Below are 72089 nucleotides of genomic sequence, written 5' to 3'. Positions count from 1 at the left end.
CTTTGTCTAGATCAGGAGTTTTTAAGTTGGGTCCAAGGACACCCAAGGTTTATATAAATTAATAGTTTCAGGAGCTCTGAACTTGAATGGGAAAAAAATATTTACATCTTCAGTTTTGCTGACCTCTCACTGAAATTTAGCATTTCCTTCAATTATGATAGCAAACGTTATTCTGAAAAAGTCCATATTAACCAGACCACCCAAAGCGTCTATGACATAAAAAGGATAAGGAATCAGTGATCTATACAGAAATGCTTCCAGAGATCTAAAAGTGGTCTGGGTCAGGTTGTGAGAAATCAGAATGAAATCAATAACATGATTTTCCTCTTGGTCATGTTTCTCATTTGTGCCTCTCTATTGAACTTTCCACATTTTCTTCCTTTTCTCCATAACTATTTCTTTTTCAATCCCCCAGTTTCTCTTCCTGCTAACCTCACCCTTGGTTGGTCACCTCTTTTCCCTGTGCCTCTACCTTCACCCTTTCCCCCATGTGAATTTCGCTACTCTATTCTTTTCTTCTGAGACCCTTGGTGATTGGATGGGAAAGGGAAGGAAAGGATACTGGAAGCCACCATTACAGGACAATCATCCAACTCCAAATCCCTCCTTTCAATTCCTTCACCAGGTGTTAAGTGCCCAGACCTTCAGGCCCTTGTGGGTGAATAGATTCATTTAAACAGGTTTCCTTGACCTGTGTTTCTTTGAAAAGGCGTATCAGAAGCCCCCAGAGAACATGATTCTTTTCTCAGATATTTACCCCCATTGGGATTCCAAAGCAAGACCTCACTGGAGCCCATCTTTTCATCCCTCCCCAGAAAGAACCCAATCTGAGGGGCCCTGCCCGCCCCAGAAGACTTAGTCAGTTCTACCAACCCTTTTCTTATAGGCCTTTTCCTTAAGTGCACAGAGGCAGACCCAGAGAGGAGTAAAAGTAAGTAGGAGGGAGCATTCTTAAGTTACCAACATTCTTTCTTTAGTGCACTCAGGTCCTGAGCTCCCTAATTAGCTGAGTTTCCCCTGCTCTCCTTTGTGAGTGATTTCTATTGCCCATTAGCAGGGCAGCCTGGGATTTCTGCTGCTTCTCCCGCAGCCCTCATTTTCTTCTGGAATTTCTCCTCTTTCCCTCCTCTTGGGCTATAGCCTGGGGAAGGCATTACATTAGTATTAGCACCAAGCACCCATATTGTTCACAGACCCAGCTGCATACTTTTACACACGGCCCTGCGGAGCCTCTGCTATTCATCTTGTTTAGTGCTTGGCTTGGCTGCAGATGCTGTAAATATGGTAATTTTAGACTCCCCCATTGGAAAGGCTTGCAGGGCGGATCCAGGGGGAAGAGAGCAGATTGATTTAAGCTAGTTGGAACTAGTTTCCGAGTTTGGCTTAAGGAGCTTTTCTTTCCCTCTTCTCTTTCTCTCCCTCCCCCAAATCCCCCCCCTCCCCGCTCCAGTATGAGGGATTCTGGTCTCTTTGTTTTCCATCCTGACTTCTTTGTGAACTGGGGAGAGGCTGGAGGAATGAGCTTTTCCTCCCAGAGTGCTCCGATCTGGGCCCTTGTGCCCTGTTCTGAATGCGTGCTGTCTACCACAGAAGAGCTAAACGAAAGGGGGAAAAATAAAGTTGAACTGACTAGGAGATCCCAGGAGGAAGCACATTTTCGGGTGGAATACATGATGACCCCAGGGCACTGTGAGAGGGAGAAAAGGAATCAGAGCAGCCCAGGATTGCTCCCTCACTGCAAAGAACCTGGGCAGCATTTAGGGGAGGCGAAATTGAGAGTAGATGAAGCTGATATTTGCCTCTCCAGCCCATCCCCTTCCTAGCTTGTTAGAACTCTTTGAGGTATCTATTCTGCAACCCCTTTCCCTTGGGCCTTGCTCCCAGCTACTTTTCAATGACTCCCCCTCCCCTTCCTCTTCACCCTCCCAAGATATTCTCTAATGAGGCTTAGAATATGACCCCCTCCTGGAGGTATTTGCATTTTAATAGGAGACCTCTAAAGGCTGAAAAACCTTCAAGATCCAAAGGAATGATTGTCTAGTTGTAGTTTCTTAATTATCCTCTAAAGTTTCTGGGCTCAGCCAAGAATAAAAATATCCCAAGGTGGGATAGAGCCAGTGCTCAGTATCAGAAACATCCAGAGATTAAATCTTAAGATCTCTGGACTAAAACTTGATTACTTAACTGGGGTTCATATTTTCAGGTACTCTGGAAAGGAGAGGAATCTGATATACATATCTATATGTACTTATATGTACATAAGTATATTCAATTGAACAAATATTTTTGTTGTTCAGTCTTTTCAGTTGCGTCTGATTCTTTGTGACCCCATTTGGCATTTTCTTGGCAAAGATTCTGGAGTAATTTGCCATTTCCTTTTCTAGCTCATTTTACAGATGAGGAAACTAAGGCAAACAGGACTAAGCAACATGCCCAGGGTCACACAACTAGCGAGTGTCTGAGGTAGGATCTGAACTCAAGTCTTCCCGATTTTAGGCCTGGTGCTCTATCCTCTGTGCCCCCTAAATGCCCACATATTAATTACCTATCATCAATAAGGCATTGTGATAAGCCCATAGGGACAAATTCAGCATAGTCCTTATCCTAAAGGAATATACAGGTTAGTAGGAGGCTTATGAGAGGTACACAGGTAAGTATGCAATACAATAGAAAATTACAAGGAAATGTAAGAGATTCAGATATAACATTCCCTCTGGGCTACCTCTGCAGAGGATTGCTACTACCTCTAACACCAGTGTTGTCAGAACCAAATAGAAAAAAGCCACTAAACTATATATAAGGATATCTGCCCTACACATTGACTTAAAAAATTTATTTTGTTATTTCCCAATTACATTTTAATCTGGTTCAGGCCAAAGGGTTGCTCCTACAAGGGCCCCATATTTGACATCTCTCCTCTACTCACAGGCCCTCACCAGTGTGTTTCCCATTAACAGTCAGTCAGTAGATACAATTAGCTCTTAGGAAAGGCATATTAAGATAACTTGTGAACAGCAATAACTACAAAACATCCTCCAATAATGCAGGGCTAAGTGCTTTATCTCATCATGAAGTCCCCACTAATGCTCTTCTCATCTTCTAATGACTGCCTCTCTCTGTGTCTGCCTAGAGAGGGTCTTCCTCACATGTGTCTCAAACTCCTTCAAATTCACTCTCCCAGCTGTTGTAAAGAAAATTAACACTTAACTTGGAGGTCTCAGGTAGAGCCATAAGTAGCAATTTTGGTTCCCGGGACAAGCTTTGCAAAGTATAGCCTCAATTCAACTGTGTAATTTGTGACATGAAAATAATACAAGAACTAATTAAGACAAATTCAATTTTGGGGGGTGAGAATTGGTTATCATTGTGGTTCAAAGACTGGGTGATATAAACATCGAAAGTTATTGAGATAGCTTCATACTTTAACTAATTATTCTTTCTACCAGAGGCTAAGCTCAGTCATTTCTACCAACTGCAACATGTAGGCCTTTAGATTTTATTTTGTTAATGAGACCCTTCAGTTGCTCCACCCTAATGTAACACTTTATGGAGGAGGTGGCACCTAAGCTAGACCATGACGAAAGACCAAAGTTTCAATAGGTGAAGGTGAGAAGAGAAAACATACCAGGCATATGGGTCAATATGTATTAGAGCATACAGTGAGAGGAGGATGGAAGAGGGCAGGATGAGATCAGGAAAAAGCTAGGAGTTCTGTTTCTCTTGTGCAACGGGAGTGAAATAACGCCATAAAGGTAAGTCGGAACTAGACCTCAAGTCTTGGGGACTGGGGATCTCAAGTCCCAAGCACTAATAAAATGCACTGACAGTTTTTTTAGTAGGGGAGTGACATGGTCAGACTTATAATATTACTTTGGCAGCTGTGTTAAAGCTCCAGCTGATTAAAGAGGAAAGAAACCAGAGGTAGGGTAGCCCCATCCAAGAGGTGATAAGTGCAGGAACTAGGGTAGTGGCAATGTGAGGAGACAGGAGGAGACAGAGGTGAAGGATATTACAAAGATACAATTGTCAAGATTTGGCAGTTGATTGGATAGCCAAGAGTCAAAGATGATTCTAAAGTTTCATATGTGCGAGATTGATAGAAGTTTTCCACACGAATAGGAAAGTTAGGAGAAAGAAATTTTAGGAGGAATGTAAAGAATTCAGATTTCTGTTTGAGTGTTAGTGGAATAAGTTATAGTGACCATAGACCTAGATTAAATGTAAAATCCTCTGTTTCACTTTTAAAGACCTCTATAATCTGGCCCCTCTTACCTCAACAGTCTTTTCACATCTTACATGTCCAAATGCATTCTCTGTGACCCAATCACACTGGTCTCCTTGCTGTTCCTTGAAATAGACCTTCTATATCCCAACTCTGGGAATTTTCACTGGCTGTTCCCCTATGCCTGGAGCTCCCTTGCCTCCCCTATAAGATTGTGAGCTCCTTGAGAGCAGATCTGTCTTTTCTTTTCTTTGTATCCCCAGCACCACATAGTAAATACTTAATAAATGCTTGTTGACAACTTAAATTATGGCTCTAGCTGGAAGAGACTTCAGAGACTATCTAGTTTAACCCCTTCATTTTACAGATGAGGAAACTGAGGTTTCAGGAAACTTGCCCAAAGTCATGTAAGTAGTAAGCTTTGAAGGTAGGATTTGAACTTAGATCCTCTGTAGATCTAGGAAATCTAGCAGGAAATTATTTTAGTCTCAGGGGACCCTTAAAGGGTTGATGCCACATCTCCTGGCCTGGGGGTAGGTGGAATGATTTCTAGAGGGCTCCTGTCCCTGTTCACAAACTCCAGCTGAAGATTTGACTTCTGGATTGTCTGAGTTTGTTTGTCTGTTTTCCTTTCTTCTTTAAGCAATTTTATTTAGTATCTTTGAAGCCATGCTAAGTACTCTTTCACTCAAAAAAAATTTTTTTCTCTTAATTTGAAAAGAATTTTAGCCTAGCTTTTCTTGATGCCTTTTTGGAAGAATTGTTCTTATATTTATATTTTATTTTTCAGATATTTATTTTTCAATATAAATTCATGTTTATTCACTGAGTTTTTTCCACACTTGTTTTAATCCTGAATTTTTTCCCCTTTTTAACAATTCTGTCCTATTTTATATTTTCTTGTCTGTGTCTGACATTTTCCACTCTCATGATCAATCTGCTGTCTACATAGAATGATGATTAGTGTAATGGGCTTGTTTCAGTGCTGCTCATTATTGCTTCAAGTGTATGTTTTTTGTGAGAGTATGTTTATGCACAAAAGATATCAATTTATTTATTTACTGTCTGCTCACTGCATACTTATTGTTGGTATAAGGGCACAGTTATTGCAACTGTTTTGTTGCCACTAATATGCATGGATGCCTTATTTTTATATACTATGGATTTATTTCATGACATTGCTTCACTGCATTAGCACTATGTATTGCTACGTGTTTAATGTCTAAATTAACATTGTTGGTTTGTTGAATGCTACACTCATGGAACAATTTCTTGAGAAAATGGAGGCTTACATAGTAGAAGTATGTTAGCATGGTGTGGGTGTAGAGACACATAGAGGTCTCCTATATTCATAAAGCTCAGAGAGTAGTAATAAGGACATTGTAAGAAGATTGAAAATTATTGTAAAAGATTTGGGAGACTGCAAGGTAATTCATAACATATTTGGCTAGGAGAGACTAGTGAGGAATTACCAGACCCATTTGATTGTTCAGAAATTCCTGATACACTAACAACAGAAGATGGTACTTGGAACTAATCTCCAGGCCACCATCCTTAAGTCCCCAAGACAAAGAATTTTTGTAGGAAAGTAGAAACCTTAATGAACAAGAGGAATTTGCCAACAATGAAAGACAGGCATACTTATCCTAGAAAAAGAAGCCTGGCAGTGACTAAGATAGGCTAGATCCCCTCCAGAGGAAAAAAGAAATCTCACCTATGACTAAGGTTGAAACTAGATCTCTGATTGTAGAGGTATCTCACAAGCCTAATTTCAGAAACTTCTCTGGAAAGGAAGCAGATCCCTTTGGGGAACAATGAAGAGATGCTCAGATCAACCATATAACAGAATCACTACAGATTGACATATCTATCGAAAGTAGAAGAGTTGATTAGTAGGAAGGATCAATTTTTGGACTTGTATAAAGCCTGAAGACTGCTCAGTCTGGAATCACATGGTAAGCGTGTTTGCAAAGAGTCTTTCTGTGATTATGGGACACCATCGCAAGCACATACTATCCAGTCTATCATTCTGTACAAAGGGGAAAAGCCCTCTGATTTCATAATTTCGCAAATGCTTGACTACAGAGACTAAAAGAAATAGAAAGAATAAAGCCTTAGAAAGCAGAAGTGGATGAGGTTGGAACAGAGTAAGTACATAGGGGGATGACCACAACCAAGAGATAAAACATTGAAGTTACCCTGAGCTTTGACATACTTTGCTGGATTTTGATTAGTTCCTGGTACATGATAGGTACATGATCATGTATCTGGTACACAATTGGTATTAAATAAATGTTAGCTATTATTATTACTGGAAACAATGTATAGGATGGAGGATGACTGAAGAACTGGTAAGAGAGTCTCCCCTCAGGAAGGCTTAACCTCAGTTAAATCAATTAGCCAATGAAAGCAAAGCAAGGGAATCACAATGCAGCTGCATTGTAAGGCAGGGGCCAACAAAAAACCTATTGAGAGATGGAATTGTGGACAAAACTGTTCTATAATCCATAATTATAACTTTGAATGGTGTGACTGCATGCAGTCACTTATAGGGATTCAGTATCTACACTAATAGGGACCTGGCTATACTTGGAAAGAAAAATGATTGCCAGGCATGGTGGTAAACCTCTGTGATCCTAGCTATCAGGAAGGCTCTTGAGCATGGACGTTCTGAGTTGTAATTGAATAAGTCAATTGGGTATCTGCACTAAGTTTGGTACTAATGTTCTGAGTCCCCAGGATCCAGGGGCCACTCAATCACTTAAGGAGGAGAAAACTAGCTCAGGTTGTAAATGGAAGCTCATCACAGCTCCATAGTCAATCAGTAGTGAGACTGGAACATGAGTAGCCCCTTTACTTCTAGCCTGTGTAAGATAGACTGTCTTTTTTTTTTTTTTTTATAAATTTTCCAAAAAAACCATAAAGGACCAAAGGAATATAGGCCATCGTAACGATACAATAACTAAACCCATAGGATACAGTCAGAAAAGCAGAATTATTTTTTTGTTCCTATTGTGACTTGGGTAAACACGTGAGTAATGCCTATGTCTGAGAGAGAAATGAAAACTTGGTGTGTGAAAAACTGAATTTTTAGAACTGAGCATCAGGAAATGGAAAGAAAGACCAGGGAAAGAGGTCATCTTGGATCTCCAAAACAGTAAGAACAACTTTATCATCTGTTTCTTATGGGTTCATTCCATCTAAACTCATATGGCTCTGCACAAAGGTGATAGTGAAGACTGAGAATCTGGTAAATGCTGCCATTCTGGACAAGAAACCCTGAAGTGACTATCATATTCTAATCATTCTTTGAAAGACATTTGAGGAAAATGCTTGAACAACCTATAAAAGGTCTAGAACTGACTGGTCCAAAGATTATTCACATTTGGGATATCCCACAGTAAGATTGAAGTTTCCCAAGGATAAGTTGCTGATGTCAAAAGGGAGATAGACATGGTACCTCTGGTATGACCAGATCCACCAACTATCCCTGAAGGGTAATTTCAAATCTGCTCAGAATACTAGTAGGATGCTGCAAGCAATAAGCTGGGACCCATTACCTGCACATTCTGACTAGCCTATAGGAGGTAGTAGCAAGTAATGATAGTGAACATTATGGGAACACTAGCTCTTCAAACTCAGAAGTGAATTCTGAGAAATGTGGCTTTGGTGTCTCTCTAGTATTGGAAGACTGGAAGGATTACTTGAAGCAAAATTTTAGCAAGATGACGGATTTGTTCTCACTGCATGTTTGGAATGTGGGGTATACCTAAGGAGCTACTCATAAAATGAACCTTACTGACTCCCCACTGTTCAAAGAATTATGTCAGAAGATTCATTTTATCTGTGAAGGAGGCTCATAGAAGCCATTTTAAGGAAATATTCAATAATATCATCACAGAGTTCAGGAGCCAATTGTGTTTGTCCTTCACTGCCAAAGAAGACCATGCCATCAGAGAAATGATGACATGACTTGCACTTGACTTTGTGTTGAGTGAGGGAGGGCTGTGAGATCACCAGCATCACAGCTCCTCCAGAGTCATCTGAATATAGTGATCTCATATTCATCAGGATGACTGCAGATGACCCAGGATGCACTGGGAGACTGTGGGCCCTTTAGGAACCGATAGGCATTATCTATAATGGTGCTACAGAAGAAGAATGGGAAGATATGGATGTGGGAAGACTATCGGACTTTGAACAAGAGAACTAAGGTAGGAACTGTTGTTGTTCAGTCATTTTTCAGTTGGGTCTGACTCTTCATGACCCCATTTGGGGTTTTCTTGGCAAAGATACTAGAGTGGTTTGTTGTATCCTCCTCTGGCTCATTTTACAGATGAGGAACTGAGACAAATAGAGTTAAGTGACTTGTCCAGGGTCACACAGCTAGTACGCATCTGAGGCCATATTTGAACTCAGGAAGATGAGTCTTCCTGACTCCAGGCCTGGCCTTCTATCTACTGTGTCAACTACCTGCCCAAAGTAGGAGTAGATAAGTGCTAAAGTTTTTTGAATGTCCTGAATTGTCTGTTAGGCAGTCAGTGGTTCTCAGAGTGGAATTTATGCAGATTCCTAGGACTAAAGAAACTTAAGAAAAAGTCATCTTTTATCTGTCAAGCTGGATTTTACTAGTTTGAACATATGTTCCCAAGACATCTCAAGAGCAGCTACTATGTTCCAACAACTGATGGAGAAAGTAGTTGTGAAGACACGAGCTGCTTGGAAGTACTGGTGTTACCTTGACAACTTCATTGACTTTGGAACAACAATAACATGAGGAAAGATTGATAAAAGTGTTGAATTGGCTAGAGGAATCTGGTTTGAGGCTGTCAGTGACAAGCACCAATTTTGTGCAACCTCTGTCAAATATGTCAGCCACATAGTGTTTCAACAAGGTGTGAGTACTGACCCAGAGAAGAAAGAAACATTCCTGAATTGTCCATATCTACAAAACCTTCTAGATCTAAAGACTTTTCTAGGCTTAAGCAGTTATCTCCCCTTTGTTAAGAACTATGGTGCCAACGCTAAACCACTGAGCGATCTCACTTGTGGTTTATGTGATCAGAGAGAATCAGAAGCAGAGGTCAAGAAAGGCCAAATTGCTCTGAAATTTACAAAGCCACTTGGAGATCAACGGACAGACAAATTTGAACATGCTTTAGGCATCTGTCTTACACATGCACCAATGTTTGCTTTTGAAGATCCAAGCGAGCTATCCTATACTAAGAGGTCATGTAAGAAACTGGTTTAATTTGCCAAGATATGAGCTACTGGAAAAAAAAAAAAAGATTTGCTCTCCCATTTTCAAACTGGAGCTCCTTTCAATTGGATTATTACCAAAAAATTCAGAGACTGTCTGTTTGAAGCAAAATTCCTACTGATAACAACACACTGACATATATTTTGACCAATGCTAAGTATGATTCTGCTTCCCAGAGATGAGTAGCAGCACTAACTAACCAGCTCTGAATTCAGCATATACTTCTTGCCTGGGAAGACTGAAATGGATGCAGATTTCCTGTTCTGAGGACCACGTGGCAACAAACATGTTCAAATAAATTGAATAGATGCACCCCATAAATTTATTGAATGTCAGCATTGGAAGGTATGTGAAAAGAGAGAGCAGAACCAGGTTAGAAGTTATAAAGAAGCAAATTGAGACTTGATATCATGAAAAACTTTCTAATAATTAGAGCTGTGCAATGGCCTCCCTCAAGAAGCAATGATTTCTCCCATAATGGAGGTTTTCAAACAGGGACCAAATTATTGCTATTTATCTAACTTATCTAATATCGTATAGTATGAGTTTGGAGTATGACTTGAACCTCTGCAGAGGTTCTTTGATTCAAGTTCTTTGATTCTTTGAGAGATTGAGAGGTTACTTCTCTGATTCTCTGTGATTCTTTGATTCTCCTTCATGGAAAGGCCAGATGGAAAGAATGTTGGATTTCTCATCAGGAAGACCTGAGTTTGATTCTATCTCTGACACTTTATAATAGTCACTTCATCTATTTGATCCTCAGTTTACTCATCTGCCTAAAGAGAATAAAGTGCCTATAGTATTTACTTCACAGTATGAGATAAATTCTATGAGGCTCAAAAGAGACAATATATGTAAAGGACATTACTTTGTCAACCTCAAAGAACTCCTTAAATATCAGTTACTAGTAATCTTACCCATCATTCACAATTAGATTATAAACTTTAAGGGAAGATCTATGAAGTATACAATTTTGTATTCTTCACAGCCCCCCAAAAATTTTTCAAGAAACACTGACTGTCCCAAAGCCCTCCAAATACTTAAAAAAATGACTCTAAACAAATTCTAGAACTACAGAACTCACAAAATGACAGAGTGAAACAAATCTCCATCCCAAGACAACCTGGAAAGTCAACAGGAATGGTCTTTCACACAAGGCAGGGAGTTGAGTACAGTTTGGTATGGGGGGACCGAATCATTGACAGCTGTGGCAGTTTCTAAAATTCTCAACCCACAAACACCAAAAAGGTCAATGGGAAAACTCTGTGGAATCCGAGTGAAAGAGGAGCAAGTGGTCTGGATGGGTCCAGACCTAGCCCCAGGACAGTGTGGGTAGTAGCTGGTGGTGGTGGCAGCAGCAGTGGCAGAGGATGCTACTGGTGCTCTGGCCCACAAACAGCAGGGGATTGAGAGACTGATACAAAATCCCTGAAGCCTGGGAGAGTGTACCCACCCCTACCCCCAAACCCACTGGAAGCAGAGTCCTACCTTGACAAAGAGTCAGAAAGTCAAGTGTTTGGCTAGGAAGATGAGTAAACATTGGAAAAGAGCTCAGATTATAGAATCTTACTTTGATGACAAGGAAGATCAGGGCATACAACTACATAGCAGAGTCAAAGCTCCTACATCAAAAGCCTCCAAGAGGAATATTAATTGGTCATAGTTCATGGAGGAACTGAAAAAGGATTTTGAAAATCAAGTAAGAGAAATAGAGGAAAAATTGTAAAGAGAAATGAGAGTGATGCAAGAAAATCATGAAAATCAAGTCAACAGCGTGCTAAAGAGACCAAAAAATACTGAAGAAAAAGCACCTAAAAAACAGACTAACCTAAATGGTAAAAGAAGCCCAAAAAGTCAATGAGGAGAAAAATTCCTTAAAAAGAAGAACTGGCCAAATGGAAAAGGAGGTTCAAAAGCTCACTGAAGAAAATAATTCCTCAAAATTAGAATGAAGCAAATGGAAGCTAATGACTTTATGAGAAATAAAGAAATTATAAAACAAAACCAAAAGAATGAAAAAATAGAAGACAATGTGAAATATCTCACTGGAAAAACAACTGACCTGGAAAATAGATCCAAGAGAGATAATTTAAAAATTATTGGACCACCTGGAAGCCATGATAAAAAAAAAAAAAGAACTGAGACATCATCTTTCAAGAAATTATCAAGGAAAACTGCCCTGATATTCTAGAACCAGAGAGTAAAATAGAAATGGAAAGAATCCACTGATCACCTGCTGAAAGAGATCCCAAAAGGAAAACTCCTAGGAATATTGTAGCCAGATTCCAGAGTTTCCAGGTCAAGGAGAAAATATTACAAGCTGCCAGAAAGAAAAAATTTGAGGATTGTGGAAATACAATTAGAATAACACAAAATTTAGCAGCTTCTAAATTAAGGGATCAAAGGGCTTGGAATATGATATTCAGGAGGTCAGAGGAGCTGGGATTAAAACCAAGAATCACCTGCCCAGCAAAACTGAGTATAATATTTCAGGGAGAAAAATGGGCATTCATTGAAATAGTAGACTTTTAAGCATTCTTGTTGAAAAGACCAGAGCTGAATAGAAAATTTGACTTTCAAATACAAGAACCAAGTGAACCATGAAAAGGTAAACAGGAAATAGAAGTCATAAGAGACTTTTTAAAGTTGAACTGTTTACATTCCAACATGGAAAAGATATTTGTAACTTATGAGACCTTTCCTAGTATTAGGGTAGTTGGAGGAAATAGATAGATAGATAGGTGGATAGATAGATAGATAGATAGATAGATAGATAGATAGATAGATAGATAGATAGATAGATAGATAGATAGATAGATGGCACTAGGTGAGGTAAATATGAAGGGATGATATCTAAAAAATAAAATTAAAGGGTGAAAGAGGAATATGTGGGGAGAAGGAGAAAGGGAGAGATAGAATGGGGTAAATTATCTCACATAAAAGAGGCAAGAAAAGGTTTTATGATAGAAGGGAAGAAGAGGGAGGTGAAAAGGAACGAGTGAACCATACTCTCATCAGATATGACTTAAGGAGGGAATAATATACACACTTATTTGGGTATCTTACCCTACAGGAAAATAGAGGGGAACATTTGGGGGGAATGATAGAAGGGAGAGAAGATTGGGGGAGGGGTAGTCAGAATGCATGCCATCTTAGGGTAGGGGTTAGGGGAAGGATGGGGAGAAAATTTGGAACTCACAATATTGTGGAAATGAATGTTGCAAACTAAAAATAAATAAATTTAAATCTAAAAAAATAAAAAAGAGATACTGTCTGATTAAAAATAAAGGAACACACTCCAACACCTGCCCCAAAACAATCTTGCCTATGCCCAGTCAGGTCTGGCACCTATTTCACTTTAAGCTGTTGAGGCAACAGGACTTGGAGAAGAGACTGACTTTAACTCCCAGTATTGCCCTGCTCTCTTCCTTTTAAAAACACAGGGTGATGTGAAGAGAAGACTCAAGTGCCACCCCTGCCCACCCTCACCCCCCACAAAAAAAAAGCAAGAAGAAGAAACTAAGCATCGAATTAGGCAGCATGCTGAGAAATGAACCATGATAGCACATCAGAAGATCAGGACATCCTATGTTGCAACACAGTGGGAAGACCTATTAAGTATCCTTAGCTCTAGTTTGGTGGGGACCAGCCAAAGGGATAGATATAGGGACATCTTCTACCTCCACCTCCCCACCAAAATCTTGTTTACTCTTTTGTTCCTGTGTATTTGTTTAGAGTCCTCCACAGGCCAAACGTGTATAATCTCATGGGGTTTTTGTTGTTGCTGTTTGTTTCGTTTGGGTTTTTTTGGGGGGGGGGAGGGTTGGTGTGCAAGCTCATTGCCTCTTTATCTCTTCTAGTTCAGATCTCACTTGCTTAGTATAAAACCCTGTTGGTCAGCAGAAATGCTAAGCTGTTTGTGTATGCTATTTAAGGCTTATAAATGGAGAGAGGATAAGGGGGAAAGTAGTATTTATGCAGGGGAGATGAGAGGTTTGATAAGTAAGGGCTGATCTGGAGGCTGCAGCTATAAGAGCAAAAAGGGAGAGTGGTACTAAACTCTAAGAGCTTGGCATATATATTTATTCATGATTCAGATTCTTTTAGAAATAAATGACAATCCAGTGTGGGCAGGTTCCAAGAATTAAACTATAGGTAGGCATACTTTCATTTTTTTCCAGTTACTATAACTATTCTTAATGGACTGATTTTGAAAGAAGGTTGCCTGTTAATTGGAAAACGGCTGATTGTATCTAAAGGTAGTCAATTCTAGGATTTGGGGGTGGGGAGGGTGGGGTGAAGGAAAGGGAAAAAAGGGGAAAAATTTCTATGAAAACTTTATCATATATTTAAAAGGAATAGCAAGTAGTACATAATAGATTTGAAGTTTCATGTGCAATCATCTTTTTAAAAATTATATTGTTATGGAAATGCTTGTTTTATCCCATAAATTAAAAATAAAATAAACTTTAAAAAAGAAAAGAAAGTCCCTCCCCTGAGAAAAGAGAGAGTAGAAAGTCTTGAACTATTCCCTACTCTCAACCCCCAAGCACAGACAGCTCTTGCTGCCCTCAGTAGCACTACCTGTTGTTTACTGATTGATCAATACTATATCTAAAGGGAGGCCTTTTTGATCTTGCTGTATGTGAAGTGGAAAAGGTAGTAGTACTAGAGTTTGTATTTCTTGCCTTTTTACTGAGAAAGGACAAAGAGATGATTTCTTGGGCCTTTCTTCCCTGTCTGCCACAAAAGGTACAATTTTTTTAAAATGTGTGGCCTTTTCCGAAATGGGAGAAATTACTATATATTATTTTATTAAAAAGGCAAACTAAGAGATTATAACAGCAGGATCTATGGTATAGATACAAATTTACCAAACTTATGACGTATAAAGCAGTTTGAACTAATGTAGCAAAGGATATTGGCTCAATGTGGAAGTCTGTGAAGTTCTTCTAGCTCTTCTCTGTTCTTGGCTTGATGGTTAGCAGGACTATGCCAAGGGTGAGACTACCATCTTTGGTGGGGGTGGAGAGGGAAGAGTTGGATTCTTTCAAAATTTATATAAAAATTTGTTTCAATTAGAAACAGGTTTTTTTCTCCAATTTTAAAATATTTTTATTCAAAGTTTACAGGTTATGCATGTGTGATTATGTAAAACATTTCAATATTAGTCATGTTGTACAAGGAGACCTGAATAAAAGAAAAAACAAAATAAAGTGAAAAAAAGCATGCTTCAGTCTACATTCAATCAATATTAGATCTTTCTCTGGAGGTGGATAGTATGCTTCATCATTAGTCGTTTGGGTTTGTCTTGGAACATTGCATTTCTGAGAATAGCTAAGTCATTCACAGTTCTTCATCGAACAATGGCTGTACAGTGTTCTCCTGGTTCTGTTCACTTCACTATGGATCAGTTCATGTAAGTCTTTCCAGGTTTTTCTGAAACCATCCTGTTTCTCATTTCTTATAACACAATAACTTTGTTTAGTCATCTCCCAGTTGATGGGCATCCCTTTGATTTCTAATTCTTAGCCACCACAAAAAGAACTGATATAAATATTTTTGTACAAATAGGTCCTCTCCCCTTTTTTTTATTGGGTCAAAGGGTATGCATTTTCGTACCCATTGGGCCTAATTCCAAACTGCTCTCCAAAATGTTTGAATCAGTACACAGTTCCACCAACATTCATTAGTGTCCCAGTTTTACCACATCCCTCCAACATCCAACATTTTCCTTTTGTACCACTTTAGCCACTCTGATAAGTGTAAGGTGGGTATCTCAGAGTTGTTTTAATTTACATTTCTCTGATCAATAGTGATTTAGAGCACTTTTTCATATGATTATATTTAGCTTTGGTTGCTCTGTCTCAAAACTCTTTGTTCATATCTTTTGACCATTTATCAATTGGGGGAATGACTTGTATTTTTATAAATTTGATTCACTTCTCTATATATTTCAGAAATGAGGTCTTTATCAGAGATATTTGCAGGAAACATTTTTGTCAATTTTCTGCTTTCCTTATAATTTTGATTGCATTGGTTTTGTTTATGCAAAAACGTTTTAATTTCATATAATGAAAATTATCTATTTTATATTTTGTAATGCTATCTATATCTTCTTTGGTCCTAAATTCTTCCCTTATCCAAAAAGCTGACAGATAACCTATTCCATGCTCTCTTAATTTGCTTATGGCATCACCTTTTATGTGTACCCATTTTGACCTCATGTTGGTATATGGTCTGAGATATTGGTCTATACCTAGTTTTTGTTGTAGTGTTTTCCAGTTTTCCCAGTAATTTTTGTCAAGTAATGATTTTTTTGTTCCAAAAGCTTGGATCTTTGGGTGTATCATATACTAGAGTAGTATGGTCATTTGCTGTAATGTAATCTGTGCCTAATCTGTTCCAGGGATCTGCCACTCTATTTCTTAGTCAGTATCAGATTTGGGGAATAATTACTGCTTTATAATGCAGTTTGAGATCTGGCACAGCTAGACCACCTTCTTTCACATTTTTTTCATTGATTCCCTTGATATCCTTGAGCTTTTGCTCTTTCAGATGAATTTTGTTATTGTTTTCTAGCTCTATAATTTTTGATAGTTTGATTAATATTGCACCGAATAAATAGATTAATTTAAGTAGACTTGTAATTTTTATTATATTGTCTTAACCTACCAATGAGCAATTAATATCTTTCCAATTGTTTAACTCTTTGTGTGAAGATATTTTGTAATTGTGTTCATATACTTTCCTGGGTTTGTCTTAGCAGGTAGACTCCCAAGTATTTCATATTGTCCACTGTTATTTTAAATGGAATTTCTCTATCTCTTGCTGATGGACTTTCTTGGTAATATATAGAAATGCTGGTGATTTATATGGGTTTATTTTGTATCCTGTAACTTTGCTAAAGTTTTAGTTGATTCTCTAGGATTTTCGAAGTATAACATCATATTATCTACAAAGAGTGATAGCTCTGTTTCCTCATTGCCTATTCTAATTCCTTTTTTCTTCTCTTATTGCTATAGCGAATATTTCCAATACAGCATTAAATAATAGAGGTGATAATAGCCATCTTTGCTTTGCCCCTGACTGTATTCTACTCTAACTTATTGCCATTGCAGATAATTCCTTCCGATGAATATTACTCATCATTTTAAGGCAAACTCCATTTAATCTTATGTTCTCTAGTGTTTTTAATAGGAATGGGTACTACATCACACCAGTTAGATTGGCAAACATGACAGAACAGGAAAATGATAAATGTTGATCAGGATGTAGGCGAGTTGAAACACTAATTCATTGTTGGTGGAGCTGTGAGCTCATCCAACCATTCTGGAGAGCAATTTGGAACTATGCCCAAAGGGCGACAAAAATGTACATACCCTTTGACCCAGCAATATCGTTTCTAAGACTGTATCCCCAAGAGATCATAAAAATGGGAAAGTGTCCCACATGTACAAAAATATTTATAGCAGCACTCTTTGTAGTGGCCAAAAACTGGAAATCAAGGGGATGCCCATCAATTGAGGAATGGCTAAATAAATTATGGTATATGAATGTAATGGAATAGTATTGTACTACAAGAAATGATGAACAAGAAGACTTCAGAGAGGCCTGGAAAGACTTATATGATCTGATACTGAGCGAAAGGAACAGAACCAGGAGAACTTTGTGCACAGCAACGACCAAAGTGTGCGAGAGTTTTTTCTGGTAGACTTGGATCTTCATAGCAATACAAGGACATTAAAAAAAAAAAATTCCCAATGGTCTTCTAAGGCAAAGTGCCTTCCACATTCAGAGAAAGAACTATGGAATTCAATCGCAGAATGTAGTAGATCATCTTTGTGTGTGTGTGTGTGTGTGTGTGTGTGTGTGTGTGTATGTATTATGTTTTGGTTTCTTATATGATTTCTCCCTTTTGTTTTAGTTCTTCTACACAGCATGACTATAATTAAAATGTATTCAATAGGAACATATGTGTAGATCCTATATAGAATTGTATGCTTTATTGGGGAGGGAAGGGGATGGTGGGGCATAAATAGGTAGGGAGGAAAAATCTAAGTTTTATGACGGTGATTGTAGAGCATTAAAAAAAATAAAATTAAAATAAATAAATAAATAGGAATGGGTGCTATACTTTGTCAAAGACTTTTTCTGCATCTGTTGAGATAATCATATGATTTGTTGGTCTTGTTATTGATATGGTCAATTACGCTGACAGTTTTCCTAAAACTGAACCAGCCCTGAATCCCTGGTATAAATCTCACCTGGTCATAATCTATGATGCTTGTGATATACTGCTGTAATCTCTTTGCTTGTATTTCATTACAGTTTTTGCCTCAATATTCACTAGGGAAATTGGACTTTAATTTTCTTTCTCTGTTTCAGGTATCAGCACCATATTCTTGTTGTAAAAGGAATTTGGTAGGACTCTTGTGTATTTTTCCAAATAGTTTATATAGGATTTGGATTAATTATTCTTTAAATGTTTGGTAAAATTCACTTGTGAATCCTTCTGATTCTGGGGATTTTTTTTTAGGAAGTTCATTGTTGGCTTGTTCAATTTCTTCTTCTAAGATTGGGTTATTTAAGTATTTTATTTCTTCTTCTGTTAATCTAGTTCATTTATATTTTTGTAGATATTCATCCATTTCATTTAGATTGTCAAATTTATTGGTATATATCTGGGCAAAGGAGTTCCTAACAATTGTCTTAATTTCCTCTTCATAGATAATGAATGTTACTCCTTTCACTTTTGATGCTAGTAATTTGGTTTTCTTCTTTCCTTTTTTAAATCAAATTAACCAATGCTTTACCTATTTTATTGTTTTTTTCATCAAACTACCTTCTAGTTTTATTAATTCAATGATTTTCTTTCAATTTTATTAATCTCTCCTTTGATTTTCAGGATTTCCAATTTAGTGTTTAATTGGGGACTTATAATTTATTCTTTTTCTAGTATTTTAATTGCATGTCCAATTCTTTGATTTGCTTTTTCTATTTTATTAATGTCAACATAAAATTTCCCCTAAGTCCTGCATTGACTGCATCCCATAAATTTTGGTATGTTGTCTTATTATTGACATTTTGTTAAATGAAATTATTGATTGCTTCTATGATTTGTTCTTTAACCTGCTTGTTGTTTTAGGATTAGATTTATTTAATTTCCAATTAATTTTAATCTATCTTTCCATTGTCCATTACTGAATGTAATTTTTATTGCATTGTGATTTGGAAAGGATGCATTTACTATTTCTGCTTTCTACATTTGGTTTGGGGTTTTAATGTCCTAATACATTGTCAATTTTTGTGTAGTGCCATACAGTGCTGAGAAAAAGGTATATTCTTTTCTATTCTCATTCAGTTTTCTCCAGAGATCTGTCATATCACACTTTTCTAGAATTTTATTCACATATTTAACTTCTTTCTTGTTTATTTTTTTGGTTAGAATTATCCAGTTCTGAGAGGAGACAATTGAAGTCCCCCTACTAGTATAGTTTCATTGTCTATTTCCTCCTATAACTCTTTCAACTGCTTCAAAAATTTAGATATGCCATTTGGTGCATATATGTTTAGAATTGTTATGTCCTCATTGTCTATGGTACCTTTCAGCAAGATATACCTTCCTTCTTTATCTCTTTAATTAGATCTATTTTTGTTTTTATTTCATCTGAGATCATGATTGTTACCCCTGCTTTCTTTGTTTCAGCTGAAGAATAGTAGATTCTGCTCTAGCCCCTTACCTTTACCCTGTGCATCTCTCTGATTCAAATGGGTTTTTGTTTTTTAATCCATTCTGCTATCTGCTTCCATTTTATGTGAGTTTATCCCATTCACACTTAGAGTTATGACAACTAACTGTGTATTTCTTCCATGCTATTTTCACTTGTTTATCCCCCTTCTCTCTTACTCCTCCCTTTCCTTCCTCACAAGTGTTACACTTCTGATCACCACCTTCCCCAAGATACCCTCCCTTTTATCAGTATCCCCTCCATCTTCTATTATTTACATCCCTCTTCACTTCCATATAGAGTAAGATAGATTTCTGTATTCAACTAATTGTGTATATTATTACCTCTTTGAGCCAATTTTGATGAAAGTAAGGATTAAGCTTTGCCCACCACCCCCTCCCATCTTTCCCTCCATTATAATAGCTCTTTCATATAGGATAATTCACTCCATTCAATTTGCCCCTCTCTTTCTTTTTCCAGGACAGTTTTCTTTCTCATCCCTTTATTTTGTTTTTTGGAATATCATCACATCAAAATCACCTTATATTCATACCCTCTGTCTGCATATATTCCTTCTAATTGCTCTTACACTAATAAAGTTGTTAAGAGTTACAAATAGCATCTTGCTACGTAGAAATATAAACAATTTAACCTTATTGAATTTATGTTTTCTCTTTCTTGTTTCTTTTTTACCTTTTTATGTTTCCCTTGAGTCTTGTATTTTGAGGTCAAATATTTTTTATTCTGCTCTGGTCTTTTAATTAGAAATGCTCAAAAGTCCCCTATTTTGCTAAATATTCAATTTTCTCCATGAAAGATTATATTCAGTTTTGCTGGGCAAGTTATTCTTGGTTGTAATCTTAACTCCTTTTCCCTTCAATATATCATATTGCAAGCCCTCCAGTTGTTTCATGTAGAAGCTGACAAATCCTGTATAATCCTGACTATAATTCCACAATATTTGAATTGTTTCTTTTTGACTGCTTTGCAATACTTTCTCCTTGATCTGTGAGCTCTGGAATTTTGCTTTGGGATTTCTTTCAGGCAGTGATTGGTGAATTCTTTCAATTTTTATTTTCCCCTCTCATTGTAATATATCAGGGCAGTTTTCTTTGATAATTTCTTGAAAGCTGCTGTCTAGGACGTTTTTTAAAAAAAAAAAAAAATTAAGGCTTTCAAGTAGTCCAATAATTCATTTAATCTTTCCTGGATCTATTTTCTAGCTGAGTTGTTTTTCCAATGAGAAATTTCACATTTTCTTCTTTTTTTTTTTGCTTTTTAAATTTTGTTTTATTGTTCTTTGATGTCTCATAGAGTCATTAGTTTCCATTTGTTTAATTCTAGTTTCTAAGGAATTATTTTCTTCAGGCAGCTTTTGTTCTTCCTTTTTCCTTTTGGCCAATTCTTTTTTTTTAGGAAATTATTTTTTTCAGTAAATTTTTGTATGTCTTTTCCCATGTCTCTTTTTTTCATGATTTTTTTTGCATTAATCCCATTTTTTCCCCCAATTTTTCTTCTACTTCTCAAATTCGTTTTGTAAACTCTTTCATTGGGGTCTGAAACCAAATTACATTTTTTCTTTGAGGCTTCACATGTAGTCATTTTGACACTATGATTCTCTTCTAAGTTTATGCCTTGATCCTCCTTATCACCTATTATCACCTCCCTATTACCATAGCAACTTGCTATACTCAAGCTCTTTTTTTTTTTTCTGCCTTTTTTCTTGACTTGGTGTTTTTCATATGAGAGTTGGGTTCTAGCCTGCACTGTCCCAAGCTTTTTGTGCTGGGGCTCTGGGTCTGCCTGCTGACTTTCACTGGGCTTCAGAGCTTAGGTGCTTATTTCCTCTGAAGGTTAGGCTTCCCTCTGGCTTATACTGGAAAATAGGATCTCCCCATTGGCCTCCTTGCTATGAGATTTATCTGCCAGCCTATGGGGTGGGATGGGGCCTTGCTGCTGGTCTGCTATGGTAACAGAGTCTTTCTGATAGCTGGCCCTGGAGGAGGGATCTTGCTGCTTTGGTCCCAGGGGTGGGACCCTGTTGCTGGGTTGCTGTGGAAATAGAACCTCTCTGCTAACAGGCCCTGAAGGACTAATTTTGTTACTGATTTGTCCAAGATGTGGGACACTGATGCTGGATTCTATGGAAACGGGGTCTCTCTGTTGGCCAGCCCCAGGGCGACCAAGCCACCAGTGATCAGTAATGGGGTCTAGTCCTCACTGGTGGCTTGAGCTGGGGGTGGGGTTGCTGGGGTCTTGATAGGTTGTACAGACTGTTCACTTGTCTAGAGGGCAGAGCCTCTGCTGGTGGATTGCCCCAGGCTAGGAGCTCTGCTTCAGTCCCCCTGCTGTGAGGTTGGCTACTGCTGCTGCCGCCCTTGGACCTCACTCCCCTCCCACACAAGTAAAAACAGACTTTTTCTGCTGGGCTGGTAAGCTGCATCCCTGCTCCTAGATCACTTCCAAGCTGGTTTTCTAGTTGTTTGGAGGGGAATTTAGGAGAGTTTCAAAGGGTTGCTTCTTCATACTGCCATCTTAGTATCAGAAGTCCTAGAAACAGTTTAAAAATGCTCCCCCTTCCATAAATGTGTAAAGGTGGGGCTAGATGGAGTAAATTAATAATATCACCGTACCCTTAAGGTAAATGACATCATAATGATGTGAGAACTTCTATCAACCAATCAAAGCTTTAAAATTAAGTATAAAAAATCTTAGATTGACTATAGTGACATTGCATAGTAATGAAGTTTAGATTGGCTGAGAAATTTGGTCATACCTAGGGATCATCTATAAAAATATTAAGCCTGTTCAGGATCAAGAGACTGGGAACATAAGCTAGGAAGAAAGCATTCTAGCAAAACCCTTGAAGAATCATTTGGGTGTGGGGGATGAGAAAGAACCTCAGTTTTGACTTCCACCTGAATCTCTTTTTCCTCTTTCTCCTTTGGCTGGAGGATAATCTTGTGAACTTTGACAGGACTAGAGGATTTTGCACTTTTTATCTTCCAGTTATCATCCTAAAATTGCCCCCTGCAACAGCTGCAGCTATTGGCAGTATCTGCATGGGAAACCAAAAGCATCCTAGAAGATGAATTCATGGCTCCACAAAGAGCTTAGAGGAAAATCAACATCACATCTAAGAGGAATTTCATAAGTATTAAACAAAGTGTAGAAAGGAGCTCCCTTTTGCCATATGATGTGCTCTCCACTTAAACTTACTTTCTCTTGGACTCAGGAGCAAGAGAGACATCCCAGAGGGAAGATGTCATAGACTGTGACAAGGGAGAGGGTGTCACAGATTTTGGCAGGGAGGTTATGTTGTACCAACTGTTCTTACTATATTCACTTAACAAATACTCATTTCTAAAAGCTAGTTAAGTCTGGCTGACTAATTGGTATCAACTAATAATCATGGAAGGAATATACTGATGGAGGCTTTTGAGCCATAATAAAATCTTCAACCCCTGGAACTTTAAGGGGAGACATAGTAGTTACCCTCTTTGGATGCAGTCTACCATGGCAAATGGGGATTGAGAGAGTAGCCCCAGAACATGTTCTACATGTATACTCACACATGTATAATCTCTTATGAGGTGGGGGAGTTTGAATTAGGAATGGAGGGAGTGGTTGGCTAAATGCCTAAAGATAAAATTCTGCCACAAGTTTAGAAAAACCGTAGATACATAGTCTTTGGGACTAATATTCCTCTCCTCGACCCCCCCCCCCACAACTATCCAAACTTTCCCCCCATTTTTAGATGAGGAAACTGAGGCTCAAGAGAAATTAGATAACTTTCCCAAAGTCTCCAAAGTCAATGATCTTTCCAGTGTACTATGCTGCCCCTACTGAGATTACAATGCTTATTCTAAGCACAGGGGAAGGAAAATCTCTTCTTCCTGTTATTGGTTGTTCTGAATGCTAGCTATCTATCTGCTGTAAGATGAACTGCAACTGTGTAAATAGAAATCACTGCAGCCATCCTGAATGATGCAGTAAGCTCCTTAAGCTTATAAACAAAGCACCCTCTTTTGTGTGGATTTCTTACCAAGGACATGTCACTAACCAGGGACTCCTTTATTATTTTTGAATGGGGAAACTGAGCCTCAGAGATAGTGAAACTTAACCAAAGACATATGTTGTAAGTCAGGTCTGCCGCTTCCCAGACTCTCTGTGTTTGAATCTATCCTGTTCACCATCTCCACCCCACTCCCTCAAATTCTCCGACCACCTTTTCCTTAATAATCATCAGATCATAAACTTAAGCCAGTTCCACTAAGCATGCCCAGAAATTATAAGTGGTCATGAAAATAGCATTCTTTTCCCTTCAAATTGAGCTGAGAAATTAGTTTTCACAGAAGTCTTGCTACATGCCAAGTCTGAAAAATTTCATGTTCAGCTGCTTTGGAGTGTTTGGTAAGGAAAAAAGAAATCTTTATTTTTTAATTTTAGAAAGAGTGTTTTTTCCCCTACTTTCCAGAATGCTAAGGACCAAATATATTGCTTCACTTTCTGGACACACCTTGGACTAAAACTGGACTTACTAAAACTCACTAAGGTAAGGGATCCAAGGGTATTTTGGTGGCTTCTAGATCCCTAGACCCTTCACATGTGATGTTAGGGTCTCATAATCAGCACTGTCCTTTTCCTTCTTTTTCTTCCCCTAGGATACCTGATAACTCTACTTTGTCCACTTTTATGTCTAAAAGAGGTAGATTTTATGCCAGGGGACAAAGCATTCTCACTACCCTTTTATATCTTATCCTGAACTAGGTAGTGATTTTAGAGTCATCTAATGGGGGACTAGGGAGGATCTAGTTCTCAGATGGAAATGTGTCCAAATCAAGAACTTTTTTGAGAAATGGAGCTCTGATATATTCTACTGAAATACAAGGTAAAGAATTCTTACCAGTATTCTAATCCATTATTGGGAAAGACTTCAAAGTGGGCTAACAAAAATTATCCTTCAGTCTCACACAGCATCTCTCTGCCTATTCTCAAAAACACATTCTCTTTCCACAACCACTGCTTCCCTCTCAAGTCTCTGCCCAAATATGCTTAAAGTTGGCCCACCAATATATATTTCCACAATCTTCTAACCAAAGTTAGTTAGTTACACAAGAGAGGCAGAATTCAATATGAGGCTTCCTATGTGGTTTCTCTTTGACCTAGTCTAATTTCTTTTAGGTACAGTCTAATTTGCATTATAGCCATGCAGTAGAAAGAACATTGGATTTAGAGAGAGAAAACCTGATAGCCCAGCTCTTTAATTACTGCTTGTATGATATTGGTCAAGTTCCCTCACTTGTAAAATTAGGAGTTTGTGGATGGTCCCTTAAAGTTCTAAACTGATAATCCTAAAGTACTTTATCTTTTAGGTAAATTTTCAGGGAATAATAATAGTCAATATTTATATGCCATTTACATGTGCCAGGCACTTTACAGTTATTATCTCATTTGATTCCCACAGGTATCATCCCCATTTTATAGTCAAGGAAACTTGAGGCAAATAAAAGTTAAATCACTTGCCCAGGGTCACACAAGCCAACAAATATCTGAGACTAGATTTGAACTCAGCTCTTTTCCAACCCTAGCCCTGGTGCTTTATCCACTGCACCACCTAGAGGCCCAAGAAAGACTGGGTCCTTGAAAGATATTCCTTGATTTTTCTCATAGCCACACCCCCATCTGTCATCCCATATGCTTTCACAGAACTAGGCTACATGAATCATTTAACTAGGCATGAATGCCAAAGTCTATACTCAGGACATTTTGAGATATTCTTCTGCTCCCAGAACACTTTGGAAATCTGGCGAGTGGAAGTTCAAAGTGTGTTTCCTAAATGGTGTAGCCCACTTGTCTTGAGATGTATTCCATTCCAAAGAAACCTAGGAGAAGTAAAACCAAGAGTGCTGCTCAACAGATGGAAGCCAGACCTTTGCAACTGCAACCACAAGTTTGGAATTCTTGGTTTCTGCTCAATGAGTGGTGTGTGATATACAAATTGAGAGAGAGAATTTGAGTTTGAAACCAAAGGGTTTCAAGCAGATGGACTGAAGGATCATACTCTCTCCAAAGATCAGTTTATTCTATCTTTCCTCTCATTTGACTTGATGGCTCTCGGAGCAGACATGTAAGCATGCTCAGACTCAGTTTCCCCTATTCTAGGTAGGAAGAACAAACACAGGAATGTTGTGGAACATGATTAACTCTCATTTATGTTTCTATTTGGACAAGAGGCTCCATGGAAGGGAATGTTTGTTTTCTGATGGTTAATTCTATTCCAAACATTAGCGGTGAGGAATCTGAGGGATTGTTTGGCTTCATCTTCATAAATAAATTCCAAAATGTATCAACAGAATCACAAGTTGCCCCATAGAGGAAGGTAAGGTGGTACAATAGGTAGAGTGCTGGGCCTGGAGTCAGGAGAACCCAAGTTCAAATCCAGCCTCCCAGCTACTTGCTAGCTATGTGAGCTTGGGCAAGTCACTTAACCTCTGTCTGTTGAATAGTAGGCTCTTCATAATAATAAATAATAAAGCAATAAATGCTTATTCCTTTCTCTTCTCCCCTCTTTCCCATATTCCAGTCCTTCTACCCACCACCAAAGTCACACTGGCACTAAGATCAATTAAATCACCATTATTTTCTACTTGGGGAGATTTCAAGTTGGACTAATAGTTCTGCTTATCTCATCACTAAGTATTATTGATAATAGGACAAAGGAACAGTGACTTGGAAACCTTGAGATACTTTTTTACCAAGGACTCAAACCAACAAACCTAAAATTAAAACCATGTATTTTCAAACATAGTTTCAATTGGGGTTCCAGAAAAGGGATCCTGATAATTCTTCATACAACATGGAAGAAACATTGAACCAGACACCTGAGGGACATTCAAAGATAAACAGGAGTATAATTATAATGACCAAGCTTGGCCATAGAGAAAAGCTTAGAAAATGCACATCCTTCCCCTCATTGCAGAGGTGGGGGGACAAGGGCTATGAAATTTTGCATATATTATCAGTCACAGTTATATAAATTGGTTTTACTGAATCTTTTTTCTTTCTTTTTTAATATTTATATAAATGATAGTTTGCTGGAGGGAGGGAATTAGTCAGAAATAAAGAACTCAAAGAAGTCAATAAAACAAGTGGTTTGGTTTTTTTTAAAGTAAATAAATAGATAGTTATGACTCAGCTGACAATCTAGTGGGGAGATAAGATTTGTAAACAGATAAATAGAACACGTTAGAATGAAATGGGGAAGAAGAGGAGAAGACAAGATCAGTCTAAGCTGTAGAGTGGGGGTGGGACAGAGAAGAAGAAGGAAGAAGGTGGAAAGTAAATAAATAGGCAGAGAAATCTGGCTTTGCCATGTCATGCACGCCTGGATGCTGTATGAAATAACCCAGGCCCAGCCAGGCAAGATGACTGGGGGCCCTGTTGCCAGGGCCTCTCTCCCTAGCTGCCCAGTCGGACCAGCTGGTGGGCCTGATATTAGCGGGGAAGGGCAGCCGCAATGCCCTGTTGACACGGTCTCAGGTTCAGAGAGGGGTTCGTATTTGACTTGGCAAACATCTTCAAGTCCTTGCCAATCCCAAACCAAGGCTTGAGCTGAACAGTAACTCCCCCCCCTCATTCTCTGACTCCCACACCCTATTACCTGGAGAACTTCAATTAAAAGCCACATCCAGAACTAGCCAAGCTCAATTGGAAACAAGTCCATTTTCTCTCCTCCACCCCACCCCCCACCCCCCAATCCGAGAGGTCCCTGTTTCTCAGGCAGTGGAGAGCTAAGCAAGAAACTCCTAGGCTTCTTTTTTTTTTTTTTTTTTTTTTTTCTGTTTCCAGAGCTCAGTTATTTACCCAAGGAAAACAGGGAAGTGACCGGGTAACAGAGTACACATGTTATGAAAATATGCAGGCCGGGACTGAAGCAAAGAAAACATTCTTCCATAAGTAGCTGCCTTGTTAATTCATTTTTTTCTTGAGATTAGAACCAGCTATTCCTTGTGTTTCTTCAAGCACCTTCTGTGGTTTCCTGACAGCTGGCTGCAAGAAGTGAGATTTGGCCTGAAAAATGGGCCATCAGTCATGCTTTCTCGGGGGAAGAGAGAAACTGAAATTCCCAGGTTGCTCAAATTCGCCATTCCCTTTAAAGTAAAAAAAAAAAAAAAAGGAAAAAAGAAGGGGAAAAAAAAGTTGAGGTGGTGGGGAGAGGATTGTATACATTCTGAGGCTTAACCTGATTTTCCATAAGAAATAACAGCTGCTTAATGACAGGTTGCAGAAGTTTTCTACCCCTCCCCACCTCTCCTCCCCAAGTCCATTCGAATCCTTGGCAAGGGAGAGTTGGGTAGCCTTGAGCAACACTGCACAGACTTACTCTCAGGAGTCAGACACACACATTGGCAATTAGAGTTAATATTGGCCCGGATAGGGAACTGTTGTTTTCCTTTCTTTTTTTCTCCCACCTATCCCCCTCCTTTTTTCATTATAAGCCAAAGATTGCTTTCTTAAACCTTTCCAGAACAGCTGGCTAGATCCAAGGAACAGTCTCCATCCCCAGGCACTGTGCAGAGAATAGGTACTATTAACAGTACTATACCCAGTCTAGTGTTTGAACAAATCCCTTACATCATTGGTAGGAAAGGGGGTGAGGGAAGATGTGATGGGAAATCTGGCGTCTTCTGAGGATGCTAGATCAGGTTCACTTTAAGGGTGGGGTATTCTTTCAGTGGGTAAGTAGAAGAGTAAGTTGAATCTTCCTAATCTCATGAACTACTGAAGGAGGTTAATATTCCTCTGTTTAAAAGTCTATCTTCTTCATTTATTCCCCTCATTAATGTCCTTTGTCTCCTGTCATTGATATGGAACAGTTGAGTATGCTAGGTGGTATGATGGATAAAGCTTTGATCTTGGAGTCAGGACAGAGCTGAGTTCATATCCTGCCTCAGTGACTTGCTTGCGATGTGACTCAAATCTCTTACCTTCTCTCACCCTCAGTTTGATCATCTGTAAAATAGGGATGATAATAATGACTACTTTATAGAGTTATGGTAAGGATCAAGTGAGATCATATTTGTAAAGTACTGTACATACACGTTATTTATATTTTGCTGCCTCTGAAAGATGTCACATTGTGGGCAGCCTGGGTCCCATTTACTTAGCATTGCTCTTGTCCTTCATTTTGTTAATATGTATGTATCTAAAACCTAGTTATCAGTCTGGCCAGATGACAGCCCCAGGAGGAGAGGCAGACCCAGTGTCTGCTTATTTGAGAGGGTATTTAGGAGCACTTTGGTCCAGGCCATTCAGCAAATGAACTTTCAACTCAGAGGTTAGAATATTCTGCAAAGGAATTTTCTTAGAAGGTAGTTCCAGCTAGCATCTCTTGACCTGCACCCAAAGAGCCCTTCACCTGAGAATACAAGGCAGTGTTAGTGTCTTCCCACAATGCTCACCACCACCACAATTCTGCCCTTCCCTAGGATCCCAGGAGAGAGCTAGATTTCAGGCCTGGAATGAATTTAATTGCTGAGTTGGGTTTTAACTGAATCTGAGAAGTTGGAGTTTGAGAATGAGGCAGATTGTGGGGACCAGAATGATGCTTTTGGCACTGAAATGAATTTATCCTCTTGGGCTGGGGGAGAGAAGGAAGGCAAGACCCGTAAGGAACAATCTCAATCTATTCCCTTGGCTCACTGTGCAAAAAAAGAAGTCATATCCAGTATTATCCTAAAGCAAATAAATCATACCATTGTAGATTCAGAGCCCTCCATTTGCAAATGAAGAAAAAAACCACTCAGAGTTTAAGTGATTTGACCAAAGATACACAGGTAGTAAGTGCCAAAGTCAGGATTCAATTTCAAATCTTGGGATTCCAAGTTCAACACTATCTATTATACCACCCTGCCTCCCCAAGGACACACATTATTATGCTACAGTGAGAAGAGAGTCTGATTTGGAGCTAAAGAACCTGGATTTGAGCCCTGGTTCTGGTACTAACCGCGTGATCATAGGCAACAAATCAACTAACTTCTCTGGTCCTCTGTTTCTCATCTGCGGACAGGCGAAGATGGAGTAGATGACCTCTAAAGGTCCTTCTAGCTCTAAACCAATAATTCTGTGATTCCACAACTCTATGATCAACCCCCTTTGGGGTTGGTGAAACGCAATTACCCACTGAAATGAGTTTCCTTGGACCACCAAATAACCACTCATTGAAATGAACTCCTTGGACCACCAAATAACCACCAGGTGGATGGAACTTTCAGCTCTCACCAAACTGGGCTGAATTCCAATCTGTGTCCTTGAGGTGAAAGACTCCATTTCCGATGATTGTTTCAGACATTTCGCATCCAATCCTTTACTATACAATAGCGACAGTAAAAATCCTTCCCCTGGACTGCTCCACCCACACCCACCCTCCCAAAGGTGGCCTCATTCTACAATAAAAAAGGTCAGTAGACCCTTTTCTTATCCTATTCCTTGAAGTTGATCCAAGCACAGCATTCCCTTTGAAGTCAATCGGTATTTTACACTAGGCACAGCTGCACAAGGTTCTGTGGAAAACAGGACAGGATGCTCAGTTCTTATCCAGATCTAGCCTTGTTGGGAAAATGTTATCTATGGCATAAAGAGAGCTCTGTTTGTTCAGTTATTCAGAGAGACCTCACTGGAGCTCCCAGGGGTACATATGATCAGACTATAGATAGCAAAACTGAACTGCTGAAGAAGAACAATAAAAATATGAGTTTGGTGTCTGAATCATAATTACTGTGTGCTCTAGAGGAAAACACTTTATCTCCTCTGATCCTGCTTCTCATTTTATAGGTGGGAAATTGACGCTAACACTACTCACAGTATCTACCTATGAGGAAAGTGGCTTGAAAAGTCTTACCCATTTCATAAAAATGTGAATTGTCACTATCATCTCACATCTCAGTTTCCCTCCTCTTTAAAATGATGAGGTAAGAACATTTCATTTACAAAACTGTTGAGAAGAAAGATGCCACAAGATGAGGGAGATATGGATAGAGAGCAGAGAAACGGGTTTCAGTGGACTACAAGCTCAATGTGAGGCAGCCATGTGATATGACAGCCAAAAAAGCTAATGAAATATTAGGGATAGAAACTGGATTTTTCCCCCACTGTTTTAGAGAATTCCTGGATGAGGACACCCTTCCCTACCAATGTAGGTCAGCATTTTATCTGAAATTTGCCTACAGTCTAAGCAATCAGTGTATGTCAAAGTGAAACTCAAACCTAGGCCTTCCTGGTTCTGAGGCCACCTCTTTATCATTCTGCTTCTCTGAGAAATTAGGAAACATTCAAGTTAAAAAACATTTTCAAGTGTCTACCCAGGCCCTGGGTTAAGCACTAGGGAGACAAAGCAAGGCAAAAGACAGTTCCTGTCCTCAAGGAGTCCGATGGTGGAGACAACATGTAAACAGCTAGACACAGGATAACCTGGAGACAATCAACAGAGGGAAGGCATCAGTCTGGCTGTATATACTCTGCCCTGGTTGGAACACATCTGTAGTATTATTTCCAGTTTGGGGTGCCATAAGACATAATCCAGCTGGAGCTTGTCTAAAGGACAAGTATGATGAGGGGACTTGAAGTCATGCTAATGACTGGTTGAAGAAACTGGAAATATTTAGCTTGGGGTAAAGAAGATTTAGGGCAAGGGGTTACATTCAAATATGTGAGGAATTAGGCTTAATATATTTGCTTCTAGAAGTCAGAAGAACTACCATCAATGGACGCGAGCTATGCAATAGTTTAATATTGATTGAACACATGAAGAAACATAATCACGTACAACTGTCCTTAGCACAGTACCTGGAACATAGTAGTCACTTTATAAATACTTGTTGACTAACTGACTCTTCAAAATTTTTTTTGAGTTGTTTTTCAGTTGTATCCAACACTTTGTGATGCCATTTGGGGTTTTCTTGGCAAAGATACTAGAGAGGTTTGTCATTTCTTTCTCCAAGTCATTTTACAGATGAAGAAACTAAGGCAAACAGGGTTATGTGACTTGCCCAGGGTCACACACAGTAACTGTCTGAGGTCAGATTTGAACTCTGGAAGATGAGTCTTCCTGACTCCAGGCCTGGTACTCTATCCACTGAGCCACCTATCTCCAAAACTAGAATGGTCTGTTTTAGGTGATAATGAATTCCCTATCCCTGTAAGCAGAGTATATAGGGATTTCACAGATAAGATTTATGATTTGAGTAGGGGTTGGATTAGATAACTTTGGGGGCCATTCCAAGACTGAAACTCTATGACTAAGGATGAGACCAGAAAAGGATCATAGTCTTATAGATCTGAAGAAACCATCTAGTCCAACCCATTCCTTTTACAGAGGAGAAAATTAACATCTAATGAGGTTAAGTGACTTTCAGTATGTCATTAAGTGACAGTATGGGATTAGAGGTGGAATTTGAACCCAGGACCTCTGACTCCAGAATCTATGTTTTCTACTCTACAAAGACTGCCCCTAGGGGCACAGGCAAAACCTGATGGGGTAGTTTCATCATGTAAATCAACCTGTAGTCCTCTGACTAGACTGGAGTCTGTCTGTCTGTCTGTCTCTTTCTCTCTCTTTATCTGCCCCTCTACACACACACACACACACACACACACACATACAATCTCGGGACAAAAGAAGTCAGGGTAATAGATGATATAATTCTAATGGAAATAAGCTCGGAGACATAGTTTTAGAGCTGGAAGTGACTTTAGGTCATCTAGTCTAACTCTCTCATTTAAACAGATAATAAACTGAGGTATCAAGAGGTAATGCCTTCCATTTATCATTATTTCACTTTGCTGAAGTACACAGATCCTTCATATTTATCTCTTTGGGTCCTTATACCACAAACCCAGCAAGGGCCTATGTTATCAAATGTGAAGAAACTGAGGCTAGAAGTTATAGAAGTAGCATAGAGCATTAGAGAACCAAGAAGGGATCTTGGTGACCATCCAGCTAGTTTAACTCCCTCATTTTTACAGAGGGATTCACAGAAATAAGTCATAGGACTTAAAATCAGATTCCTCAGATCATCGTATCACTGACTATGGATGGGATCTTGGTGATCATCTAGGTGAATTCCCTCAGTTTTACAGATGAGGATACAAAGGTCCCTCAAAGACTTGCCCAAATTCAAACAGGTGATAAATATTGCTCTGACATGAGATCAGATTCTCTAACTTCAAATTCATGTGCCTTTATACTATGTCTTCTTGCCAAGCTGGTATGGACTGGAATGTCACTGTTAGACAAGCTATCCTTTGGACAACTACTTAAAAAAACAACAACCAAAACCAAAAAAATCTCAACACTTTTGGTTAAGTAGAGTCTGAATGATTGGCTGGCCAGTGGAGACCATGGGCATGTCAACAGTGATGTAGAAGAGCTACTTCCAAAACCTTTATTTCCTGGCCTGGTGTAGCATGGCTATTTATAGTTGTCATGTTCTATCTTGGATGTGGGGACATCTCACTGGCAAATAGACAAACTCTCTGGTTTACAATCCCTTAGGATCTTGCTAGATAAAAGAACAAGCTTCTCCTGATTTTGTGCTTCTAGACAAGGCTTTGTTTTCCCTTTCTCTGTCAATTTACCCTCACTCCACAGTTACTAGAAGGACTTTATTTATATTAGGGCTTCTCCACCTTTTGTTGTCATGCTCTCCTTGGGCAATCTGGTGAAATCCATGGAGCCATTCTAAGAATCATGTCATTAAATGAATAAAATAAAATACATAGAATTACAAAGGAAACCAATTGTACTGAAATAGTTGTAGCTTATAATATATGACAGCTAAGTATATTTATAGTTATATATTAGTTATAATATGTAATTATTTTGTGTGTGTTTTTTTAAATGAGAGTTTTTAAATGGAGAGTTTGCCCGTCCCTTTCGTTTATCTAGGAAAGTCCTTCAAGAGGTAAAGTTAGGATCTTTTCTCTTTATATATGTCCCCAGAGACTGACACATACTAAGTGTTTGTTGAATTGAATTGAACAGAATTTCTTGAGCACAGCACATCCTCTTCAGATCTCTGTCATCTGAATTATTTAGGGGAAGGATGCAAAGGGTTTATGGGGGTAATCCGTTGGCAATTTCTGGAGTAGAAATCTTTTTCTCTCACTCCACCACCTCATAGCTTCTCTCTTCCCACCCAAGCCCCCCCTTATTGTAGCATGAAGGGCACAGGGGTCAGCAGCAGCCAACTACAGAGCGAAAGGACCATGGAAAGCGGCAAGGCTTGTGTTTCAGTAATGAGGACTCTCTTTCTCCCCTTGTATGCACTCAGATTTCATGAGTTAAGGGAACTGTCAACTGCTGTTTTCATTGTATGGAGTTCACAGGGAAGCTGGATATAGGGGAAAGCTTTTTTTTTCAAAGGCAGCAGAATAGAAGTCCTGACTGGCCCCAGTGGAGGTCCCCTATCCCAGTTGCTATAGGGACACTTCTGCCGTGCAGAGAAGGGAAAATGCAAAGAGGCCAACTCAGTGGGTGTTTCTGTGACTGCCTCCTTGGGAGGGGGGATGAGCTGCAGATGAAAAAAACACTGCCATTAATAAACTCCCTGTCGTTGGCTCTTGGACTGACCAACAGCTGTGCCAGGCTAAGACCTCCATCTCTACTAACCTATCCCCACCCCTTACCAGAGGTGGGCCACATGGAGTCAGGCACACTCAGCCAGAAAGTAAGCATTGGCAGCTTTAAAAAGAATCCCCTGCAAGGAGTACCAAGCCTTCCATTGTTTCAGTCCAGAGGAGCAGCAGGTGGGAACCATGACCTGATTTTAAAGAGAGATCTTTGCCTTCATTGTTTGTCTTGCCCTCTGAGAACACTTGGCAATAACATTCCTTTCCTGGCTGGTTCTTTTTGCAGACGACAAACATTGTTTTCTTTCCCCTGTTTACCTAAAAAGGCTTCAAGAAGCAAGAGACAACGTGCCAAGACTTTCTTACTGGCTGTATTCTGGATCCTAAGCATTGCTTACTCTGTACCTCCTCCCCCACCCTAAATCACCCATAACTTCTACTCTGCCCACCTGTGGGAGGGGCCCCCACTAGCGTTTGAACAATGGTAAGCAGGCTTGCTTCACTGGAGCAGAGAGCTTGACCTGAGAGGTAGGAGAAGAGGTTAGGTGTGGACAAATTGGACTCTCTTCCAATAGTGATGCCTTGTAGATTTCTGAGATGGGGGAAAAGCGATGACCAAAATACACTCAAGGAAGACTTTGTTCTATATAAAATGAAGGGAAAAGAACTCTGCTAAGGAGCTTTTATAGTCATAAAGGCACATGATGGTTAAGATTTAGAGGCGAATAATAACTATAAAAAGGAAGCAAATGGGGTAGATATTAAAAATATTCCTGCAACAATCATTAAGCATTAGCCATGTGCTGGGTACTATAGCAGTTAAGGTTGAGAACCTTGGGATTAACTGTCCATCAAGATAACTTGCTGCCCCAGGCTATAAAAAAGGAGTCAAAAGGGTTCTCATGTTACTAGAGATCGTTGTTCACTTGTTCATTTATTGAGCATTTAGTAAGCACTAATTACGTGCTAAAATGGAAAACGGTCCCTGACCACAAAGCTTATACTCTACCGGTGGTCAGTGAGTGTACCAGATTTTTACAGATAAATATAAAAGTTATTTCAGGAGGGCTAGAGCAGTAATTATGGGCATCAAAGTTCTCCCTAGGAGGTGGTACTTGAGTTGAGCCTTGATGGAAACCAAAAATTCTAACAGGACAAGGTGAGGGGACAGCACATTCTAGTAATAGGTTCCTTACATAAGGGACAGACTGCAAATGTACAGAGGCAGAAAAGGAACAATTTGACTAAAATTTAGATTACGTATCATGGAGTAGAATAAAAAATAAGATTAATGGGAGCCTCCAGGCTGCAGAGTGCCTTAAATGTCAGGGGGAAAAAAGTTTGTATTTGATCCCAGGGAGCTATTGAAGATTTTGAGTATAAGAGTGATAGATTCAGATTTGTCACAGGAGAGAGAGTCAAAAGAAACGGAATTGGGGGTTGATTACCTAATTAAGAGGTGGCAAGGGACTATATTAGAGTAATGACAGTGAGAGAGGAGGATGCAGAGGAGAGACATTGCCTTTTACAATCTAATAGGCAAGATGTGATACATATACAGATGTTAAAATATTAATATATACATGCTAAAATGTAAGATGCCATAAGACAGGTATAAGAAAAGCTCTGGGGAAGTTCTTTAATGGGAGAAATCACTCATAGACAAATAGGCAAAAATTTCTTTTTTCTTTTTTTTAAAGTATCATTTTATTTAGTATTTTGTTTTTTCCCATTTACATGTAAAGAAAATTTTTAACATTTGTTTTTAAAACTCTGAGTTCCAAATTCTCTCCTTTCCTCCCTCCCCACTCCCCCGATTAAGAAGATAAGAAATTTGATATAGATTATACATGCGTAATCATGTAAAACATTTTCATATTAGTCATGTTGTGAAAGAAAATATAGACAAAAAAGAAACCTCAAGAAAAATGAAGTAAAAAAGTATGCTTCAATCTGCATTCATGTATCGTCAGTTCTTTCTCTGGGGATGGATAGCATTTTTCATCATAAGTCCTTTAGAGTTACTTTGGATTACTGTTATTGCTGAAAGTAGCAAAGTCATTCATAGCTGATCATCTTACAATATTGCTGTTACTTTGTACATAGTACATTTCACTTTGCATCAGTTCATGTAAATATTTTCAGGTTTTTCTGAGAGCATCCTACTCATCATTTTTCATAGCACAATAGTATTTCATCACATTTATATGCTACAACTTGTTCAGTCATTCCCCAATTGATGGGCATCCCCTCAGTTTCTAATTCTTTGCCACCACAAAAAGAAGTGCTATAAACGTTTTTGTACATATAGACCTTTTTCCTTTTTCTTTGATCTCTTTGGGATACAGACCACTTAGTAGTGGTATTGCTGGGTCAAAGAGTATGCACAGCTTTATAACCCTTTGGACATAATTCCAAATTGCTCTCCAGAATGTTTGGATCAGTTTACAACTCCACCAACAGCGCAGTTATGTCTCAATTTTTCCACATCCCCTCCAGCATTTGTCTAAATGATCCAATCTGGCTAGAGTATAGTTTGCCTGTAGGGAAATGGCATCAAGAGGAGCAATTCTACTCCCCACCTTCAAATCACCCATACTCTCCACTTTGCCCACTTTGTGGGAGAAGGCCATTAGGTGAGAAGGCACAGAATATGTAACATTCTAACAGGAACATGGCATATGAGTATGTATAGGGTAAGTAGTAAATGAGACTGGAAAGGTAAATAAAAGTCTAATTCATGCAGGATCTTGAAGATCAATCTAAGGAGTTTAGGCTGTCTTCAGTAGATAGGAATTATCAAAAGGTTTTTTAGCAGAGGACTAACATGCTAGAAGTTGTGCTTTAGAATGATTAATTTGGCAGTGGTACATAGGAAGGATTGAAATTAGTGTGGTAAATGGTTAGGAAACTATTACAGTTGTCCAGGAAAAAAAATGAGGGCCTGAACTAAAATAGAATTTCTAGGAAGGTTTGGATAGATGTGAGAAACATTGTGGAGTTAAAATTGACAGATTTTAGTGACCAATTGGTTGTGGAGGATAAGTGAAATAATAAAAGCTAGAATGTATGTAGTGCTTTAAGGGTTTTGCAAATTGATTTAGTTCTTAAGAGCTATAATTACCCCAACATACAGGTAAGGAAACTGAGGATGAGAGAGATCCAGTACCTGCCCAGGGTCATACAACTTATGTCTTTGTTCAAATTCAGATCTTCCTGACTTCAAGTCCAGCATTTTATTCATTTTGCCACTTAGGATCTTTTAATAATAGAGGAATAAAAAATGCCAGACTTTTGGAAGTGCCTCTGACACAAATGGGGGAATCAGAATAAGCTTGTGAGGAAAGAAAGAAAATAAGTAGGAGTGAGTTAGAGGTCCCACATAGATATCCAGGCAAAGATGGCCTAACAGGTAGTTAGAAATAGACAACTAGGGCTCAAGAGAAAGAACAGAAGTGAAGATAATGGTTTGGGAGTTATCTACAGAGAGAGTAGTTGAAGCCATGTGAGTAGATGATATCTCCAGGAAAGATTATAGAAAAAAGAGAACATGCCTCATGGGACATCTACATTTAAAGGGGCAGGAGGATAAAGAGAGAGAGAGAGAAAGAGAGAGAGAGAGAAAGGTAACCCTTCCCCTTCTACTTCCCTGTTGGGATTTCCATACCTCTGTGTATGTGTGTGTGTGCATGTGTGTGTGTGTGTGTGTGTGTGTGTGTGTGTGTGTGTTCTTCCCTCTTTGAACCAGTTCTGATGAGAGTGAAGTTCAAGCATTGCACACTCTCCCCCAACCCATTTTCTTCTCCATTGTGATAACTCTTTCTTGAATTCCTCTTTTATGTGATACAATTGTTCCTCTTCCTCCCCCTTTCTCCCAGTGCATCCCTCTTTCTCACTCTTCCATTTTTCCTTTGAGATCATCACAACTAGATTCACATTCATAAGCAGAACTAAGTATACTACTCCCTACTCCAATGATGGTAAAATTCTTAGGGGTTATAGCAATCATCTTCCTATTTAGGAAGATAAATAATTATCTTCTTGAGTCCCTTTTGATTTCTCATTCTTGCTTACCTTTTTATGCTTCTCTTGAGACTTGTGTTTGAATGTCAAATTTTCTATTCAACCTGAACTTTTCATCAGAAACCCTTGAAAGTCTTCTGTTTCTTTAAATATCCACACCCACACCCACACCCCCAATACTCCTCATAGGATTATAATTAGTTTTGCTAAGTAGATTATTCTTGGTTGTGATTCTAGTTCCTTTGCCTTCTGGGATATCATATTCCAAACCTTCTACTCCTTTACATGGAAGCTACTAAATCTTGTGTGACCCGTGGTATTTGAATTATTTATTTCTGGCTACTTATAGTATTTCCTCCTTTACCTGGGAGTTCTGGAATTTAGTTATAATGTTGCTAGGAGTTTTCATTTTGAGATCTCTTTCAGGAGGGGATTGGTGAATTTTTTCAATTTCTATTTGACCCTCTGATTCTCAGATATGTAAACAGTTTTCCTTGAAAATTTTTTAAATATAATGTCTAGGCTCCATTTTTTAAATTGTGGTTTTTAGGTAGTCCAGTGATTCCTAAATGAGTTCTGCTCAATATGTTTTCTGGGTCAGTTGCTTTTCCAATGAGATATTTCACATTTTCTTCTATTTTGTCATGATTTTAACTTTGTTTTATTATTTCTTAATGTCTCACGGACATTACCCAATTCTAATTTTTAAGGAGCTTTTTTCTTCAGTAAAGTTTTTACCATTTAGCCAATTCTGATTTTTAAAATGTCATTTCTTTTAATATTTTTTGTGACTCTTTTACTAAGCTGGTAATATTTTTTCATTATTTTTTTGCATACCTCTCATTTCTTTCCCCAATTTTCCTGCTACTACTCTTAATTGATTTTTTAAAAATTACTCTCTTTTTTAATCTCTTTCTTTAGCTCTTCTTGGAATTCTTGGTTGGTTTGTGTTCAGTCTGCATTTTTCTTTAAGGCTTTGCTTGTAGATGTTTTCATAGTGTTACCTTCTTTTGAGTTTGTGTCTTGATCTTCTCTGCCACCATAGTAGCTTTTTATGGCCAGAATCTTTTTTTTCATTATTGTGGTTTCCTCATTTTTCTACCCTATTTCTTGACTTTGGACTTTATGTTAGAATTGGGTTCTGCTCACCTCTCAGGGTAGAGGCAGGGGATATCTGGCTTGGATTTCTAGCTTTATGTCCTGCTGTTTTCATAGCTAGGTCTGGAGGCCCACAAATTTTCAGTACTTTCAAGGTGGTGGCATTATCCAGGGAGAGTTTTTATCATTATCCTCCTTGCATTCCCTATGGTCTTTACCTACAAAGGGTCCCTACTCCTTTACAGCTACTACTGCTCTTCTGATTTATACCCATGTAAGGCTCCTGTTCTTGTGACTATAATCGCTCCTCTCTACCCTGGAACTGTGACCTGGAACTCTGGGAGTCAAGGGAGCTGCCAAATGGTACCTAATCCTATACCCAGTACTGGCACAGGAGTTCCCAGGAATCTCTTTCCAACTAAGGTTTCTGTCTCTGTCCATCCCTAGGTACTGCGTATACCCATTGCCATGGCTAATGATGTGGCAACCTCCAAGACCCATAACCAATTCCACTTCTGCTGTGCTGTGCTCCCACTCAGCCCTTACCCCGGTGTCTGTAGACCTCTGTTTCTATCCTCCTAAGCTTCCCTGAACTGGAAAAATTATTCAAAGTGACTTTTTTTGTTGGTCATCCTACTCAGAATTCAGTTTGATGTACTTTTTAAAGTGTTTTAGAGGGGTGTGGTGACAGAGCTCAGCAAAAATTTTCACCTCACTCTACCATCTTGGCTTCACCTTAACGTTAAGTCTTTTGGATGAAAATTTCTCTAAAATATATTTACCATTTCTCTATTTTTTTAAAATATTCTAAACATAGTTGAAATATTTCTTAATGACTATTCTGAATATCAGTTATATTGTGCTGTAAAACAGTAATGCTTTCAGGGTCTAAATGACTCTAGACTCTTGTAATTTCAAAATTCTTTTCTCTACTCTTACTATATTTTTTCTCTATGTTCTTCTTTGCTTGTCTGCTATCACTTCTCACTGCAGTCACTGCATCTGCCGATTATAGCAGGCTCCCCATCAGACCCTGTGATCTCACTATTATGACTGGGTAGGAAAGAGACACAGTGAACTCATCCTGTGATCACATCAATATGTTGTTCATGGCAGAGGGAGGACAGGGCCACCTGCTTTCTTCATAAAATCAAACAAGGACATCTTGTCCCCTGTCATGCTGCTATTTCAGTTCTTCCCACAAGAAACTGTGACCCTCCAATTCCTATACAGACTTTGACCTCCACTTAAAAATGTTTTTTAATTCTTTCGTTGTTTATTCAGCCAGGTGGTTCAGAGTACTGGGCCAGGAATGAGAAAGACCTAAGTTTAAATCTTTGCTCAGTTACTTACTAATTGTGTGACCTTAGTCAAATCACTTAATCTCTCTCTGCCTAAGTTGTAAAATGGAAAAGAGAGAGACAGAGAGACAAAGAGAAACAGAGGCAGAAAAGTGGAAGAGCATTTGGGGAATTGAGTGATTGTGAAGAGTGAGGATGATGATGATGATGACAGACGATAGACAACATCAATATAATGCTTAAGGTTTGTAAAGCACTACTTATTTACAATCCTATTTGATCCTCACAACAACCCTATGAGATTGATGTTATTAATTTAGCCTCATTTTTGTAGACATAACTTAACCTCTCCAAATGATTCAGTGTCTGAGGTAGGATTTGAGTGCTGGTCTTCCTGACTTCAAGTCCAACACTGTATCCTACGTTGTTAAGCTGCCTCCTTAATAAAATATTAAAGAGTAAGCATGAGTAAGGAAGGGTGTTAGAGTAAGGACCCTCAGAGTTGACTGCATATATAGGAAAAGTGAGTGAGAAGAAAGGTGTTCAAAATTCGACCCTCAGTGCCTCCTCTGTGCAAGAAAGAGTAAGTTTTGAGTTGTGGGGGTTCAAGGACAGTGGGTTTTAGGGCAAGAATACCTTGCTTGTGTAAATGGCCAAATGGACCCCCTCTGGATCCTTAGGCCAGTTTCTAATAGAGCAATTCTAACAGCTGGAGATAATGATGACAAAGCCCTGGCAGATATGCAAAATCTGCTTGGCATGATTCTGAGCCCCCTTAAGATTCTACACTGGGAAAAAGCACTTGGGGGAATAAATGCTTTGTCAAAATAGAGTGTACTAGTGACAAGTAGCAAATAAACCCCCATATGAGTGGATTTATATCATAAATATTTTGCCTGGGCTCCTGAGCTATTGCTCATTTTCTTCACCTGAAACCCCACCACACTGTTGCCCAGACCCCTGGCCTGGGTTCTTGATAACTGCTTCCTTACAATATCCCCAACTTTGCAGGCTTCTTCTCTTGAGCCACTGCTTAGCTTCTGGCTTCTTCTGCTTCTAGCTACTTTGTTCAACCATTCCTAATCTTTATACCCAGCTCTGACCTATAACTTATCCTGAACTAACAGACTCAGCTGACCCTCAGCCAGTTTTTTACTCAACATTTTTCATACTTTCCCACTATGGCTTTCATTGATAGCCATCCACTTATGAGCAGAACTTACAGGGAGGCAATGTAAAGATCCATGTAAAGAAAAATCTCTCATAATTAGAGCTACTGAGAAATGTAATAGGTTCTGTCAGGACATGGTGAGCTTCCTATCACTGGAGATCATCAGGTAGAGGTTGGATAATGACTTGTTGGTCAAAGAATTTGTGCTTCAGTGAGAGGTTAGACTAGGTGACTTCTGAGGTTTCCTCCAATACTCAAAATCTCTGACCCATCAGTATATATTTCTGGTTTTACCTACATTTTCCATTCATATCTGTTACACCCCCTTTTTTTGCCATTTCAAAAGAAACTGACTCACCTACTGAAGGAAACATTACCTGGTAAGTAGCTGTTTCCCTCACAATACCCCCTAGGCGGAGCTGATCTGAGGTTTACTATCTCACTAACAGCACTCCAATCCTTTCCTATGCCTTACTTTACCATGAGAAACATAAAGAAAAGAGAGAAACACTCTAAACAAAACCATGAGATCTTTCTGGACACTCCCCCTTCTCTCCTTTCCCCACCCTTCTTCCCCTCCCCGCCTGCAATGGTTCTTGTTCTGAAGCCCAGTTCCATTAGTATGTGAAGTTTATCTTGGCCCAGGGACATCTGAAAATTCCATAGTCTATACACAGCTGTGGTGTGGGCATATGATCTGCACAGGCCTTGGTTTTGCATATGGCAGGCTGCCCTGCCATGGGGCAAGGAGGAACATCAGTGTGGTATTTGGCCAAGAAGGGATGGAAGAGAAGGAGGGGGTAATTGAAATAGCATTTTATGGTTTGACATCTCTGCAGTCACAAGATCCTGGTCTTATGTTTTCTTCCCATCTCTAGTCTACAGTTGCTTGTATTATTTTCCCCCAGTGGTTAGATGCAATAACACCTGTGTAACCTCTTTAACCAATTCTGAGAGCTCGTTTGAGCTGTGAAAAAGCCTTGCCAACTTCTTTACTCTTGAAGTTGCTGAGATAGGGGAAAATCCTACAAAAGCCAGATTGACTCTGAAGCTAGAAAAAAATGAAGGAAGAATGCAGTATGAGGCTGAAAATGGGATTATTTTAATATAAATAAAATTCATCAAATTTAAATGTATATTATGTCCAACAGATACACTTCAATGCATCTGTGATATTATCCATATGTATTCCCACTATTTGTATCGATGGTAACTCATCTAGGCCTACTCATCCAATACAATTCTTGTCCAAGTTCTCCCACAGATCCTCCACAGACCTACACAATATGTTGAAAATCTTCCTCTAGATTCTTCATCTTTTTTGTGTATAGAATCCTTGATTAATCTGACAAAATCTGTAGACCCCTTCTCAGATTACAGAAAACAACCTTTGGAGACCATGGTCTAATACTTATCAGAAAGGATTAATATCCCCTATATAAACAAACAGAGCAAACCTCACTAATTGGGAATTATGAAGAGGAACTGGAATCTAAATTGCCCTCCTAGCTCCACTGAATGCTCAATTCATGCTACTATTTGCTAAACATTTTAGTCAGTAACAAAACTTGGAAGGTTAGTTTTCCCTAAGCTGACCAACTTTGCTGGCTCTAAGTGGGAAGGAAACAGGTTAAATGGAGTGAGGAGAGACCCATGACTTAATATTTCTGGGCTAACAAAAGCTCAAAGTGCTGAGCGCTGTAGGGAGGATGACTCATTTCTTGTGACTTTGTTCATGATTTAACTCCTATCTAAAGATAGGCATTGGTCTCAGTTGAGACATAGATGGACTGACACAGGATAAAATCCTCCCTTCCCCTAAGGTCAGTATAAAAGGAGAACTCTTGCCATTTTGTTCACATCATACATGATTTAGATTTTGGTGTGTATATCTCAAGAGAAATTTTTCCCTAGAAGCTAAAAATCCTAGGTCATAAAGGCAGGTATCCTAATCATATCCCCTTTTCCTTGGTTCATAGTCCCAAGGAGATACCCCAAAGGGGACACCATATTGCTGCATTCAGTTTGTAAATATGACCATCTTACTGAGTTTCGTCTTTTATCTGAGATTAGGCTGTTAGCAGAGACTAAATCTGGCCCATTTCCTCGGTTTTACATGTGGTGTTGTGCTTTGGACACCATCTTGCTGTGTTTTTTCTTCCCTATTCCCATAATTCCTAGAGATTAGGGTGCATTCTTTGTATAATTCTAATTCTTTTAAAGTATGTTTCTTCTTCCAATGCCTTGTCATGGTGTGGAGGTTACTAAAGACTGTGTCAGTGGAACATAAGCTCTGGCAGGTTCTACCATGCTGGGAAGGCTTTAAGAATGGCCCAGTAACAGATCAAGTCTGCTTTCTGAGGACCAACCAGTTAATATGCAGAGGTTCAACACCTGTAGGTTGATTACATAGCAATGAATGCTTTCACCAAGACAACCCATGAAGCAATGAAAAATAGAAAATGGACCTCTGTCCTGTGTGACCTTTTTTCTACTTCTACAGTGGCCCATTAAAAAAATACTAATGTCCTATCAATGTTATTGGATGATTGTGAAAAAGTATGCTTGGCTGATGCAGTTCCCCTTGTGGAATGGGCTAGACAGCCTGCTTCTTGAAGAATCATGATGCCATGTAATAGAAATGCCTTGGAGAGATTTGCAGCAATGATGACAGAGAGATCAAAAAAGGAGGACAGAAGGACTAAGGATCACATGTTTCTTAGACCGTTTATACAGTTTTCACTTGACTGTTAGCACCATAAATGTGATATCTTTGTTTAGGAGTAATGAGTTGACTAATGAGGAGTTGAATGATATCAATCTTGCCATTTTCACTATAAACTGGACCAAAAGAAAGAAAGAAGCCACAGCTAAATGGAAGGGTGGCTCACTTGTAGAAGCAAAGAAAGGTGTTGGTAGGGTTGTTATTATCATATTCCTAAAGACTTCAATTCAAAGGTAGAAATAGATGAGATTGGTGAAAAATATATTGGAAAGGATATACCTAATGAAGAAAGAATGAGAGTGTCACAAGTGTCACAAACTATGCAGAAACCTCATGCTTTTACATCATGGATATGTCTTCTGATAAAAGAGCTAGTAGTCAATGGAGATAACAAACACCAAATAACATCACAAAAAGAAGTAATTTATTATATTTGGAAAAGAAAAGACTCGAAGGAGTTATCTCTAAATCTGATATCTGTGTATAGTAAAACCACCAACTTAACAGAGCAAAGATCAAAATTACTGAAAAACTAGAAGAAGAATGAGGTAATATGGCATACAGTTAATTCAATTCTAAACCATCTAAACAAATAATTAATCATGAAAAATGGCTAGCAAACAACAGAAATGGCATCAACATTAATTATAATAATAATTTTACACGGTAGTTTAACTGATGAAAATAAATTCCTATAACAAGGAGACCAAAAGAAGTTTGGAAAGTGCCTTAGGCAGTAAACACTCAATTATTTATTTGCTAAGAAGAGATAGAAAGAGGCCAAATTTGTTTGCTAAACCTTATAGAGAAAGATGATCAATGATTTGTACAGTCTTACCTCATAAGGCAGAGAGAAGTAGTGGAGGATAGAACCAGTCTGAAGAAAGCTTGGCAAGATTCCCAACTAAGCAAAGTCATCCTGAGGACATCAAAGGCAAAAAAATTAGAAAAAGAAAAATATACATTTTATTAATAAGTAAAAATTTAATTTTACTTAAACACGCTAATGTGTCTTCTATGTAACTGCCAGGAAGCTAGAAAACACTAATACTAGTTGGAAAAGATTTTCATATGTATGACTAGTGACAATTCTGATTGAATATATCAATCCAAAACATAAACACTTGATGTCATAGAATTTGGTTTAGTAGGAAAATAAAGCTAATTCTCAAAAATGTTTATCTTTTTAAAGGACACAAGCAATAATGATAACTCTTACTTAGCCCAAGGCTTTAGGAAAACTAAAATTTTATTTCACAAATTATCTCTCATCGACCAAAATTTTAGATATGCATAGTTTTGTAAGCCAGGGATAAGTCTAATAAATGTTTTGTGTTGTAGAAAGATGGAAAAGGCTAAAATTAGGAATGGAATAGAATATGTTGTACTTGATGAGGTGTACTTCTTAGTTTGTCTGAGTTTTGGCTTATTTTCTTAGATATCAAAATGTCAGATTAGTTTTTGTCAAACAAGTACATTCTGGTATGTTTCAGGCATATCTTATAGTATTTTCACAATAGAATGGAATTCTAATACTTGACATTTTTTATTTTTATTTTTTACTTATGTATCCTTTCCCTAAACTCATTCTATTCTTTAGTTAACAGATAGCCATTACTTTACTTTTTCCATATACTAGCTTGATGGAGATTTTTCTTTTTTTGCTCTTTTTATTTGAAGAGTTCAACTTTCAAGATTTTTAAAAATTATGTGTGTGTGTATGTGTAAAGATATACATGGAAAAGGAATGTATGCAGTATATTAGGAGGAGATGCATGAGAAAATTCAATTAAATAATTTATATTTTTATAATGGTCTTTCAAATCACAATGAATAAGTTTTATCAAAAGTTATCAAATATGTTAAATGGGAGTATCCTTATGATAGTGCTACTTAGAAAATGCTAATTTAAGAAACACAATTTAAACGTTAATTTAAGAACATAGAAAATAAAGATGACAGAATGGATCCCATGAGACTTTTTTCTAGAAGCTTTATAAATAGAAAAGAAGAAACCAGTATATAAAATTAATGAAAAAATGACAAAACCTTTGTTTTGAGAAGTAATCTGCTGAATTTGTACTTTTAAAAAAGGTAGATGTGAAAACTCTACTATTGCTAAATATTAACTGGGATATATGCTATCTAAAATGTTTTTTTAGCATATATACCCATCACTTGCTAAGTCTAGTCAATCCAACCCAAACCAGGTTAATTCCTGGTTTGTGCAAGTTTTTGATGAATCTCAGTAAAAAGTCTGTTTACAAATGTCGAAGAAGACCCTAAAGTTTACCCTTTCTAGAGTGAATATTTGAACAAATACGTCAGTATTGCGTAAGTGTCCTATTTTTCGTAAACTGTCACTTATGAGTCCTGAAGCAACCTGGTTTGGGTTCTGATTAAATTAATATTTACTCATGTAAATGAAAGAAAGAAAAAAAGAAAGGAAGGATGGAAGGGAGGGAAAGAGGGAGGGAAAAAGAAAGGATCCACAATTTCAAAAAAAATAACTGTTCCCTATCAGAAAAGTGCTACTGCTCTTGAATTCTAATATCACAATCCTAGATGTCCTAATAGAGGTAGCAGAAGTGAGTCTAAAGAAGAGAATGATGAGAAAAGTAGCTGAATTGAACTAGATGTACATAGAAAATATTTAGGCAGGAAGTAGCACAATTGTTTGGGTGTTTGGGGACTTAATCACAGTGTCTGAAGGACATAAAGATGTGAAAAATATCTCAGGCCTTATAAATTCCCCCAAAGGGAGAATTTTACCAGCTGCAAATATGCCTACTTTTCCATCTGAACAAAATCTTTGTGAAACTCATCTACATGTAAATCAAGGATACCATTGAAGAGGGAATTAATTAGTATGGAACAGAGAGTCTTATACAAATAATATTCTATATATCTTCACCATTTTTCAATTAATTTAAAGAATGTGGAGAACACAAGATTCTATTATGTTTATTGTTTTGTGTGTTGTTTTTTTTAAAAAAGCATTGGATTTGGTAGAGCCAATCTTGACTCCGAATGCTAGGTGGCACAATGGATAGACGGTCAGTCCTGGAAGTTAGGAAGACTTATCTTCCTGAGTTCAAATCTGGCTTCAGGCACTTACTAGCTTAGCTGTGTGACCCTGGGCAAGTTTGTTGTGACCCTGTTTGCCTCAGGTTCCCCATATGTAAAATGAGGTGAAGAAAGAAATGACAAACTATTGTAGTATCTCTGCCAAGAAAACTCCAAATGGGATCTTGAAGAGTCAGACACAGCTGAAAGAGTACTAAACCACAAAATCCTGATTGTTCTCCATCAACGTATCTCTTATGTGTACGTTAAAATCATTCAAGATTCTATGAAAGATTAAAAAAACTACAAGTATCTCTGTTCAACAACTCTCTGAGCGTAATCATCAGGCTCACTACGGTACAGAATTGCCATGGATAGTGAGGTCCTTCTGGTTCCATCAAGCCCCATAATAATGAAGATCCTCTGGGAAGAAATCTATAACCATTATATAACTATAACTTTGATTCTTATAAATTCTTTCTTGTTTTCTTAATTTATCTACTTAGTTCCTCTTACTGATCTTTTCTTTTGGTCCTTTCCCTTAACATACACACACACACACACACACACACACACACACACAGAGTACTCAGTCTTGTCAGCCTTTAAGAATTTGAAGAGCTATCGTGGAAAAAAGATTGGATTTGACTCATTTCTTTATTGTTTGTGTCTGTCCCAGTATAATTTAGTACCTTCCCCATACCTTTCACTTTGTTTTTGTATCACAAAAGCCTCACCACTGTCCATTCTAACTCCCAGACACTCTTTCTTACCCATATTCTGGTTTCTCTCCTCTTGGAGGAGTCCCACCTAAGTAGGCTCTACAGGGATCACAACTGGTTCTCTCTCCACATTCGAAAGTCTTCCCCATGTTTGCTCTTGAGTTTAAATGAGGATGAGTACTCATTCAAGTTATCTACCCTTTTAGAAAAGTTAGCTCTGAAGAAAAGATTGCAGAAGAAAGAGTAGAGGACTTGGGTTTTGGTGATGTTCCCACTACAGTTATCTTTTCCACATAATGGGGATTAGGGTACCATACCCCCACTATCTGGAAAATCTGCGTTAAAAAGTCTTCCCTTTATATGAGAGAAGTCCGAATTAGTATAGTATTAAAATATAAAGTATGTTGATATTATACAATACTGTAAATATATTTTATGCATATAAATATATATTTTCTATATTTATTTATATATTTATACACTTATTTTATGAGTTTCTGAACTTTTTCTGTATTGTCTACTGGTCTTCGCATATTGTCTGAAGTTTTTGCAATACTTCTCACTTAATTTCTTATGTTGACCTGTGGATATATCAAAACCTTGATGGGGAAAGTCACACTGTGGGAGGGATAACTGCATTGCATTGAATTCAACAGCCAATTATTAAGTATGTTGTGCAAGGTGCTATGCTAAGCATTAGGATTACAAAGATTTTTTTTTAAATACATAGTCCCTTCCCTGAGAGAACTTCCATTAGAGTACTTGGGGCAGGATGTAAACAGCTAAATATAAGAAAATGTGTAGTAAGAGTAAAGGAGGAATGCAGATAAAGTGATCAAGGGATATTTAAGGAAGGAGAAAACACTTCTGGGTATGTATGTGTGGGAAAGTCAGGAGGGAATTAGAAAAGACTTCACAAGGTGGCATTTGAAGGAAGAGAAGGGTAGGTTTCAAGAACAGACAAATGCATGGAAGTGGGAGATGGAACACTGAGGTCAAGGAATATTATATCTAGCAGTTCAATGTTATTGAAATGCAGAGTGATGTGAGATAAGGCTGAAAAAATAGGTTAGAACCAGAGTAGGTAGGGCTTATTAAATGACAGGCTAAGGAGTTTGTATTTTTGCCTAGTGGCAATAGAGAGATACTAAAGGTTTAAATCAACATTTAAGATTGATTGGTGAGATTGATTAAATGCTCAGAAAGTTGAAATTAGATATGCCTTTTGTGGTAAGTCTAAGTTACAATTCAGTCAATCAACATGCCTTTATTAAGTACCTACTATGCGTTAGACATAGGGATAATGAAGCAATTCCTTTTCTTGAAGAATTTGCCTTCTTATCAAAGGGGAAAAATTATATAAATATACTTATGTCTTTATAAGCATAAAGATGTATCTTGTATATTTATCTATATAAAACAGATAAATGGTAAGATTGTCACTCAATTGTTTTGTATCTGATGTTTTGTGACCCCCCCCCCCCACTTGGGGTTTTCTTGGCAAAGAGACTGAAGTGGTTTGTCATTTCCTTCTCCAACTCATTTTACATATAAGGAAACTGAGGCAAATAGGGTTACGTGATTTGCCCAGGTTCACCTAGCTAGTAAGCGTCTGAGGCTGGATTTGAACTCAGAAAGATGAGTTTTCCAGACTGTAGGACCTGCACTCTATTTACTTTACCACCTAGCTGCCCAAATAGCTAGCATGCATATTGAGCTTTAAGGTTTGCAAAGCACTTTGTCTCCTTTTATCCTAATTACAACCTTATAAGGTAAGTGTTATGACCACTGTGCCCATTTTACAGATGGAGAAACTGAGGTTAAGCATGGGTAAGTGACTTCCCAGGGTCACACAGCTCATAAGTGTCTAAGGTAGTGTTCAAATTGAGAACTTTGTGATTCCAGGTCTAGATTTTGTCCACTGCTATGCCACTCAGCTGCCTGGTGATTTATGGCTAAATATCAGTGAGGAGAATAGACTAGGGATAGAAGATGGCATCAGAAGTGAGCCTTGAAAGATAGCAGAAATTCTGAGAGGTGGAGGTAAAGAAACTGTGAACAGAAATAATATTTATGTTCCTTGTAGTACATTCCAGGGGAATAGTCAGTACAAGGGATAGAGATGGAAGATGAAATTCCATCACATGGAATAGTTAAAAAGGACAGTTTGATTAGATTGTAGAGTTTGAGAAGTAATAGATGATAAGACTGGAAGGGTAGATTGAGACTGGATTCTGAATGGAGGGAGTTGAACCATATTCACTGCTCTGGAGAGCTTTAATTTAACCCGCAGCTTGTTTCTTGCATGATTGCCAAGTTCCTGAAGGACACACTAGACTTCTGATCTGAAGCCTGTGTTTTTTGGTCAACAGTTATATTACACTGTTGGCAATTGAGCTGCCTATATAGCAGAATTCAGAGGTGGCTTTTAGTTCGTGACAAGTGAAGCAAATGCAATCAAGGAGCAAACTAGATGAATGAGTAAGTTAATATCCACGAGTGGCTTTCAAATTACATGGAAAGAAGGTAAAAGCTGAAGATGAAACACGACAGCAATGACCACAGCTTACCTCCCAGCAGCTGTGTCTGTAGGTACCAAAAAGGTATCAAATTCTCCAGTTCCCAGCCCACCTTTGCTCTGGGTAACATGACCTACTGTGTGAACAAAATCCCCATTCCTTATTACTAGCTAGCTATAAATAAATACTATTCCTGGGGCCATCACTCTCTTCAGATCTGTAGGGGGCCTTCATTTGAATGCCAATAAAACTGGAGGCTGGCATTATCTCCTTTTCAGACTCATAGCCTTGGGTTTGGATCTGAGCAATATTTTGTCTATCCAATAATATTGACAGGTAAACCAAATTAGCATGCACTTAAATTGTTCCAGTCACTGTGAATACGAAGGCAAATGTAAACTGCTTTCTGCTCTCTAGGAACTTGCAGTCTCTTGGTAGGAAAAAGCATATACACATTTAAGGAGATCCAAAACATACACAAAAATAATTTTCAAATAGAGGCAATGGTTAATTGGGAAGGAAGAAAGTTGCTGCTTGAACTAAGTTTTGAAAGAAACTATGCATCCTAAAGAGGTGGAGGGAATCCTAAGGAGAAAATACATTTTAGGCAGTGGGGACAGAGAGAGCTTAGGCATTGAGATGGAGAAAAGAGGGTCATGTATAATGTACAACAATTAGGCTAATTTGAGTTAGCCTGTAAAATACGTGTGAATGGGCCAATGCTTCTGGCAGTGGATATTAAATAAAGTGTGGTTCAAATCTGGCCACAGACACTTATTAACTGTGTGACCCTGGACAAGTCACTTTAATCCTGTTTGCCTCAGTTTCCTCATCTGGAAAATGAGCTGGAGAAAGAAATGGCAAACCACTCCAATGTCTTTGCCAAGAAAAACCCAAATGAGATCACAAAGAGTCAAACATGAATTAAATGACCAAACCAAAATTAAATTGAGGAAAGTGTAATGGGGGTTGAAGAGGAAGGGAACTGACCCAATCCTTAGAGTTATTACTAGCCTGCCATAAATAAATATTATTTCTGGGCACAGCTTTCTGCAGACCTACAGAATGTCTTCATTTGAATACCCTACTTTTCAGACTCATTGTCTTGGGTTTGGATCTCTCCCATAATACTGATAGGTAAACTAAATTAACAAACTAAATTAGAATCCATAATGTGCCTACGATGGGCCAAAAAGGGCCATTACAAAGGAAGTAACTGGTGTGCATTTCTCCCCTAGTCCTCTATATTAGGAAATACATTCTATGTTGACAGAGATAATTCCAGTCCCTCTGCTGATTTTATGACTCAAGTAACCCTGGAAGGCCAGAAAATTATTTAAATGGAGTTCTAAAGATCTTTCTGGGATAGGAGAAAGGGAGGAAGGTGTGTGCATATGTGTGTGTATAAGTGTGTATTATACATGAGTGTGAGGATATGTACGTGTGTGCATGCACATGTTTGTTTCCAAACCCATCAGCTCTTTGCAGTCAGAAGCACTAAATAGTGCACAAAAGCCCTTGCTTCACCTCTGGGTGAATGCTCTGCTTGGAGGAACTGTTTGAAGTGTTTGCCAGGTCTCAGAGCGAAAATTACTCCTCCTTGGGCTCCCTCCCTCTGAGTTCCTTCATTACCCCCTTCGCTACTTATTCTTTTAATTATTACTTCTCCTTGGTGAGCGGTTCTCACTGATGGGGCTGGGATCAGCTTTCCCAGGAGCTCTCATGAACCCCCATCATCATGAAGCATTCCCACAGGAAGCTCCTAAGCCCCTCAAAAGACAGTATTCTTTCATGGAAATCCCCACTCTAGATGGAGCGACACGTTACCTCTTTGTGTTAGGTAAGAAGCTTCCCTGTTCTTAGAATTACTTTTTCCATCTGAAAGTGGCAACTGGCCACCTGATTTTCTAATCAAACAAGTTAGGAAAGTTTATGAGTCTTCTCTTGGAGAGTGGGAGTGACAATGGTTGTTATCTTTTTTGTCACAGGGTCCAGAGTGTGGTGAGTATATTGATCTCAAGGTATTAGAAGAAAAGGCTTCTGTGCTGACATTATCCTTTCTCTGTTCCTACAACACAAATTTTGTTGCAAATTTTCAAAGTGAAATAGGGAAGGTCATTCCCCAAGATCTCTTTCCCTTCCATGTTCAAAAGGCTATAAACTAACTATGAACCAGGGTAGCAGTGGATGGAGTCCTGGGCTTGGAAGCAGGAAGATTCATCTTCATGAGTTCAAATTTAACCTCAGACACTTACTAGCTGTGTGACCCTGGGCAAATCATTTAACCCTGTTTGCCTTAGTTCCTCATCTATAAAATGATCAGGAAAAGGAAATGGCAAATTACTCCATCATCTGTGCCAAGAAAACTTCAAATGAGGTCACGAAGAGTTGGACACTACTGAAACAACTGAGCAAAGCCATAAACTAGCTTCCCAGTGCCTTTCTTACCCACAGACTCTGAACAGATTTTAAACCTCCTTTTGGTGGGGATGGGAAGGAACTCCTAGGGAAGGACCCATTCCTAAACTCTGAAATTTTGGCTTATTTCTGGATGAATTTATTTTTTTGAAAGAAAAGAATTGAATGCCTTCAAGACTTACCTGAGACCAAATAGACTGGAATCCCGAAGCAGTAGAATCAATCACTCAGTCGATCAAACAGCAAACATTAATTAAATATATGCTATAGGCCAAACACTGGGAATGCCAAGACAGGAATGAAACAGTCTCTCTCCTCAAGAAGTTTACACTTCGTTGGAAAAGACAGCATATACATATCAATTAATCAATCCACAAGTAATTACCAATATTTAGCTATTATATACTGAGCACTGGCAGGTACCAAGGAAAACAAACACAAAGATTGAAGCAGTTCCTTCCCAAAATGAACTTACATTCTCATTGGAGAGACATGAAAATATACACAGCATAAATAGAAAATGAATAATTACAAATACCTGTAGATGTCAATTCAAGGTAATTGGAGAGGTAGAGACGTAGTAGTTGGAGTTATCAGAAAAATCTTCATGCAGAAGATGGTGCTTGAGCCACATCCTAAAAGAGAGGGGATGAGAGGCTGACAGTGACAAGGGTGGGCATTTCGGCTTTGGGGAACAGTCCATGTAAAGGTGTGGAGATGGGACATGGGCAATGGAGTGTTATGAATGAACAATGCTGGATCATGCAGAGTATGGTAAAGTGAGTAATACCTAATGGAGCCGGGGAAATAGGTTGGGGCCAGGGTGTAGAACTTTAAATGCTAAACAGAAGAGTTTATATTTTATCCCAGATTAGGAAGAAAATTACTTGAGCAGCAATATATATATATGTATATATACATATACATATATATATGTACATACACACACACATACACACACACACACATATATATATATATATATATATATATATATATATATATATATATACACACACACATAGGGTCATCTGGAGTGGTGAAAGACTTGAGACAGGGAGACCAATTAGATGGCTGTTGTAATAATCTAGGTGAAAGATAATGAATGCCTGAACTAAGATGTTCGCTTTGTTAATGGAGAGAAAGGGTCAATTACAAGAGACGTTAGGAAGGTAGAAAGAGCAAGATTTGGCAACTGTAGATATGTGGAATGAGAGAGACTTAGGAGTCCAGGATAATTCTGGGGATAAGCTATATATAAGTAGAAACAAAATATGCAAAAAAAAAAAAATACAAGGCTATTTAGAGGTGGGAAGGCATTAGGGAATCAGGCTTTTTCTAAAGAAAGTGAGGGATTCTAAGAGACTCAAGTGATGAGGGAGTGCATTCTAGGCATCAGGATAGCCTGTACAAAGATATGGAGATGAGAAATGGAAGGTTGCATGTGAGAAATAGCAAGGACAACTTGGCTGGCCCATAGAGCTCGTGAAGGGAAATGATGTATAATAAGCCTGGAAAAGTAGATTGGATTCAGATGATGGAGGGCGAGGTGGTCAAGGCTTAAAAGTCATTCAGACACAGGGCAATAGGTAGGTAAAAATGAGTTGGCAAGAGAAATGGGGAAATCTGTTCTGATGTTGACCCAAGGGTTAGTTTGAACCTATTTGCTTTGAGATGTGGCAAAAAACAAACCAACCAACCAACCCAAACAACTAAATGGCATTAGACTGAGTCAGACACATTGGGCTGTACTCCAAGCTTAACTACGCATTGCTTGTGTGACTTTGTTCAAACCGCTTAACTTTTCTGGTCCTCCATGAGGTAGCAGGACAGACAATATGTTCACTGATGTCCCTTCTAACTCTAAAATGGTTTGATTCTTTCCGTGTAAAGGAATAAAAGATGGACTCAAAGCACGTGCTTAAATACCAGTTCTGGGACTGGAGTCAGGAAGATCTGAGTTCAAATTTGACCTCAGATATTACTAGTTATGTGATCCTGATCAAGTCATTTTTACTTCTGTGTGCCCTCAGTTTCCTCATCTGTAAAATGAGGATAATAAAAACACCTGCCTCTCAGGGTTACTGTGAAGATCAAATGAGATAATTCTAAAGCACTTGGCATACTGTCTGCAATACAGTAGGTGCTTAATAGATGCTTTAATAGATCCTTTCTTTTCCATCTGGTGATAGCTCTTTAGCGATTGCACTTTTTACCCCTGGTTCTATAGGATCATAAATTTAGAGCTGGAAGGGACCAGAGAGGAGATCAAATCCATTTTATATGTGAGGAAACTGAGGCCCAGAGGAGTTGAATGAGCTGTCCAAGATTTTATAGGTAGCAAGTGGCAGAGGTGGGATTTGATCTCTTTTCCTCTGACTTCAAATCTATTGCTTTTCTTATGGTCGGACAATGTCTGCTCCAATACCATGTGAAGTGTGGGACCAGTAAACAAGTCATTGCTTACCACTGCAGTGGATATGTATTGTTTTTGTTATGTTCGTCCTTCATTGCCAAAGAAGACCATGCCATCAGAGAAATAATGACATGACTTGCACTTGACTGTTTTGAGTGAAGGAGAGCTGTGCAAGGTCACCAGTGAATGTATAAGCACCCAGCCAATGCCTTCCCAGAATTGACATCTCACCTTTCTCCTTCATTTTGTCCAGACTGCCATGTGTCTGCTACGGTCTCTTAGTAGAGAGACAAACTCCTGCCAAAAGGAGCATACAGGATGGGCCCTCTGAAATCTGCTCTGAAGTTTCTTAGACAATGAATTGAGGCTGCTTGGACTTCTCAACTTCCCAAGCTGGGCAAATTAACACAAACCTGATGGATCACTGTCTAATATGGCTTCTGGTCAGCTTGCACAGAGAGATCAATATTAGCTCCAAGAGGTGGAGAGGATAGGCAAGGGTTTGGTCAGTTAGTGAAATATGCCAGCCAAAGGGAAGACAGGGACAGGGTGGTATCTTGCCTGGAGTCCAACTTATGACCCAAGCTATATCCCCCCACCCCCATATTCCACCCCACAGGAGCTGGCATTGCCTTGTCCCTTGTCCTCATATGGGTAAAGAAAGTAGAAGGGGAGAAAAAGTTTAAGACAGCTCTTCAGCATTGATCCTGCCTCGGTCTCACTGCATTCATTCATTGTTCATGAGAACAGAGGCTGGATTAGAATGGGGTTTAGAGTGTAGCCAGGCAGCAAGATTAATAACCGTTCTGAGATTCATTCAGGCTCAATCGAGTGTGTGTGAATCTGGGAAGGGCCTTCTCTAAACAATCAGACATGGGAGAAAAAGGGCTGGGCAGGGGAAAAGGAAGGGTGGATGGGAGAGGAAAAGAAGCCCCAAGCTAAAGCTGGAGCTGAGTTTTGAGGAGGGGGCCTGGGTCCCATTGTGCAAAAGGCATGAGCTATGTGAGGTATTAGATTCCCTCCCAAGGCTGTACAGGCTGTTCCCGGCATAAGCCTGAGTCACAAAGTGAGGAGGGGAGAAGACATTTCCCTTCCCTGCCTGAATCAAAAAGTAACTGATAACATTTGGGCTGCTTCCTAACCTTGAGCCAAGCAGTGCCATCCATTGCAAGGGCCAGCACATTACTGGGGAAAGATTACTGGATTTGGAGTCAGAGTACCTGGTATGGATTCCTGAGGCTGCTACTTACTATATGGGTGACCAAATCACTTAAACTGTTATGGGTTCCAGTAAAATGGAGGCACTGAACTAGCTGATCTCTGAGGTCTCTCCCAGATAGGACCCCTTAGCAGGTGTTCTTAACTTTCTTTGTATCATGGACCCCTTTGCTGAAGCCTATGGACCCATTCTCAGAATGATGTTTTTAAATGCTCAAAACAAAATATAAAGGATTACCAGGGAAACAATTATATTGAAATGCAGTTATCGAAATATGTGTGTGTGTGTGTGTGTGTGTATTTTAAACAAATGTTCATTGTGGAACCAGATTTAGAACTGAATTCAGAACCATGCTATAGACAGGACATAATAGGCATGTTCTTCCAACAGAGCACAGAACTCTGAGAAGGTGACCTTTAGACATTCTGTAAAGTCCTTTGTTTAATCTGGTAATCTGTAAAACGTTAGACTGGAAAATAAGGATCTCAGGAGTCACAGAGTTATAGCTGGAAGACATCCTAAAGGTTATCCAGTCCAAGGGCACATAGGCAAAAAATGGTAGGGTCAAGGGTTGAACACAAATTCTCTGACTCCAAATCTGGCTCTTTTCCCTCTTTATCATGCCAATAATGTTTTGATATAGGCTGTACTTTCCACCCATGTCTGCTTTGTATAAAATGCTAGTCTATAATTATATTCCTAAAAATAATTTTTCATAGCTTATCTAAATATTTTTTCCTTTGAAAGATATCTCATTTTGGGAATGTGGTCTATATCTGAGAATGGCTCATACATGGACCAGGATGGTGACACTGGCATTCCATGTGCACCTAGACCAAAGTAGTCACTTACCATTTAATTCTCCTTCCTTGTCTGATTGTTCTCTTTACAGGAATAGGGGAACCCAGTCCTGGAATCTGGAGGATCTGCGTTGAAATCTAGCTTCAGACGTATACTAGCTGTGTGACCGTGGGCAAGTCACTTAACCCCTATTGTCTCAAAAAAATAAAAATAAGAACCTATTATCTCCTTCTCTGGAAGAACTCTTGAGTCCTCTCACCTGGGGAGGAGGGATCCCATGTAAAATATATACAAATTACATTTAGCAGAAAGAAAATCAGGCTTCTAATCTCAGAACTAAGAATAAGGTTGGAAGAAGGGTAAGATTCCTCCAAGGATAAGAGGGTGGGAGACAGCAGGGTTGGTTCTCAACCCCAACAGAAAATTTCTTCCTTGCCCTCTCAATCCCTGACTTTACTCTCCATTCACCATTGTCCTTGGCTGTCCTTCCTGGCATATAGGTGACAAGTGTGCCCAGGAGATGTATACATCAGCTCCTCTTTTAGAACAGGGATTGTTTTTGACCTGGTATCTCCATCACCTGACACATGGCAGTGGTGGGAGAGAAAGAATTGAGGGAGGGCCAAGGTCTGGATCTGTAATATCATTTGATATAAGGAAATTAGGGTAAGGATAGCCCTTCTACTACTGTAGAAGGCAACTGTTCTGCAGTTTGTCACTTGCTTTAAGTGAAAGTTAGTTAAATGACTTGACCAGAGTCTTACGGGCAGTATGCATCAGGGGATGGACTTGACCTCAGGCCTTTGTGACTCAAGTCTAGCTCTCTCTTTCCATATATATGATATATCTGGCCCCCCTTACCATGTGAATTTCTTGAGAGACTGTTAAACTTTTCTATGTGTATCTCAAGCTCTTAGCACAATGTTTTACACATAATAAACAGTGAATGAATGTTCTGATCATTCTATTCATTATGCACACTTGGCTCTCTGCCTAGTACATAGTAGTACCTTAATAAATTAATAATAGTAATTATTACATATTATTATATTATATATTCATCTATAACTTTTATAATATTCTATAATATATAATTATACTATATTTTTATTATATAAATTAATGCTTGATGAATGAATGAATGAAAATATGTTGCTCAAGACACATAGGTAGTACTCTAAATTAGGGTCAGAGCCTGCAGCTTCTCTTTGCCAGGTTATATAAGCAAATAAGGGTTCCAAACTCCAAGGTGTCTGCTTTTTTTGTCCCCTTTCAATGCTTTCTGTTGTGGATTTAGATATTTGTGTTGGTGAGAAGAGGGTACATGAACTCTTTCAAAACAATTGAATCTATTGAACTTACTGGATCGAGTCACAGAATTACTGATGGAGGGGACACAACAGCTTCTTTGATTCATATCACCTGAACTATGAGCACCAGTGCAGTCAGCTGCGGGGGAGAAAGGGTCACTTTCCTCTTCTATCCTACCAGCGTTTTAGGGCTTGTGGCCCAGAGAAATGGGCTCGGAGTTTTGATCTGTTTGTTTGTCCTTTTTAGGTCTAATAAGAGGGAGTGGAGTCCTTGTCCTGGGAGCTCAAGCTATAGTGACCTTAGAGCCACAATCCCAGGCTGGATGTTGCTTCTAACCCAGCAGGGAAAGTGTGAGAAGCTGGGTGTGGAGATAAAAAGCCAGGGAGGGGGGCTTTGGACTTGTAATTTGGTGGACTGATGCTATATGGGAACGGAGCTAAACTATGAATCTAATCTCTTAATTGAGCTGGTGTAGAGCGGATTATGCCCCTCCCCCAGGTGTGTATGTGTATGTGGGGGGAGTACTTCTATGTTTCTTCTTGCTATTCCTTTGAAGTAACTATTCCTTTGTAAAAGCTAGTGTTAAGTGGTTAAATCAAAGTGAAACGTTAGAGAACCACTAAAGTTGGGAGAACTCAGTCAGAGGGGCTTTGAGCCAATAGCAGAGACAGAGACGCCCTAATCCCCATAAGCATATTGGAGATGCCTGAGGGAGGGGTGAAATGTAACACTTGGTTCTCAGGCATTGGGGGTCAAAGTATACAGTGTTATACACTGAGGAAGACTCTGACCTCAGAATGATGAAATGCCTTGCCTAAGATCATCCAGCTTATTAATAATAATGACATATTTTACAGTTTGTAAAGAACTTCACATGCATTATCTCCTTTGAGGCTCACAACAACCGCATTAGGGAGGTGTTATTTTCCCCATTTGATATATAGAAGAGGAAACTAAGATCACATTGCAGTAAATGCTGAAGGTGACCTTTGAATACAGGGCATACTGATTCCAAGTTTTACACTCTATCTACCATACCAGTCTAGGATGGCTGGGAAAAGTTGAATTTGGTCTCTGGAGGTCATCGATGCCCTTTGCCTTCTGGCAATACTTTACACAGAAATTGATAGAAATCTGTCTTGTTGATTGTTTGTTTTGCTTGCTTTGCTTTGCTTTTTTGCTAGGGTTTGGTTTTTTTTTGTTTGTTTGTTTGATTTTTTTGCTTTTAAAAAATTAACTTTTTTATTACCACAAAGTGACAAATATTAACAAACATGAACATTTCCCTAAAGAAGGAGAAGGAGGAGGAGAAGAAGAAAAAGAAGGAAAAGAAGAAGAAAAAGGAAAAGAAGGAGAAAAAGGAAAAGAAGGAAAAGAAGAAAAAGGAAAAGGAGAAGAAGAAGAAAAAGAAGAAAGAAGAAAGAAAAGGAGAAGAAAAAGAAGGAGAAGGAGAAGAAGAAAAAGGAAAAGAAGAAAAAGAAGAAGAAGAAGGAGGAGGAGAGTGTATATGAGACTCTGAATCTCACTAAGTAGAGCTTGAGGGGGGTTGTTCTTTAGCATTTCAAATTTATCATGGAGGTCTCCACACTGCCCTGTTTATCTGTATCCCCTGCTGAACTCTCTTTTTTGGTTTGTTTTTCAAAAGACTCACTAACACTTTTCTTCCTTATTTTATTATCAGTATCTCTACATTTCTCTACTCCACTCCAACTCTTTTCTTAATAAAAAAAAAAAAAAGCTCTCCCTTGAAACAATTTAGTTAAACAAAGCATTAGCCATGTCTGAAAAGATTAGTCTCATTATACTCCTCTAGTCTGTCCCCTCTCCACAAAGAGATGGGGTCACATGATCAAACATTGGTTCTCTGGAGTGATGATTGGTCACTGTGTTGATTATGATGGATGTCTTTCACACTTTTCCTTTTTAATACTGTAGTTATTGTGTAAGTCGTTCTCCCTGTTGTGCTCACTTCCTTCTTGTCAACTCATACAGCATGTCTTCCCAAGTTTCTATGAATCTGTCCCTTTGGCATTTATGTTGGAATAATGTTACATTGCATTCTTTTATTACAATTCATTTATGGTCTTTCATAATTAATTAATTTATTTATTACTCATCTAACCCAGAGGTGGAGAACCCTCAGCCTCGAGGCCACATGTAGCCCTCTAGATCCTCAAGTGTGACTCTTTGACTGAATTCAAACTTCAAAAGTTCCTCATCCCTGATCTGGCCATTCCCCCATTGAAGAGTACCTGCTTTATTCCTAGTACTTGGCTATGACAAAAAGTGCTTCTATACTTAATTTTGTGCACATGGCTCCTCTTTCTTTTCTCTCTTTGGTGAATAACCCTAGTATTGGTATCGTTGGGTCAAAGGGTATATACAATTTAATGACTTTTTTTTAGTATAGTTCCAAATTGCTTTCCAGAAATGGTTAGAGCACTTTACAACTCTACCTACAGTCTTCCACTGTGCTTACACTAGTGTGCCTGTCCTCTTAAAACCTCTCCAGTAATTATCATTTTCCTTTTTTGTCATCTTTTCCAATTTGATAGTTTGAGGTGGAACCAAAGAGTTATTTTGTATTTTCTCATTATTATTTTAGAGTATTTAAAAATATTACCATTAATAGCTTATCTTTCTTCTTTTGAGAATCTTCTGTTCATATCTTTTGACCATTATCTTGACCATAAGAGAATGGCTCTTGTTCTTCTATATTTGAATCAATTCCCTATCTTTACCGTGGAAATTTGCTACAAAGATTGCTCCCAGATAATGGTTTCCTCTTTAATTTTTAACCACATTGATTTGTTTTTGCAAATTTTTTTAACTTTAAATAATCAAAATTGTCTATTTTACCTCCTGTGATCCTTGATCATAGCTGTTCCTCTAATTTATGATGTTACCATTTATATATAGGTCATATCCACTTGGAGCTTATTGTGGCATATATTGTAAGTTATTGGTCCAAGTTAAATTTCTGCCAGATTTCTTCCTACTTTGTCCAATAGTTTTTACTGAATAAATGAGCCTTTCCATTAGTAGTTGGAGTACTTGGATTATGAAATATTATATCACTATGTTCAGCTCTTTCTGGGTCATGTGTACCTAATGGGTTCTATTGACCAGCTTTTCTATCTTTCAAACAAGCACTAAAACTGAAGTTGAGGGGACAGATTTCTAACTCAAAACATACAAAAAAATTATCTTCTACTGTGTCTAGAGAGCTTCCTAAATTATACTGCTGAAAATAGAATGACTTTCATATTATTTTGTACAGTATAGTTTGAAATATAACACAGCTAGGCAAGGGGGCCTTCCCAGTTTAAAATTATTTTCCTTGAGATTCCTGATGTTTTATCCGTCAAGATGAATTTTACTTTCCTTTCTAATTCTATAAGATAAAACTCTTTGTTAGTTTCATGTGGCGCTGAAACAGTGAACTAATTTAGGTGGCATTGTCACATTTATGGTATCAACATAGACTAATGATAAACCATAATTCTCCAATTATTTAGATTTATTTTTACTTATGTAAAGAGTATTTTTGTTGTATCCATATAATTCCTATGTGTGAGTGCTGATAACTAGACTTTTAGGTATTACTAATATTTAGTACATTCTGGAATTGTTTGAAATGGAATTTCTTTTCCTTTTCTGTTTTGCTGGTAATATACTTAACAACTAATGATTCTGTGTGTTTATTTCATATACTATCCCTTTGCTAAAGTTATTAATTGTTTCAATTAATTTTAATTGAATTCTTAAAGTCTCTAGTAAACAATCATGTCATCTATAAAAAATAATAATAATTTTGTTTCTTCTTTGGCTATACTTATGTTCTCATTCTTTTTCTTGTCTTATTGCAGTAACTAGCCATTTTAGAATTAAACCAAATAACTTGTGACAATGGACATCCTCGTTTAGATAGTAGTCATCTTATTAAGGAATGATCTATTTATCCCTATACCATCTTGGCTTCTGAAGAAGTGGGCTCAGGTTTAATGTAGTCTTTCTTCCTAGCATTGGTCCTACCAAGTTCACATAGAAATGTGCCATCTCTCCCAGATGAGTCCTCATCTCAGCTACTACTGGGCTAGGCCCCAAAGGTCACTCCTCTGTCTGCAAGGCATTGGTGCTTGTCTGGCCACAAACCTGATATGAGCTTGACAACATGGATCTCCAATAGTTTGATCTCCTGACCTTTCAAAACTCAAAAGGTGGTATCCTCTTGATTAACCTCCTTTAACTAAAACAAATGAATGGCCATTTCATGGCCTTGGATGGGAAGAAGGCCTGGGGTCTCTCTTCTTACAGCATTGTCACTCACTAGGTGCCATCTAGCAGGAAGAGAGCAAGAAATGGGCCTAGGCCAACCAAAGGCCTTTTGAATGTCCTTCTCTCTCCTCCTCCTCCTCCTCCTCCTCCACCACCCACATTCTGGCTCTGCATCAACAGTCTATTAAAAAGCTCCTCCTGTTGAATACCTGGTTAGCAGACCACAACCAGTTATACAGTGTCTCTCTAAGACATTTTATTACATATTTTCATGACTCTCCTGGAAGTAGACTCCATAGCCTCTTCTATGTAGGGAATAGTGGCATACTACATATGCTCATTGGTCAGTCCCCAATATGTATGTGTGTATGTATATAGGTATGTGTGTATATGCAAAATCAATCCAAGTTGATATTCAAAGGGGAACCAGGAAAGACTTTGTGTAGAACTGAGTCTTCCAGGAAACCTGAAACTCCAAGAAGTAGGAATAAGGGTAGAATGTCTTCTGGACATAGGGGCAGCCTGGGCAAAGATGCAGAAACAGAGTATAGAGCATCAAATGTATGGAACAGCAGTCCTATATGGCTAGACCCTAGAATGTGGGGAGGAGAGTAGAATGTAAAAGACCAGGCTGTGAAGAACTTGAAATAATAGGTAGAGTTTACATTTGATCCTAGAGGTAATGTGGAGCAATTAGATTTATAGAAGAGAGGGTGACACAGTCAGACCTGCCCTTGAGGACAATCATTTTGGCAGCTGAGTAGAAGACAGATTGGAGGGGGGGGAGACATAAGGCAGAAGTACCAAATAGAAGGCTAGTTATTGTGATAGTCTAGGCAAGAAGTGATGCGTGCCTAAACTAGAGTGGAAATTATCTAAGTAGGGAGATATAGAGATAGAAACAAGATCTGTCAACTGATTGGATATGTAGAGTAGGGGAAAACGATTTGAGAATGATAGGGAGGTTGTTGATTTGGTTTTCACTGGTGCCCAACTCCTCGTGACTCCATTTGGAGTTTTCTTAGCAAAGATAGTGGAGTGGTTTGCCATTTCCTTCTCCAGCTCATTTTACAGAGGAGGAAACTGAGGGAGATGGTGGTAAGTGACCTGGTCACACAGCTAGGAAGTGTCAGGCCAGCTTTGAACCTAGGAAGATGAGTTTTCCTGATTCCCGGCCCAGTGCTTTAGCCACCGAATCACCTAGCTGCCCCCATTAAAGGGAGAGGTATGTATTAAGGTGGAAAGATAGATTGGAGCTCAATTGTGAAGGACCTTGGATGCTGGGTAAGGAGTTTGGGTTTTTTTCCCATAGCCCAAAGGAAACCACTGTCACTTCTTGAGAGGAGGGAGTAAGATGGTCATGCCTTAGGAAAATTACTTTGGAAGCTTCATGAAGGATGAGCTAGAGAGGAGAAAGACTTGGGACAAGTTAAGAAGTCCTTAATTAGTGTAGAGAAGAAACTAGGAGGGCTTGAACAAGAATTGTGGCCACGTAAGTAGAAAGTAGGGAATAGACATGATATTGTGGAGTAGAATTAGTCAGTCCTTGGAATCTAAGTGGAGGCAAAGGGGAAAAGCCCAGGGTGACTAAAAATCTCAAGCTTGGGTGCCTGGGAGAATAGGGATCCCAACAACTGGCTAGCCCACTGGACGTTTTTGTTTCAGTAATAATAAACTCAAATCCTGAATTGTTTCTATCCTGGGAGTAAAATGTATGAGTTTCACTTGACCCAAATCCCCCTAGTCCCTCACATATCCCCACTCCCTCCCTCCTCTCATATGGCATTTGCATGTTAGAAGCACAGAATTCACAGTGGCCCCATTCCCTCTGAGGCTTCCTTGGGAAGAGAAGCCCTTTGTGCTGAACTCTAGAAAGGGAAAGGATGCTTGGGGGATGGGTGGAAGGGAGGGGGGAGCTGGCAAGAGCCTTCAGAGAAAAGAGAGGAGACTTAGATCTCAGCTTGAAGGAGAATAGGATAAAATAGAAAACAAACTATGAGAGGAAGGATGAGGGGAGAGGGCATGTGGAACAGGGTGATCCTTATAAGTTAGACCCTTCAACTCTGAGTGAACTCCTAAATCCAAAATCAACCCTAGTAGGGTAGAGTGTACATTTTTTTCTTTCTCTCCCACTCTGGTTTTTTCCTTTCCCTCTGGTTGTCTTCTTCACTGAAAGGAAGAAAAACATAATGGGTCTTGTCTGAGAGCAGCTCAGGAAGAGAGCTGGCAGAAGCCTAGCTGGGAGGCTGTCTTTTCCTGTTTCTGGTAGAGATTTTATAAATATTCAGGGAGTCTGATTTGAGGCTAGTTTGAGGGGGTGGGGAGGGAAGGAGAGAAGCAAAGGGGTGCAATCACTCAGCCCACAGGGGCTCTCAGGCTTCTCTGAGGCCTGCTTTTCATTAGCATCACCCAGCAACCAGCTCATCTGCTGCAAATCTCATCACGCCCCTGCAAAGCATCTCGGGCATGTTAATCTTTTCATTTAACAGCAAATCTGCTGTAATCTGTCTTCCTCCCTAAGGCACCCACACCAAACCCCTCCCAAACCCTTCAAAAAAAAAAAAAGACTTAAAAAAATACAGGAGAACTTTGCTTATGATATCAGTGTCAAGGGAAAGGACTGTTAGCCTAGGACAGCCTTGTTCCATGATCCATTTCAGGGGATATGATTTGATCTGTGGTCTATTCAGATCTGTAGGATAATGAGCCAGGGTATAACTGGGTTTGACTGGAGTAATAAGCCAGTCCCAGTCCCACAGATATCCCTCTGCTTTACACATAGAGTCATTCCTCCCTTCTCCCCTTCTCAAAATGGCTTTTACCAAAATTAATTTTCCCGTATGCATTCCTATGAATGACCAGGGTCCGTCCATTTGTGCTAATGAACTACAGCTGCCCATTGAAGTGGAACTTGATTGTGTGTGTGTGTGTGTGTGTGTGTGTGTGTGTGTGTGTGTGTGTATTATGAATACAGATGCAGAGGGATAGATGGACTAGAGAGATGTGGAGATTGAGGGATGTATTGTGAACTTCTGAAGGCATTGGATTGGGTCAAAGCCAAAGTAATTCCTGCAGAATCCCCCCTGTAAGATAAGGGCCAGTGTTTACTTAGCAGTAGGAGGCCTTCATTTGATCATACGTATGTCTGAGTTATATGCTTTACATTTGTTCCCCCATGTTCTTCATCCCAGGCATATAGCTTGCCACAAAAGCAAATGGTGTTGGGGAGAGACCACAATTAGTGAGTACAGAGTGTTAGGATTTTGGAGTTCTATTTTCTGTTGGTCACCTTTGCTTTCTTTCAGAACTAATTTTACCCTTTCATTCCCTTCTCCTGCAGACTGAAGATTTCTCCTGTCCTTCTTAAGGAGCTTCACTCAATAACCTTGAATGAGCCCAGGTAAAAGGCAATGTTCATTTCCCTGATCGAGTTACTAGTCAATTTAATTTAATTCTACAAACATTTATTAAAGGCCTATTATGTGCTAGATACCATGTTAAACACTGGGGATTTTTGCAATTCAGTCATTTCAATCATTTCCACCTCTTCCCCATTTGGAGTTTTCTTGGCAAAGATATTGGAGTGATTTGCCATTTCCTTCTCCAGTTCATTTTACAGAAGAGGAAAGTGAGGCAAACAAGGTTAAGTGACTTGCCCAGGGTCACACAACTAGTAAGTATCTGAGGCCAGATTTGAACAGACAAAGATGAGTCTTCCTGATTCCCAGTCCAGTGTTCTGTCTACTGTGCCATCTAGCTGCCCTAGACACTAGGGATACAGAAACAAGACAAGCAAAAACAAAAAGATACTCAACAGTCCCTGACCTTAAGAAATCTTTATAGGTACTGTGGGAAATCCAAAGAGGGAAAGCTACTGAGTGTTTCAGAACTGGAAGCTCTCTCTCCTTTTCATCTGATTCAGTCACAGATAGGGAAGACCAAAGGGCTCTCCAAAATGTACTGTATCATACCAACATAACAAGTTCTTTCCTCATGGAGCCTCATATTTCCTTGGTAGCGGCCAGGGTGCAGGCTCAACTCTGCCAGAGGAGGAGATGCTCCTGTTAATCCTCATTACAAGTACAAAGTTCATATAAAGCAGTTTGAGAGAAGAACAAGAAGGAGACCACCAATAACAATAATTCAAAGGCCTCCTAGGAGGCCATACTCGAGTTGGGCTTTGAAGGAAGCCAGGAGTTACATACTTAAATCAAGAAGAGCCCAGACATAAAAATGGAGCAGAATCAGGACCCTCAGTCTCAATAAATGTGGGCCATTTCTTTCTCACAAAGAAGCTGCCTGATCTTAGGTAAACCCCTTCCCCTGCGCTGAGCCTCAGTCTCCTTGTTTGTAAAGGGAGGGGGTTAATCTCGGCCCCTTTCAGCTGTAATGTTTGATGGTTTCTTCATCAGACCTTTGCTGCCCTCAGCACATCAGTCTCACTAAAGAGAACTCTAAAATCTTATCACAACTTCTTATCACAGCCATCTTTGACCATCCATTTCTGGCCTCAAGGGAAGCACTTCTAGCCTCACAAATGAGATGATAAACATTTTTAATTTACTACCATTTAGGATAATTGGGAATTAAATGACTAATGAGATTTAGCCATGTGGGACAGTGGCTATGTAGTGTATGGTTTTTTACTTTTCTGCTAAGGGGAGGAGGGGAGGGAAGTAGGGGCCAGATAAGAGATCCCAGCCAAAGCTGAAACGCATTCTCTGACTTTGAATGGTTGTCAGCTCCCCCAAGATGGGACTTTTGTCATTTTTCTCATTGCTATTGTAGTGCTTCTTTGGGGATTTGGAATGGAGAGGGTCCTTCCTTCTCACCTCTCCCTTCCACCATCCACACACTTCAGAGCAGGTATAGATATCCTCTGATAGCTTCCTGTTGGCCATTAAGGACTCTTTTGTTTGTTTACATATCCAGAGGGGGCAGCTAGATCTTGCGGTAGATAGAGCACCAGTGCAGGAGTCAGGAGGACCTGAGTTCAAATCTCACCTCAGACACTTGACACTCACTAGCTGTGTGACCTTGGGCAAGTCACAACCCCAACTGTGTCATCTCCAGTCATCCTGATGAAGATCTGGTCACTAGATCCAGATGGTTCTGGAGGAGAAGTGAGGCCGGTGATCTGCACAGCCCTCCCTCACTCAGAACAAAGTCAAGTGCAAGTCATGTCATTATTTCTCTGATGGCATGGTCTTCTTTGGCAACAAAGGACGAACACACACACGCACACACACACACACACACACACACACACACACACACACACACACACACACACACACACAAACATATCCAGAACTCCAGAGGTATAAAAAGTAGGCAATCCCTGTCCTTCAAGTCTCTCTTTTATTTTCTTTTCCTGTTAGTCTTGAAATGCAAGGAAGACTCTGAGCTCTAAATGCCTGGGAGGGAGATGTCCTTCCTCCTATTGGCCCAGACTGATACATTGACCAATAGTGTGTGTGTGTGTGTGTGTGTGTGTGTGTGTGTGTGTGTGTGTGTGTGTGTTTTAGTACAATCACTGCAGAAATACATTCATTTTTTTCAGTGAAACTAAAGTTCCTATCAAAGTTAACAAAAGTGAGACTAGCTTAGTGAATTTTTTCCAATTGAGAATGATATCTATTTATTCATCTATTACTCCATATGGTAGGCTGTATTTTGCATGATGTATGTAAATTTGAAGTTAAACAGTCTTTATATAGGAGCTAAAAGTATAATTATTATATTTTATTATACATTATGTAATATATAATATAAAATAATATATAATATATTATAATTACATTTCTTAGTGTCATTCATTTTGAGAAGCATAATATCATAAGTTGGTTTTTTCCAAAAGTCAACTTTTCCAAAAAAATGGAATATCTCAAGTATGATAATAGAAACCTTGAATTTTCAGTAATTAAATTTGAATTTAATTATCAATTTTTTTAACCATCTCTATTTTTTTTTAAAGGAAATAATGTCCTTTCCCAATGGATAAAAGCCAATTTGAAGAGAAAAATCCACTGGAACAATCGAAACCAGTACAAAGGCAGATAATTTAAGTAGCAAAACTAGAGGCATGAAGTCACAAAGCTCAAATTCACGTACTATGATTCACTATATTTATCACTGAGTTTTGTAGTAACGTTATTTACAGAGAGGAAAGACTGTTTTGTTTTGTAAGAACTGTCTTAGCTTCAAATAATATGATGCCTAATAAAGTGAAATGTATATTGGAATTTCCCTGCAAAATTTATTGGGAAGATGCGAATTTTTCCAACAAAATTGAGATGCTTTTAATGAGAAAAAAAACTTTTAAAAGGTACTTTTTTGATTATGTATATGTTAGTAAGACTGATTTTGGGGAAGCTATACCACTTTGAAAATTTATTAGTGGTAACATCACATGAAGAGAAAATATCAATATAATTGCTACATTTAAAAAATGATAATGATATTGTGGGGGAGAATTATACTGGACTTTACACTGATGCAGATGTCAGATTTCAATGTCAGATTGAAACATAGGTTGACAAGCATTGGTTAAACATGTAGCCCTGTAGGCAAGCTGAGTACCTTGTATACTTTACAGATAATCACTTATCTTAAGAAATGTGAGTGGAAAACTCTATACAGTTCTTCAGGTTGTTGCAAGAGTAATCAACTTTTTTTAAAAGGAGTCTATTAAAAGGAAGGCCCTTTGCAAAATTGTATTATGATGTGGGACAGAACTTAGGGCTCCATATTATTATGAGACATACTAGCTTTTGCATGCGAAAGATCCTTGGAAAGGTATTTGAACTAGAAGAAGAAATTGATTTTTTAATTATGAAAGATGAAGCAAATTAATTTTATAAAAATACTCTCCACAAACTTTTTGAAAAACTCAGCATTCTAAATAAACCAATCCCAGGTCCTCAAATTCATACTCTGATCCAGAAAGATAAAATTATTTAATACCAAGTTAGAGCTATGGAAAATAAATGTACATAATAATATTTTATATGCCTCCTGGTGTTTTTTTTAATCTGTCCTGAAAATGAAATTTTAAAAAGTAAAGCTATGCTTATTAAATTTCTCAACCGGTCAACAGAAAAAGTTCTCATTTTATTTCAAAGGAATATATTTCTAAATATGAATGGGTAAGGAACTCATTTTCCATAGGGGAAAATGACACATTTGATCTACTCTATCTGAACAATGACAAATTTTTTTCAGTGTCCTTTTTCACTTCTTTTTCTCTTTCTAAGCTTCTTTTCAAAAGCATGAAGCCTCTTCTTCCTAGAAAGGCTACTTTTTTGTCTGGGTTTCTAAGAATCCCTAAAATATGCATTGGGATCTGAAGATCTTATTATATTTTGATTATAGGTGAACAGTCACCTATAGGTTTTCAAGTCACCTAGAGTACAAATTTTGTTATCATTCGTAACAAAAATGTCAACCAGGTAATTTGCCTCTCTCCTCCCAATCTGGGAGACTACTGTTCTGTCTCAGCCCTGAAGGGTTGGGAGTTTTAGGATGAGGAGGTTGGTCTCTTGTTTTCTCTAAGTGATGGTAGCCAGGAAAGTGATGCGGTGATTCTGCATTGGTTTAAAGGGAGAGAACACCACCCCCCACCCACTTCCCCACTCTGGATCCCTCTATATGTGTGTGTCTCAGTCTCTCTATCTGTCTCTGTCTCTCTTTCACTCTCAATCTTGCTCTCACTTTCTCTTTTCTTCCACTTTCTTGGATATATAACTTGAGATTCCCTCTCTCTGGAACTTTTCATAAAGGTCTTTCCCCACCCCAGTAGAAATGTCAGTGACTGCTTACGTGTGACCACTAGAGCAAATACGCAACCAGATTAACCTGAATTATGATTTCAAGGTCACTTTGTGCTTCTTTACATCTGCATAGGTAATTGAATGTCAATCCTGAGATGAACATTTGCAGCCTTGAAGGCAATTTTGTGAATTCTAGTGGCTAAGAGCTCCCAGGTTCTTCTGTTGGAACCAGCTGTACTATGGGAAATACCCTCTTCATCTCCTAGTGCTTCTGGAGGAGAAAGAAATCATCCACCAGCTGAACAGAAAGAACTGTGAGCTTTCTTTAACAAGCAGTTGAGGGGAAATGAAAATTCTCATTATACATGCCCATAAATTTTTGGTTGGGAAGTGGGCAGCTTCTGATTCTGATGATTTGTAACTGGACGTAGTTGGAATGTAGAAGAAGGGATGTAGGAGCTGACACCCAGAAATCTGATTCAGTTCTTCCTGTACTTCCTTCCATACAATAGGTTATAAGAATAACTATTCTAACCTCTCTCTCTCTCTCTCTCTCTCTCTCTCTCTCTCTCTCTCTCTCTCTCTCTCTCTCTCTTTCTCTCTCTGAAGCTTCTGGGAAAATGTCTTCCAAAAAGTGTTCCCAATTACTGAATTCTGGGATAGTTTCTACTTGAGTCTCTTATTTCCATATCTTTATTCTCTGGGAAGGAAACCCATAAAATCAGGGCTACATCGGTGAAATATTTTTTTCTATACAACTATTATAAGGACCAAATTACACAAATCTCATCTCACTGACTGGCAAGTTGAAAAAGAATTATGAGTAGCAATATCATCAATGAAAGCCCACCTAACATTAATGTGATTATTATGGGGATTAATTTATAAGTTATAAATATAAAAATGTAAAGGATTTTTTCAATAAATATCTATGTATATTATTTTATTATGTCTAAGTTTTGTATATATTAAAATTATAAAGTCTTCAAGTTTTACCTGAATAATATATGAATGAGCTAAGAAAACTTGAATATATTACTTTATGAAAAGTGGAGGTTGCTACAAATTTTGTGTAAAAAATGTGGGTGGGTATCATTATATAAAGTCTGAGAACCCCTGCAGATATCAACTTTGGGAGCACTCGATTTGGAAGCACAAATCCTAAAATTGGAATGCTACAATGGAGATTTGCATGGTCTCTATTCTAGAATGACTTTGCTGATACCACTTTTGGGGAAGGAATGGAAAGTATCCTGTAGTGCGCCTAGTAGTGCAGAGAAATCAGCCTGAGATTGGAAAACTACAGATAAGAAACATACCCAGAAATGGCCACAAGTAGGTTATATTTGCAAACCACCAAATATAGCCTTGCCATTCCTGTACAAGCCTGAAGCAGCTGCTTTGC

At 38.7% G+C, this 72089-nt stretch overlaps 1 long non-coding RNA gene across 1 annotated transcript; it reads left to right on the top strand.

Annotated features, from left to right (window-relative positions):
• The first annotated feature begins 52119 nt into the window (after positions 1-52119).
• LOC140517887 (uncharacterized) lies at positions 52120-69918 on the top strand. Its single transcript, XR_011971777.1, has 3 exons — positions 52120-52309; positions 66253-66312; positions 68890-69918. It is a non-coding gene; the product is annotated as an uncharacterized lncRNA (long non-coding RNA).
• Positions 69919-72089: the final 2171 nt, after the last annotated feature.

Source organism: Notamacropus eugenii, chromosome 1 (assembly GCF_028372415.1).
Source record: "Notamacropus eugenii isolate mMacEug1 chromosome 1, mMacEug1.pri_v2, whole genome shotgun sequence".
Classification (NCBI taxonomy): domain Eukaryota; kingdom Metazoa; phylum Chordata; class Mammalia; order Diprotodontia; family Macropodidae; genus Notamacropus; species Notamacropus eugenii.
This window is presented reverse-complemented; position numbering and strand designations above follow the sequence as displayed.